This window comes from Scomber scombrus, chromosome 12 (genome assembly GCF_963691925.1).
Source record: "Scomber scombrus chromosome 12, fScoSco1.1, whole genome shotgun sequence".
NCBI classification, from domain to species: Eukaryota; Metazoa; Chordata; class Actinopteri; order Scombriformes; family Scombridae; genus Scomber; species Scomber scombrus.
The window spans coordinates 24402194-24474282 of NC_084981.1; the positions used below are offsets into that span (position 1 = coordinate 24402194).

The following is a 72089-nucleotide window of genomic DNA, read 5'->3' on the forward strand; positions in this document are numbered from 1 at the left end:
TTATTTAGGAAGACACACATTTAGTTTTAATTTAGACTATCTGTGTAAAAAATGGGCTGTTAATTGTATCTGACGTAGACCTGAAAAGAGAAACCTATGTTAGTCTACAGTGAAAAAAACAACAACACACAGGTTGCTTTCAGGCTACTTTATGCAACCTCAAAACATCCTGATCCAACCTCGACTCCCAAAGATCTGAAGGAAAAATGGCAGAGAAACATTTCTGCAGTAATTAAACCAAAGTATAGTTTTTGTCAAGATCACACATATATTTAAACGAACATACAAATGTAGATTATGTAATATGAGGAAAATAGGGATAATACATTTTTATAGAAAATAATACAAAATAAATAAACCCGAGAAGTAAATTCTTCTAAATGTTTATACCGTTATGATTTTAGGCTTCAGCTGTTTGTCGTGTCACACTAATGGCAGAATATCTTAAAATCAGTATTAAAAATATAAAATTAAGATCATGAGAGAGGGGATTAAAACGAGGCCAAAACCTGAATCATTTTCCCCTGTGAATGTATTTAATTCAAGTTATTTTTCAACATTTGTTGCAATAATTACGACAGTTTCATTTGATCGCTCATTATATTTAAACATCTTATTTAACATGAGGATGTAGTTTTATTCTCACTAAAATACTGATAGGCTTCATATTAAAAAAGTACTGAATATTAATCTAAAATCTTCCTCTTCTGTCTCCTTTACGCATTCAACCCGCAGCTGATTACGTCCCGGCCTCTTGTTTGGGTGATTGCTGCTAGGTTTTCTGGGAAAGGTTTGAGCCTAAATGAGGTTTAGTGGGTTCAATAAAACTATACAACTATTACACTCTGTTACAGAATATCTCCTGCTTCTCCTTTTGTTTGATTTTTGTCTTCAAATTAAACTTACATGAGCCAAATGTCCCAATTAGTGTAGCTTCTCGTTCATTTAGGACGCTTATTTGATATGAAATGTAATCCTCTTGTAAGTGATGATTGTGAATGTTAACACGCTGTTATTCTGCTTTGTAGCAATAAATACAAACACTGGTTTGTCAACATTAGATCACGTCTTTTTATCTGGAGCATCTGGTGGAGGTGTAATACTAATGAAGCTTTATTTCATAGTCTTGTTATTATTCTAATACGCATACGTGCTGTATTTGATCTTTGGCATCACAATGGCACATTTAGGCTCAATGACAGTGTGCTCTCATCTCTCCAGTGTTTTTCTTCATCATCTTTACGCTTAAAAATATGCTAGAAATCAATTGTTTTCTTCTATAGAGTAAAATATAAATGTCCCTTTACTTAGCTTACAGTAAGAGAATATTAATTTCTTATCACGTTTCTTATTTCTCGTCACTTTTTAATACATTTCTTATTCTGTTTCTGTAAGGGAAGATGGCTGCCGTAATAAACACAGCTATCCTGCTGCTCTCAAGGTTTTATAACAGTTCCTTTTTCTTTCTTTTTTTATTGAACTGGAGTTGAAACAATTGATGGCAGACCTGCTCAGAAGTGAAGAAGAGGGGATTCTTTTAAAAGACCACTTCACTCATTTGACATGCAGTTAATGAAGTAAAAGTATAAAGAACATCGTGCTCAAATAGAAACAAAAAAGCTGTACTGGGGTTCGTGAAAATCAGAGAGATTGTTCTTTTTATTTAGTTTTCTTCGTAAAAAAATTTGAGCACATACGAAGAAGATGCACTGACATTTCGGCCATGTCTGCTTCAGCGTGCAATAGTTTATTCAATTAATGAACAAACGAGTCTTTATATATATCAGAATCAGGTTTAATGCTCGTGCACATATAAATAGGTTTGCATGTACAATTAATTTGCTTTGATGTTTTGCACAATAATCAAAATATATGAAGATAATACAAGAACCTCAAACTTCAAGTGATCATAAATGATACAAAAACAATAGAAATATGCTATATAAAATGTGTAAAATATATTCTACAGTGAAAGCGCTATTGCACAGTTCAAAGTGAAGACAATGAATGTACAAACAAATGAACCAGTAATGTGCAAATGTTCATAGTATAAAGAGTATATGCGTGTGCTGTTGTGTAAATAAAAACTACGGAGTTAGCGTAAATGTCAGCTGATGTGCAAATAATAAGATTTTAAGTCAATTAAAGGTTTAATTAATGTCTAGTGGATGCACAGTGTGTGTTGACAATACACCAATCAGCTGGAAGCATGAATGAACTCAGCTTGTGTCCTATTATAATCAAAACATGTTAAAAAAATCAGAGTCATTCTTGAATATTCTGATTTAAATAATAATTCATCTTTCAATGCATTTACAGTGGCTCTTTATAAGATATTATTCCAGCTTTCCACACAGTATTTTTCCCCTCCTGCATCTTCTGTTCACAAATTAAAATGGTCGCCATAAGAACAAGAAGAAAAAAAAATACAGCGTTACCATGGTTACCAGCGTTCAAGGTCCCACTCATTTCCATTTTCATGACAATGGCAGCCATCTTATTTGTAGGTATGGCACAATTCACTTTGTGTGTTTCAACCATTTTAGCCTATGGGATGGAAAAAATGTTATTGAGCATTAAAATGCAACAGTGCAAAACCAGAAAGATAATACAAAAAGCTGCAAGTATTGAATGTAGTAATAATAATAAATAAACTGCCATTTCTGAATGTTTCACAGTTTTAGCAGGTATTATGTTTAAAGGCCTGTGATGTATGGTTTGTTTTATATTTGAGTCGAAATATGTGTTGAAAACATTTTAATCTGCATTTATATGAAAACTCAATTCATGCCATAGGCTACTTATCTGTGGTGGAAGAGAAACAAGAGTTTATAAGCATTTTCTGCTTCATCCTATTACTTTATAACAATACTTGATTGAAATATTTCTACACTTCTTATGAGATATTTGCATTTTTCTGCTTTCTCAGCTATAAAGTAAAGAGCTCTAAACAACCAGGCTGCTGTTTATCAGGCTCTAAAATGACAAAGGAGTAACAATGTTTAAGTTTTTCTATTCAGTTTTGCAGAGATGTGTTGATTAATGTCTGCATGCTACTTTAAGGATGTGATTAACAGGAGGCGGGTCAAGATGACTGCAGAGACCTGGCAGAGGTATTGGTTGAAAGTTTTATGTTAATGAGGAAAGTACCATCACACACTCCTCTGACTCAAGTATAGTCCATTAAATATTACTGACAGGTCTGATCGCTTTATGGTGCCACTGTACAGGTTAAAAATCCCAGCCACAAATTATACAAACTTTATACAAGATGAGAAATGTAATGAATGTAGTCCTCAGTTTGTTTTTTGTTTTAGTCTGTGTGTTAATGAGCAGACGCATGGCAGTTTTTCACAGTTCAGACAACAACATTTTCACCTATAACAGCAAATATCTTCTGAGAGGAATGTAAATCTTTAAAGGAGGCATTCACAGCTTTTCAGATCTGACTCATACAGCAGTCAGGAGCCCAGATGCACACTGAATCAGCTTTACACGCCATAATCATTCATTTCTTTGATTCATATTGCACTTACAATGCAAGTAAAAGGGTTTATGGCAGAGCAGTTTATCTGAAGCTAATATGAAGCCTCAGCCGTCCAAATGAGTCAAATCAAGTCTTCTATCTTTCGACTTTACAGGCTTTTTAGTGCCAAAGTCCCTCTTTTTGTTACTATACTTCCACTGGGGAAACACAAAGAGGGAATATGATGCTAAAAAGACTGTAAATGTCTCAAATGTCCATTTGATATGACTAACTCAAACTGCTGAATCCTCATAAGCTTTGCTCCAAATCACTGTGTGGACACACTGTGGATTTTGGCCTCCATCACTTACAGAGAAAGCACATTTGAATGCAATCTTTTAATGGTCAACATGAACAGGAGGAATGAAAACCTCTTTCACTCTTCATATGGACACCTGACAGATCTGAAAACACTGTGAACCTACTGTTTAACTTGCCTTAAGGTGAACACGGAGAAAAAATGATGAATGCTGTGCAGGAAAAGCCTCACTTTTACACTCATCTATAACCTACTGCTTGCAAAGATCAGCTCAGATCCCATTTTAAAGTATCACATTTCTAATAAACAAGGTTCTACTGAGATTCAGAGTCCAGAGTGCTAACCATTACATTGCTCTACTGGTCTAAGTCATGAAGTACAACACCTCCACCCAGCGGACAGAAGGAGTAACTACATACACAGAGACATAATGCTGCTTCATGCTGTTGTGTATTTAAATGTGTGTGTTTAAACTCAGATCACATCTTTAAATGTCTCAGTCCAGAGGTGTCACTTTGACACAACACAACTAGGATCAGTTTGTTGAATAAAAATAGATGTTTAAATTGAATCCACACTAGGTTCAACATTATTTTCCAATCGACAGCTGCAGCATATCCTTAGTTTGATAACATATATAATATGCATCATTTGTTTCTACTCTGACACAGGACATCACTGCTACTAAATGCATCTCTTTCTAAATAATCATTTTTGTATGCATACCTGTTTTTGCAATTTAGTTTCTGCACCATTGTGAATTTGCTTTATCTAAAAGATGAAATTGTTCTAATCACTTTATCGTAAGCAGTAATTTTGGCCTGCCTTGCCCTCCTATTTAATTTCTGCAGCACAATAAGTTTTCATCTTTGTTGTAGTTGGCTGTTAACACTGTTGTGTAGTTAATTTCTTTTTATGACATCCTCACTAAAATAATTGCGTCCTATATTTTCATTATATCAGAACTTCCAAGTGTCTTTATTTATTTTTTGGTTGGACTTTTACGATTTAAAAACTAATTTCTCAAGTTACATTTTTGCTTTTATTTAACAACAATTTAGCTTCATATTTAGGCTACTGTAAGTGTGTTTGGAACAGTTTTTTTCAGTATTATGGTATGCCAATTATTAAAATGAATTTATATATTAATGGGATAAATTAGTGTTAAAATCGTACAAAGCTATAAGTGGTCCATCAACACAGCAGGCCAATGTGGAGAAAACACACAGTACGTGCTTTATAAGTACCAATATTTAAATTTAGGATGCAATTTTTTACTCTTTTTATTTGCAGCAACAAAAAAACTATTTATTATAGAAAAAATAGTGAATAGGCTAAAACCTGAACAATGTGTGTCATTATTTTATAAGCCACTATATTGACGTGTGTAATAGTCTGCAGCCTATCAAGAAACTAATCTGTGTTTTATTTAACTATTCATCTTTGCATACCTACTTAGCATGAAATCAGCTTTTTTTTTTTTAGCAACAATACCAATAATCCGGACTCAAACGCCTTTGTTTCTCGTTTGAATCCAGTGAATCGCGCAGTTTCCTGTGTTTTTCTTGTCTTGTGGTTTGTAGAAATGTGATTGAGGCTGTCTGGTCTCATCTTCAGACAATGACTTTAACATTTAGAAGGACAGTTCAGGCTCCAAGACAGGAAAGGGTGTCTAATAAAACCATATAGTCACGATGACTGTCTGGGCTAAATTACTTTATGGTAGCTCTCTCTGTGTCTTGAGTGGGGGGAAAGTCACGTTTATTCTCCAAATGCATGCTGTTGGTTTATGACCCTGCAGTAGGATGAGCGCTGAGCAGATTATATGGCCGCAATAAATGAGGGAAGCTACGAGGCGCTGCACTGACTTTGACAAAACAAGGAGCCACAAATGTCTCTCTGTGGACTGAAACTCAACCTACATACCTGAAAGCAGTGAAACACCTTGACGTTGAAGTAAATATAATCATAATAGAAAAAAACACAATAAATCCTCTTATTGGCTCCATAATCCAGAGAAAGCTGAAACACGATACACTGCTTTTCTTGTTTACTTATTTGCCTATTATAGCATCATATCATAATAATATGGGATTATACTATTAGAGGTACGAGACCAATATTATTACTATTGCTAATATTAATTGTATTAGTAGTATTTTTGTATTTTTCTCTATTTAATACACACATTAAGCTATATCGATAACAATATAAGTCAAATTCTACTGTAATTATCTATTAAAACGATTGCATAGAGGAGTAATTAATACAACGAATGATATTAATAATGTGTGTCCAGGTAATGTTATAATACGGTCATACTAGCCTATTGCTAGAGGCTACTCGTGCAGTTTAAAGCTCTAATTAGACTCGTAACTAACCATTCGTGTCATTATCTGTCTATTATTTGACCAAAATGTCATTTATTTTGGTCCATAAAATCTCTAAAAATTAAGTGAAAATGTCCATGACTTCCACAAATGTCTTGTTTTATTCCGACCAACAATCCACAGTCCTCGATAATTCAGTTTATTGCCATAGAAAACTAAAGAAAACAGAAAATATTCACATTTGAGAAGCTGGAATTGGATAATTTGGACTTTTTATCTTAAAAATAGTATCGATTAATAGATTCATTTACTAATGGTTGCAGCCCTATGTCAAATAAAAGCCTCAAAGCGATACCTAAATGCTCAGTCCGATGCACACCATTGCCAACATTCACTGAAAAGAAAAAGAAAAACAACCCAGAATGCACATAGTAATTAATGATGTTGTAATGCATTTTTTATTTCATTAAAAAAATCACCACGAGCAGCATATTTAGCCTAAATGAGCAGATGAAGGCCTTAATTCATCACATGTGGACTCCAGTTACATCACAGCACAGACCTGCGGCTTTAGGCTAACATAGCCTGTTGTGTTTCCTTTTCTCTCAGTGCAGAGAGAATGTGTTGTGAGTCCATCTCATCCTCATGAAAACCAAAACCAAAAAAAAAAAAAACCCCAACACACTAACATATATTTATTTAATGTCCCGATAACATTCCCGTAACATTTAAAGTGTTATCATACTTTATATTCTAAAAAAAAATAATAACGTAGGTTGTGCGTTGTTTCTGTAGCTGTTTATTCTAACAGGAGGTAACAGAAAAGAAAAGAATAACCATCAGACTGCTGTAACACACACCGTAGCTTAGCCATGACTGGTGTGTGCGTGTGTGTGTGTGTGTGTGTGTGTGTGTGTGTGTGTGTGTGTGTGTGTGTGTGTGTGTGTGTGTGTGTGTGTGTGTGTGTGTATAGGCATATTAGACCCACATGAACAACAGATATACATACTGTAGTAACAATGACAACAGCAACAACAACAATAACAACAAATAAGCCCATGAGGCCACATGCACAAGTTATAAAAACAAAACCAGGAAGCTCTATTCTGTTTAAAGTCCCTTCTGAAGAGTTTTTTTTAGGGGAGACCAGGGTCAGTTGTAACACGAATAATTAAACCAATCAGATGCATGATTAAAAAAATCACATGACTATCTGTGTATAGGCCTCTTACTGCTGCATTACTCACCTGGAAACACCTCAAATACAGAACACACAGAACATACAGAATCACTGACACTGAGGTAATTTTGCATTTAATTAATCATGCCTGATTTATTAAAGTTTAAAAATCTATTTAATGATTCAAATTTTGCAAACTGTACTTGAAAACTTTAGAATAGGCAATTACCGTATGCTAATAGAACACTGCAAGGCATCAATAGCAAACTTGCCTCAGGTTTTCAAGCAGTTATGAGCTACATAATATTTCTCTATATTTAGTGATGATCTTGGAGAACACTTAAGAGAACTTCAGAGTGCTCCTCTAAAGCTGACATTTGTAATTCTGCTCAGGTTGTCATCCTCTTCGGTTACAAGAGATCATTTATATTATAATTAAACTACAAATAAAATGGCAGAGCATTACTTGTGATTTCTCCCCCTGTTGTTTTATGACAGCTATCTGAGTAAGTTTACATGTTGTCAGCTGACCAGGGAACATCTGTGATCATCTGTTTTTCACTACAATGCTTGATTTATTCATTGGAGTAGCATGCAGATAGATTTTTCGCCTTAAAATGAGGTTTGCTGTATAATGTTTGTTTATGACACTCACCATGTGATAACTCTGGCTTAAACAAACTTTGCTTAACAACAAAAAAAAGCATGACTTAAATGTTTCACACCTTTATCACACTGAATGCATTTCAGACACTCAGATGCTGAAGTAATATGTGACTTGCAGATATTTCATAGGTGAAAACAACAATTTCACATGATAAATTCACACATGGGCACAATTTGTACACGATACAGAAATTGCACATGTAAAAATGTCTTATTTTACATGTGAAATATCATATTTGGCACATGAAATGCAACATTTAATATGAGAAAAGATGAATTTCACACATGTGCTTTCTTAGTAAGGATAATAGCTTTGTCCATCAGAACCATTGCACTGGGAAATGAGAGTAGCAGCACATATACAGTCGCTCCAGCCACAGTAAATGTACCTACATGCCTTAAGGTCAAATAACACTCTGCCATGCAAATGATATAAAGTTACAATAATTGAAACCACTAATATTTACAGATGTCAGCATAAATTTGAAGTTAACAGAGGTGTCAAATTACATCGACGGCTCTTTTATGTTTCTAAGTGTCGGGCGTCTGTTTGTTTTGGTGCCTTTTCCACATGTACTGTAGTTCCGATTAATTCCGAATAAACCCTCTGCAGCTATTTTTCAGGTCATGACAGACAGGTGTTCAGTCGTGAGATCACTCGTGGGATTGATAGTTTCCTTGTAGTACAGTCTCCTGTGGCACACTGAGAATAGTTTTATGGGGATGATGGTTTTAGCATTGAATCATAAAACATGATTCGCATTCAGCCACAGACAGTTTATGTGAAGTCAAGTATGTGTCAAGTAGTTTCAATTTTGGACATGTGAGATATACAACCTCATCAAAAACAGATGTGTTTTAAAATGAGCCATTCATATCAAATAGTGTGTTTTTGTTATTCAATTTATGATTCCTCCTGTAAATGTTATATTCTGACCATTATTTACAACTAGCTCAGTTTTCAGTTGGACAGAGACAGTTGTGTCTCTGTTTTGTAACATGCAGATGGAAGACTTTCTCACTCCAGAGTTCAAAAGATCAAACATGAAAAAGGCCAAAAGATGCTGATTTTTCCTTTTAAAGTGTTACAACACACCTCGGTCTCCCCTGCAGATTTTTTTTTACCATTGCAGTTTTCCAAAAGCAGTCACGTTATAGCTCCACAATCCTGCCAGCTGATGTTAAAGACTTTGGGCATCACAGGGCTTTTATTTTAACAACTAATAACCTCACCTCCTCTTCTTCGCCTCTATCCTGGAGAAAAAAGAAAAAAAAAAGACCAATCCCAGCATCCCCTCCAAATCCATCAGTCATTCAGGCCCCTCCTCTCCCGGATCATCAGCTTCTTCATCTTCATCCGTCTGTTCTGGAACCAGATTTTGACCTGTCTCTCTGTCAGATTTAAGAGTCCCGCCACCTCCAGGCGCCGGTCCCTTGTCAGGTACATGTTGTAGAGAAACTCCTTCTCCAGCTCCAGGGTCTGGTGTTTAGTGTAAGGACATCTCTTCTTCCGGGTCGACTTGGCGGTGATCCAACTAGCTGATGGATTATCTGTTAGAGGAAAGAAAAGATGACATAGATTTTTTTTACTTTACTTTAAGCACCAAACCACCAACATGTTGGCTCTCTTTTAGATGGTGTCAGAAGTTCAAAGACTAACATAACAATCAAAGAAAATATTATCAGGAGTAAAGTTAATGAGCCTTAGATTTTGGCTCATTAGAAAAAGAAACAATACAACATGCTTGAACACAGCTCTATAAATAAAGACAGTGTTCATTTTAATGTATTTAGTTTTACAGTGTAGCTCCTTTATAGCTGAATCAGTGACAGAGTTTAAGCCTTCAGGTTGCCCCCATTTCACCCTTCCTTTCATTTCAATACTTTAACATAATGTGACGTGATGTAAAATTATGTGCATGGTTCCTGATGTATCAGTGGACCTTTTACGTAAGATGAAAATGTTTTTGGAAGGACAGCAAGCAGCAATAAATACACTCAATAAAGATCAACTAAATCTCTAAAGGGGGCAGGCAGTGTTGATACATTGCCAAACTGAGCCTCATATTTTTTATAATTATTAAACTGCAGTTGGTGAGAGGGATATTTAGACCTTTTGACTGGCATGAAATGTTTTATTTATTGGCCACTTGAAAAGGTAAAGCAGCCAGAGAGTACTGTGAGATTACAGTTATTATAGGAACAGACAGCCAGCAAGAGAGCAACAAGTATTTGGCCTGAGTTTCACATCACTTTACAGCACAGCAGAGAACATCTCCACTCACTTTGCCTCTAACTATTAATTTTAACTATAATATTCATATTTATTCGGCTCAAAGTGAATTTAAAGATCTTAATTTTAAAGTAGTAAGACCTTTTTAATGAATCCCAGCTAATTCTGACATAAAAAGCTATGAGCTGTCTGTAGCTTTATATTCTCGTGCACCAACATTTTAACAATGAACCAAAACGTTCACAAGAAGAGAAATTAAATATAGCAAAATACCTCAAATTTGCCTATAATTAAAATATTTGTTTACTTAGTTATTTTAATATTTTCAAGCCCATTCATGCTTTGATTGGTCTCACATTCGCTGTGTTTCATCTGTCGCTTTTTGCTGCACACAATTGTTGTTTATTGTGATTCAAACTTTTAAAAATACCTCACGTGCATTGTAAGTAAAAAATATACACAATAATACAGTTTTATTTGTTGCTGTATGAGACATACTGCATGATAAAGTTATTTTTGTGCAGCGGTGGAAACATTTAGGGCCTAAAAAGTTATTAATGCACACTCATTCGTGCACTTCCTGCACCGATGTGATCAGAGAAATGCAGTGTAAGGCTACCTGCGTCTCCTCTATAGTGACAAATTGCTAAATAACAGCAATAGCACCTTAATTATTTTAATGGACAATAAAGTTTTATATTTGACCGTTTACAAGACATTTATAGGGCTATAAAAGTCACACACACTTACTTACATAGGCCACGTTCTCCCTCTCTCTCTTTCACTCACACACACACACACACACACACACCCACACACACACACCAAAATGCACACCTGTGTATTACTGCTTCTTAAACGCTAATAAACATTCCTGAGTTTTCTTGTATATCTGTCTTTACCCGGGTTAGGTGGCTGCTGTGTTTTCCTCTCCTCCTTCTCTTTCTTGGGCTCCGGTTTCCCTCCCAGCTCCTCCACGGTCCCAAGCCGCTCAAGCACCACCTCAGTCGGGCTGGCAAAGCTTGAATCCCCTGGGCTGTCGTGTGAGGGCGGCGAGCTCTCGGGTTTAACCGACTCAAACCTCGGGCTCGGATTAGAGAGGTCACCCTGAGCGGGGAGACACCCGGAGAAACCGGCAGAAGCTTGTGACAGAGCGGTCTCCTGGGTCGGGGTCGCACCTTCCCAACAGCGGACGAACCTGCTCTCCGAGGCGGCCGTGGGTGCGAGGTGTTCGGCGTGCGTCTGCGTCTGCGGGCCGTAGTAGGGTTGTTGGTGGTGGTGGTGGTGGTGGCTCAGGAGGGGATGTGGATGAAAAAGCCCGGGGATGGAGACGCCGGGGGTAGCCTGCAACTGCGGAGAAGAGGACGAGGAGGATGTAGGGGTGTTTGTCCACGGAGAAAAGCCATTTAAGCCCGTTTGTTTGTTGGAGAAATGGGAAAAATCCGGAATGTGTGAGCCGGGGGTCCCCTCCTCCTCCGCTCCCCGGGCTGGCTTTGCGCAGCCGGCCGTCGGACCCTGCAAGCCTCCCGGGATGAAATGTGTACCGTACGGCTCCTCGGTCTGGAGCCCCATCATAGAATAATAATTCGTTAGCGACATGTTTATTTTATTATTTCAATAAAAAGACACTTAAGTGCGACTGTAAAACGTTAGATGGGCTGGTATAGTGGCTTACATCCTACCCTAAAATGGTAGTAATTTTTTTCCTGCCCTTACCTTCTTCTCGGCAGCCTATTGGTTACTCAGTGAATCACATGGTTAGACTGTATTTACCCAGTGTAGGATATAAATCAAATCATTCTTTTGTGCTCAGAAATGTGACAGTAGGCCTACTGGCTTACTACCATATGGGCCCTGAATGCAGCATGTAGGTTTTTTTTTAAACTCAGGACTTGAACCACCGTTTTACAAGCTGAATAAAAAGTAGCAGGGAGCCGTTTACAAGCTTGTTTGAAGGGTCTGTCTGTGTGTGTGTGTGTGTGTGTGTGTGTGTGTGTGTGTGTGTGTGTGTGTGTGTGTGTGTGTGTGTGTCAGGTTTTGAGAATTTATTTAGCCCAACTCTCACTCTGCCAAAGCACTTTCTTCCGAAGTGAACAAAGTGAACAGCTTTCTATATTTCTAATTAGTGACAATAATTGAGATTAACAGGGATTCTTTGCGTGCAGTGACTCTGCATTGGAGCGATTTCCTTCATCTGTCCAACTAAAAATCCGCTTCACGCTCAAAATACTGTGTATTTCTTGGAAAATTAAGACAAAAACACCCTTGAAACCCCATGATGGATGATTTCTGTTGGGTATTTCCCAGATATATTGTCGTCAGTGGATTTCAGCCAGTTGATTGGCTTGTTTGGTTTCTGCTCCCCTGGTTCAGTTTATCTGTCTTCTTTTCTTTTTTTCTTTTTCCTTTTTAATAAAAACGTCATGTGTTCACTTATTAACTTACCTATTCACCAATTCAGCCTATTAATTATTTCCTTGACTAATAAATAAAATTAGCCCTATATTTATTAAGTTAATACAATTATTTTTACTAGGCAAGGCTACAGGGAATTCATATTTCCAAACGGTTAATATAAATGTTCTTCTCTTTATTTGTCTCGTGACGTTTTGGTGTGTTGAAATATCTTAAATTGAAGTAGACCTTTATAGCTCGAAAGTGAGCTTTCAGATAAAGTGAAGATCTTACTGTGAGGAAACCTGAAGCTTAAAATAATCATTTAAAACCTGGATTTAGACCAAAAAAAAGAAAAGAAAAAATAATGTCATTCAATAAAGGTGTATATTTAGACTACAATCAATATATTAATATATTATCCATAATATCGTTAGGCTATAAGGATATTATGGATGTGCTGCTGCTTTCAATTATTATTATTTATATCCTTATTGCAAGCAAAACAGTCAGGAACCAAGAGAAAAAGGTGTTGTTAGTTGTGTGTGTGTGTGTGTGTGTGTGTGTGTGTGTGTGTGTGTGTGTGTGTGTGTGTGTGTGTGTGTGTGTGTGTGTGTGTGTGTGTGTGTGTGTGTGTGTGTGTGTGTGTGTGTGTGTGTGTGTGAGAGAGTTGTGAAATGGCGTACTACTAAGAGAAAGCACAGAGGAGGAGAAAAAAAACCCTGAATAAATCTATATATGTATACTAATGCTAATACCAGGAACACTAGTACTGCTGCTTTCAATTAGATACCAACATACTTGGTCCAATTAATTTAAAGGCTTCTTTCATTCCCATAGTCCTGTCCCTGTTTGTGTGTGGAAGTGAGTTCCCATTGGCTGGAGGAGAGGATGACAGCAGGATAATGGCGTGGCTTATACAGACACCAGCGAACTGTGCGTTTTTAAGCAAAACCTGAAACAACCTTCTTCCAATAGACCTTTATCGGTTGTCTCTTGTGCTTTCTTAGCGCCATCTGCTGGCCGGATGAGGTGGTTTCCTAAAAGTTAATCATGTGAGAAGGTCCTCCAGATATTTCTACAACAGAGCACAGACTGTTCCACATCTGGTCCTGTGACAAGAATTGAAGGCTAACTAAAGCTGTCAAATAAATGTAGTGGATTGGAAGGATGAAATAGCATTAAATGGAAATACTCAATTGAAACCCAGAAATGTACTTAGATATATTACTTGAGTAAATCTTTCCACCACTTATACTTTACAATAACTACACATATTCTACATATTCAACCTTTCTCTGTTCTATTACTATTACCTGACTTATTTTCTTCTACCTGACAATTAATATCCAGTACTGTAACACTTCAATGCTGAGCAATAATAAGAAATATATAAATAAATCCGTTAGAAAATTGTATGTGACGCTGTGGGGGGAAAAGGCTCAGCAGGCTTGTGGTCGAATTTATTGTAGGCCATTAGGTAAAATGCCTTTAGTTCCAACCAGAAAGCACAATCTCCCCCTTTCATCTCCCTGTCTTTCTCTTTATGTCGCACACAAATACACACTCCATGCACAGTGCAGGTCACACACACACAGCCTGAGTGAATGTGTGAGAGAGACAAAGACAGAGAGAGGCAGCAGACTGTCTGAATTGCCCCAATAAAAGTCATTCAGTGGAGGAAATGGTGGATGTGACGGTGTGGTGTGGTCGGGATTGCGGTTCAAGGTTCATGAGCAGCCTTGGACTCGCTGTGTGTGTGTTTCTACTGTCTGGTCCCGTGTTGTTCAAAGTGTGGGTCGGGACCCCGGATTGGAAACAGGAGAGAAAACACATGAAGGCAAACAGAGCAGCATAGTTAATTTCTCTTTATTTTGACTCTTTTCACTCACGGATGTTACATTTTATAGTAGTGTAACCTGGGATCATAATAACTTGTTTAATAATCTGATTTATAATTAGTATGATTGTGTTTATGATGGCTCCAAACCAATTTTTGATAAAGTACAGAGACATTTTCCACTTTCAGCAGATTAATTTGAAAACATCACATCAAACATCCAAATTAATTAACAATAAGCACATTTTTGAGTGGAGGGGGACTTTAACTATTTCACTCTAGTTGATCAAATTACATTAAAGCCTTTTCAAAACACACATTTCTTAAAAGCTTATCTTACAGACATACATTACCATGCTGTCAAATCTTTGAATACATCGTCTTAATTTTTAAAGTGTACAACATAATGTATATTGAAATATAATAATATACTTTTTTTCTATTGAAATATAATATATACTTCTTTATAATATGTATAAGTAATGACTCATTGATAATGGCATGTAATTCAATGTTTAATTACATTTAATTATCCTTAAGTGCATACTTATGCAGTCAATCTTTACAGTAAAGGTAACAATACAAATATCTGAAAAAGTGGTTGCAGATTGTCTTCGCTTGCCTAATATTCTTATATTCATAAGCTATCTGGATGATTAAATCTAATTTTCATGAGGTATAAGTATTATCAACATAAGTTATTAACTATGAGCAGGCACGTCAATTGTGAACAAATTCACATGAAGTGTCGCCATCTGCTCGCATGTTTGCGATACTGCAAACGCTCACAACTCACTCATTTGCACACATGCCATTAGATTGTCAGCAGTGCAAGTCAACATCAAAACACTAAAGCAACAACAGAGAAACACAATCTCTGAAAATGACACCAGAAATATGACAGACATGCATGTACGGTATTCGATGTTTCTCTAAATATAGTCGTTTTGAAATGAGAAGGGTAAAAGCATGTATATCCACATTCCTTAGTATTTATAGGACCGGGAGGGTTGGAGGCAGAGAGAGGCTTAATGTCTTCGCAGTGAGCCACATGACTGCAGGGAGACATTTGGTTCAAATAAGGCAAGAGGGGCGTTCTGAATGCACTCTTGATCAAAAGTTCAGAAGATCAGAGCGAGGAAAGAATATTTAATGGAGGCCGAGTAAAAACATGGGGCCTAAAAACAAGCCTTGTCATTCCCTTAATGATGGCAGGAAGAACCAGGATGTATTTATGTGTTGAATTGTTTGTTTTATTCATGATTACATTATGATGATTGGAATGATGCAATGCTGTGTTAAGGTTTGCAGAGTTGTCACAGTTTGTGAGTGACATTTATTGCAACAGAAGACTGTCTCTCTTTCATTTCCTTCACCCTCGTCCATCAGAACAGGTGGTACCCTGTGTAGTACTGCAGTCTCTCTCTTTTCAGTTTCTTCTCTTTCATTCTTCTGTTTTGGAACCAGATCTTCACCTGCCTGAAACAGCAAAGAATGGAAAGCTTAGATAGAGCTCATTTTAACACAAAAGCATCAAATTCTGCATTTTTTCAATATAAGACTGTTCATATGGAGCATATCTGCATAATGTTCACCTCCATTTATTTGCGATTGGTTAAGCCTGAATTATCTGCACATACTAAATAAATATAATTAAAGTCAACTTTAACAATCCAATTAATGTCACAGAAACATCACCAGTAAATATCAGTACTTAGTTACAAAAGTCAAGTGTTTGTTTTTCCAGGTGGACGTCACCTCCTGACTTTTCACTGCACTATATGAACGTCACAATATCTTGCCACTGGACATTAATTATTCATAGCTCGGCCAGCCAGGAGTATATATAAGACGTATTGCAGGTATATCAGTATCAGTGTGTATATAGGTTATGTCACCTTAACATATTTTCTCTAGTTTGTCCACCACTCAATGTAAAATGTCCTGCTCAATATGTAGCTTGGTCACAAAAAGAAGTTAAAAAGCTAAGAGATCTATATCAAAATAGTAGTTTACATTTTGTGGTTATAATTAAAAAAAGAATCTTCTGATTTATCATAATCAGATTTTTTAAATTAATAAATATTGATCTCATTGTCAGCCTCACAAATCCAGTAGTGATTGAGTAATCGGCCTAATTGCTAATATTGAGTTTTTCAGTGTTGACATTAAGATTAATTAAAATTCACCTTAATTAAAAATGTTTTCCCTTTGCAGATTCAAAACATAGGCTTACCTTTAAAAGTTAAAACAACTATAAAATAGTAATTCATGTTTTGCTACACTACCGAGTTTGTTATTTAATGAAAATGCATCACTGCAGCCTGAAGCTTAATACCACCTGATGTGTGCAGTAACAAATATCATCTTACCACCTTAATTCACTCTGATTTAAACCCAACTGCTGCCGGTTTAGATGTGCTCTGTCTAAGGCTGTAACTGTGCTCCTGCATCCCACTTTACAGCTCTTTCAGAAGTGAGTCAGTCAGTCAGAAGTGTAATCCAAGCCTAATTGTTTTTACGATGCAATGTACTGTATAACTTTTCATGAAATAAAATGAAGTTAGGAAAATATTCCAGCATGCACGCACCGGTCTGTCAGGCGCAGAAAGTGGGACAGCTGCATGCGTCTGTCCTTGTTAATGTAAACATTGAATAGAAACTCTCTCTCCAGCTCTCTGAGCTGCTGCTTGGAGTAAGGACAACGCTTCTTCCTCTTCGCACGAGGCTTTGCTGCAGAGAAAGACAGAAATGATGCATAGAAACATGAGATAGGCCTACAGAGATAAGTGGATAAATAGTGAAAAATGACAATTAAGAGAAAAAATGACCATGAATTTGTAATAATTAACTGTTAAATAAGCCAATTACAAAGTCCAAATCAAGTGTATATCTTGATATCTGGGTAGTTTTAGTCAAATAACGGACTTATTTTAAGGTGAATGCCAAGGTCTGAGTCAAAACAGTCAACATGACCTTCATGCTGCTGTGTAGCTGCCTGAGTGACACATGGGTGAAATTAATGCTATCATTAAAAAAAGGTTCATATGGGATTATCTGTAGATCTTCAATTTGTAAGATATAGACAAAGCCATGCTTATTCAGGCCCAAATGCACACCACGTGACTGTTTCTTATTTCAACAGGCAGCCACAGTCAGAGGCAGCAAACAGGGAGAAAATTGGAGCATTAACTTTATTCTCTCATGAATGGAAAAATAATCACATTTACCAAGAATTGTTCCATTAATAATAAAACAGTAGGCTTCATTCACATGGAAACTATTTTAATATGAACTGTACTATTTTAAAATGTAAAAATACGCAGTGTAGCCTACGCATCTATTATTGAGGAGATTACGTATCTGACTTTCCTTACGCTTTACACTCTGTACAAGACAAGAAGCCTACACGCCATTTTTTAATGTTACGTTCAGGCTTAATAATCATTCCTGTGTCCCAAAACACTTTATATTGAAAATAACCTGATTTAATAAAAAAAATGTATTTGACTGAATTATCACAGAGAAGACAGCTACAATAAATAAATGAATAAATAGAAGAGTTAATGATTGGTCTATTTAGTAGTGCAGTCCAGACAAAGGCCTGTAAATGACTACTTTCGCCTGGCTCCGTTTGGGCCTTTTTTGGGCCAAACTGCAAGACCGAGTAGTCAAGTTATTATATTAATTTTCAAAACATAGAGGTAGCCTGTAAACTATATTTAAAATATAGCCTAATGCTTAATATGTTGTTAATATATATATAAAAAAATATTATTAAAACAGTTAAAGTTATCAGATTTGTATCAGATCTGCATAAACGAGGATTCGCGATGATGTCAAGTTTCTAAAATATCTCTTCTTGTATATCTTCTTGTCTCATGTAGGATTAAAAATATTAAATATTCTGTCATTAAAATAAGATTTCACTCACTCGGGTCATGATTACAGTCTCCTCCGCTGCCGCTGGATAAAGGCGCATCCTCCTCGTCCTCCTTCCCAGCCTCGGGTGACCCTGACCCCGCCCTCACCTCGCTGCTCTGCCCGCTGTGACAACTTGTCCACTCGGCTCGCTTCGACTTCTTCTCCTGATGGCTCCCAGGTGAAATCTCCGCTTTCGCATCCACTCCTTCTTCTGCGTGCGCGAGAAACCGGTCGAACCCCGGCGGCAGGATTTTGTTCCGGCCCGCCTGGAAGATGAGTTGCGCGTCCGGATTGAACGCCGTGTATCTGCCGGGGAGCCCCAGCGGGTCTCCGGCAAACGCTTGCGCATGAAAACGGGAACCAGATGCACTGTAAACCGCCCCGCCGTGTAAGAAGCAGTCCGTACTGGAGTTGAATATCGTCTCCGGTGGGGATGGTGTGCGCTGGTGCTCGTGATGGAAAGCTTCCCCCGGTAAATTGAAGCAAGCTGGCGGCGGAGAGGCAATGGGGCGCCGCGCTTGGAAGAGGGTCCATTTCTCCGGAGGAGGATGCTGCTGCTGCCGGGGCTCGAGGTAGTAGCCCCGGTAGTACTCCGACAGCCTTATGGCTGATTGAGTGCTGTGGTCCAGCAAAGCTGTGCCGTTCTCCATTAAAAACGGCGAAGTGATGGAGCCAAAGTCAGATTTTGACGGATATGTGCAGCTTGGTAAATACATGAATAATTAAAGTAAATTCAATTTTAAATGTCTGTAATTTGTCCAGTAGACTAACAGAAACTAGAAAGTGTCATAAATGTTTATCCTCTTAAATATTTCCACATTGATTGCAGAAAATGAGTTGTTATTGCCACAAATATTGCAATTACAATCAATCTTATCTAATCTATCTCTGCATTGTGATGAAAGCCCTGAAAGTTAAAACAAGAAATATAGGCTACATAGGATATGAATAATATGCCTATCTACATATCTCTTTACCTTCATGACCACAATGAAACATCTCTGAATGTCCTAAGGAAAGTGAGGAGAGCAGAGTCTTTGACCTTGAGCCTGCCCACACTGGGTCTGCTGAGTACAATTAACCAAACCATACTGGCTGAGCTGCATGTTTTTGCAGTTAGGCCATGTCAAATCCAAGCCTGGCCAGCCCCAAACACAAACCTACACTACACACTACACACACACACACACTACACACACAAGCACACAAGCACAACTACTACTTCTTATTTTATGACGCTGTAATGCAAGTAAATCGTGGTAATAAAACTTCAGCATTGCAGGGAAAACAAACATAAGGAGCCTTAACAGTGTTCTGTATACTGTATGTAGAGTAACACACAAAGAAAAACACTCCTCTCTTGCATGCAGATTGATTCTCTACGGGTGTGTTCACATCACAAGACTTCCTTGATATTTCTGACCTGTAAAACCGTAAAACCACACCTGATGTCCAAAGCAATGCCTGTGAATTTTCTTGGAAAAAAGGAAGGGGCACAAACAAAGTCTTGCAGGAAGGTCTATTTCAAAGCTCTTTCTGAACATTTATGAGGAAGGCTTAGTTGGAACTAAATGTACTTAGTCAAGTTTTTTTTATCCTCAGCAATCACCCATCTCATCTTATCTGCCTTTAGGCTGAGTCCAATAAACATCTCATTAATTCAGCTCAGATGTGAAGCTGCTTTTGTTCTGTTTTGCTTCCTCCCCTATACCATTTTATTTTTTTATTGTAGCTTGAAAGATGAAAATAAATTAAGTGGGTTGTTGTAAATTATAATTTAAGATGGGAGCAAACCCTGTTTTATCTGCAGAACTCAGTCATGTATACTCAGTGACAAAGTATTTAGTGTCATATTTATGTGAAATATGATGTTTTTAAGGGAAAATAATAAGTCTACTGTCATGATTTTTAAAGGCCAAATATTGACTCTGACACTGCTGATAACTGTGTTTTATGACAGTATTCAACATTGTTAGGTTTGTTAATTTGCATTCAAAAACAGCAAAAATAATCAGTGTTTCTTGCTGAATTTTATTTTTAGCATCGTGAGAAGTCTTACAAAGTGGCTTTTATATTAAAACTGGATTCAAATTCCATTATCGGCCTAATATTTTGCACACCAGTTTATTTATGTTTATTTTATTGGTGGATTTTGGAACCACAAAAATAACAAACTAGGTTATTTTTTTATGTTCGTAATATACACAAGACTGTTTGGAAGTTTATCTTTCCAACTCTATGTCTTCAGACTACGTCACATAGTTAAAAATACATCAAGACAAATATCTTCTGCATACCCTGTTTGCAAAATGATCAGTGTCAATGCAGTGGTAATGGTTATAGGAGCAGTAGACAGCTGTATAATCACAGCAGCAGTGAAAACCTGTGGCCCATCGATCTCTGTCAATATGGTAAATACTGGCTGGGGACTAGTAGCAGTATTATTTGTTGGAGTAGAAGTTCTTGGAGCAACAGCGTCAAACCAATACTGATAGCAGAAAAAGCTGGCAAGCAGCACTAACCGTCTTATTCTGGTATTAAAAGTAATATAATATAAGCCATATTCAGCAGCAATAGCAGTATTAGTCATCAGCATCACAGTAGAAGTGGTTAGTTATACTGTAGCAGTTTGTCCTCAGGTTACATCTTGTTTATGTCCTCATGATGTTAGGGCTATGTTAAAGGAAAACCTTGTGTTAGGGGATTTTCCCATTTATTGCTTAATAAATATGTGTCTAATGAAAAGACATTTCCAATTTCATGCATTCACTCATCATAAGGACATCTCACAAAAGCGTGTTGTCCTTATGGGATGGAAGCTGACACATAATTACCGGAATTATCTTTTTGATCTTCTCCATATATACAGACCACACAGTGTGTGCAATTCCAATACCGCCTTTGATCAGCATATAGGCACTGCTGACACCATGAAAGTGTCACTGAATATAGATGTGTGTGAACTAAGATAACTGCCATAAATAATATAATGTGTCATTGAAGTTGATTAATATAAATAGCTTAACTAACAATAATAATAATGTATAATGTATAAGGATAGATTTAATGATATGATCACTGAAAATAGGTTTTCCTCACTATAATCGTTCCTCCTGTTGGTTCATACTGGCTATTAAAAGATCCCCTTCAAATGTACTTTCAGTGTAAGTGATGGAGGCCAAAATCCACAGTCCTCTGGTTTTGTGCAAAAATGTATTTAAAAGTTTTTATGAGGGTAATATAAGGCTCCAGCAGTCTGACTTAGTCAAATGAAATGAATGTCTTTCACAGTAACAGTCTTTTTTAGCATCAAATTCCCTCTTTTTGTTTCCTCAGACAGCGTTTCCCTTTTGGGCTGTGGTGGAGGTACAATAACAAAAAAGAAAAAGGGGACTTCAGCACAAAAAAGACTGTAGTGTTGAAAGATATCCTCTTGATTTGACTCTTTTGGACTGTTGAAGCTTCATATTAGCTTCAGATAAACCTTTAAATACATTTTTGCACAAAACGAGGACTGTGGATTTTGTCCCCCATCACTTACATTGTAAATACATTATGAAGAGATCTTCTAATGTTCAGTATGAACAGAAGGAGTTATCACAAGACAGACTTGATCAATTGTGAACCTGTGCTTAATTAACTATTGTTCCCCTGCCAACCAAGAGGCTTTTTCCACAGGAAATATTTGGACATATCACCACAGGAAAAGAATTTGAAACATCTCCATCATTAGTTTGCCCAGTTGCGCAATAGTGGCTTATTATTAAAAATAGTGACATCTTTAACACTCACACTCCAATAGAGTAACGCCAGGTATCTGACACTTCCTCTGTTCATCCATCCATTGTTAGCTTGATGCTTGTGATTCTGGTCACATCTCATGAGTGATTTGGGTGAACTGTACTTTGCAACATTAAAGTCTTTTTCATACTAAACCAACGTCAATGAACAAACCAGATGCAGACCTGAAATGTGCATGATGGCTATATTTAGGTCATCACAAATCATAGGCAGATGTAAGTCATTAAATCAGTTGAAAATGGCTCCACCAGAAACGCCTGAAGAAAAGGGACTGCAGTATAAATACCTTTGTAGTGTATGTGGATTTTCCCATTTGTTGCACAATAAATATTTATGTCTAATGAAAAGACCTTTAGTTATTTAATGCAGAGTACTGGGACATGTGTACGAACACATCAGGACAGTGTCCTAATGGAAAACCCTTCCATGAGGACTTGTCTATTTCTAACAAGCTCTTATCTTGTTTTTGATCTTATTATATACTGAACATGTTATCTGGTTAATTACTGGAGCACATCACTGTTGCTCTAATGTTTAATAACCCAGAAAACACACGATGACCTCCACTAACCTTGCTCTTTGGTCCACTGGATGTAAGTGCGCCCCGTTTATGTTATGCTGTGTTATAGCCCATGTTATGACAGGTTGTGAATGTTTAAATAAAATCCCGTAAAAAGTGAACAAAAAAGCATGCAAATTGTTCTCACTTAAGCTTTGTGCTTTTATGTTGCGTTACACCAATTAAAGGCCAACAGACGGCACCTATAGCCTGCAGAGAATTAAGATTCATCCTTTAAAAAAAGTGAAATAAGGGTTTTTTTTCTTTTGTATTATTCTTACACCAGATTGAACGTATTAACGTCATTTTAATATCAAACACACCGGATTCAGATCTAAGATGTTATGACTGTTCAGGTTGTCTCACAACATTTCAAATATTGAAACATCAAACGAGAAAGGGAGACGACGTCCTCAGTTAAAATATAATTTATAGGTCTACACCATTTAATCCCCTCCGAAAAAACAAATATTCAAAATAGATACATTGAAATAAGCAGAGGGGTGCGGGCCTGTTGTTGGCTGCACTTGAAACCAAAATAGGCCATCTACGTATTTCCGTGAAGTCTATAACTATTAAAGGGTTGGCAGGACTTATTTATTAATGATATTCTGTTTTTATTATTGTTAATATAGCAGGTTATTAAAATCAATTAGCCTACCTATATCACCTATAGCGCTATACTGAACATGAATTATTTAAATTAGGTCTATGTAAATGGTTAGGAAATGATACCTTTCAGGTAAATTGAGGCTATTTAGTCCTGTTTTTTCTTTGCACTTTAAAAGTTAAGTGCTCGCTCCTGCAGTGTTGTATAGGCCTACATAAGATAATATTAACTGCAATAGTTTGTGGGCCACAGTTATTGTTCTTTCATTCATCGTTAAACGAACTTTTGTTTTTTGTGTTTTTAGGCATGAGACATTGGTTTAAATATAACAGCTACGTTACATTCAGTAAAAGTACAGGTCAGAAAGTAGGGAAGATTTAATGGACGATTGGAGAAAGTCGACAGCGCATTTCAGTGTGAGTATTTTGGCCTGAACAGACAATAAAGAGAGCAAAGAAAGATGAGGGCTGAAACCTTAATATTAATAAGTAAAAATAGTCATTATATGCACAGTCTATGTATTTTTTTCTTTCCTTTTTCAGCAGGTTGAAAGAGGCTTACCTTGTTGATGAAGTGGATAAAAGGCCGAACAGCAGCAAATCCAGGCCAAACTCACGGGCCGTGCGTTGGCATGGACATCTGTCCCAAAGCAGGTGTCTCTCTTTTTTTTGACAGACTCACACTGACTGCCAAGTCCAATAAACGGTCTATCCCCCCAAACTTAAGTGTCTTTGAACCATGTGCCGTCCAGTGGAACTGTGCAGTCTATTAAAGTGAGCCAGGCGAGCAAATGGCGCCATGTAAAAAAAGCCTTTCATCCTCACTGGAGAGACATAAAGGACAAAGATTTTAGCGGCATATGGAGGGAGATAATATCGATGCTAATATCATAATATGAAATGATACTGATTGAGCACCACGATCGAACAACGTAGAAATATTGCTGTAACATGAGAGATGTTTAATAGGAAAAGGTGAGACTGCGCAGGGAAAAAAACGCATAAAAAGATCAAGATTCAATTTCTATTCAGCCTTAAAATGATGGACAAATAATGAATAGGTAAAAGGTGCCAAGTAGTTGGAAGTAAAATCTAAATTGCATGTGAATGTTTACCTTTAAGACACTGATGTTAAAGAAAATGAAAGCCAATAACAGAAATTGGAAAACACGACGAGCATGAAAGCCACGATGCGCAGCAGGAAAACTTGATTTAATTACGGTTATATTTATTCTCAGATCAGTCTCATTATACATGCTTATCAAAAATAAATCTTGTAAATAGTCTTGCAAATCACGCAAAGATGAAAACACATACAGTCTATTTCCTTTAATGCACGCCAGCTTTAAACGAATAGACTAACGTGATTGCTCATTTTATTGATTTTATTGCATTTTACTTTGCCAGATACACTGTGCAGACACATGATGTGATTACTGTTGTGGTGTTCAGTGACTTTGCAACCATCCATTTGTTCCACTACACAAATGCACAATGTGTATGTGTGTGTGTGTGTGTGTGTGTGTGTGTGTGTGTGTGTGTGTGTGTGTGTGTGTGTGTGTGTGTGTGTGTGTGTGTGTGTGTGTGTGTGTGGGTGTGTACTCTGTGTGTAAGTGGGGTATACTGGAGACTTGGAGAAGTCCCTGCTGTTCATTTTCATTCAGGGTATTTAATTTATTATGGGTTAATGAAACGGAAATAACATCAGGGTCAGGAATACTCATCAGCTATAATATACATCAACAGCCTGTGTGTGTGTGTGTGTGTGTGTGTGCGTGCGCGCGCGCACGCGCGTGCGTGCGTGCGTGCGTGTGTGTGTGTATGCATGCGTTTTTGTTACCTCTTGGGTACCTTTTCCAGTATAAACACTGGCCTTGTCGGCACCAGTAGTCCTCATGGGGACCAAGGCTTTGTCCTAATGAGGCATAATGTCACTGCTGAAGTCATGGTTATGGTTAGCGGTAAGGTGTGAACTGAAGTTAGGTTATGGTTGGGCATGAACTGGTTAGGGTTAGACTGTGTCCACAATGAATGGAAGTCAATGCAGTGTCCTAACAAGGATAGCTGCAGAAATGTTGTGTGTGTTTGTGTTTGTGTGTGTGTGTGTGTGTGTGTGTGTGTGTGTGTGTGTGTGTGTGTGTGTGTGTGTGTGTGTGTGTGTGTGTGTGTGTGTGTGTGTGTGTGTGTGAGAGAGAGAGAGAGAGAAAGAGAGATAGAGGGAGAAAAAAAGAGAGTTTTATTAGGCCCATAACTCTTCAGACTCCAGAGGAAGCTGTGAGCATTAAAGCTGAAGGCCAAATCTCTGCACACTAATCTGAAACAGCTCAGCTGGGACTTGAGGGAATGCTGCTGAATATTTTGAGAGATTCCACGGCTTCACAACACTGGAACCCTATGGAAACATACAGTGTGTGTGCTTGTGTGGGTGCGTGCGTGTGTGTTTCCGTCGTGATCAGCACTAAATAACTGCCAGAATGCAGTGAAACTGAGACAACTGAAGGGGGGGATTTCCTTAAAGAAGGAGGCGCTATGAATTTGTTACCCATATCTACATTCAGGAAGGAAATCTATGGTTACAGTTACAGTTCATGTGACTTCCAGTGCATGTGAAAGATATCAAACAAAGGGTGCACAGTGTCCTTTAAACATTAAACTGAATTGTTCAGAGCGAGGATGACGTGCAGACCTTTGGTACACTAATGTTTCCAGGGCATTAGTCTATGCAAACATGAACATTATGCAACTTTAAGGAGTGGGATTTGACCAATGATATTCAGTCTTTTGGTGATTTGAAACATAATACATATAAAGTAATTGATGTGAGGAGTTTTAAGCTTGCAGATTAAAAACCTTCTGGACTGATTTACTTTTTTGCACTTGCATTATGATACTGTGTTATGTCTACTGAGCCATTATTATAAAGAAAAAATGTTAATATTATTGCATTTGTACAGCTTCCTAACTGGACACAATCTTAATCTTAAGGTCTGATGGGTAAAGGAGAGGTTCCTAGCACTCCCTTGAGTACATTAGTCAAACAGCAGGTCAGCCTCTCTTCCTCAGTGGTGGACAGAATATGTGTTATGGTTATATATATATATGGTATACTGAGCTCTGTTAGCACAAGACATAATAGGTAGAAAATGCACAAAGACATCATGCAATTTTCAGTGTGTTTTAGTGGGGAGCGCAGCAGAAATCACGGTCTTAATAGGATTTTAGCTTTGTTTGTTGTCATTTTTGAAGTAAAGTTATTGTATTAAAAGTATGGATCAGAATGATAAAAACTCAAAATTGCTGAAATGACAAATGGCCCTAGTAAAGAGTGGGAACATTTACATCTTATAGTATTTAATATTTACAATAAGATCATAATCTTTTTTAGAGTATTGGATTTTATGAGTCAAAATTATGAGGTATTAATACAAAAAAATAATGAGCAATAGGCTGTCATGAGCACTTTTATTTTTATCTCCTTCAAATCACCACATCCAATGATGAATGTTGTTTTATGTGACAGCCATCATGAAATAGACTAATGAAATGGCGACAGCTAGTGGCGAAATACTGACTTACAGTATTTAAAGTGTGTGGAGGTTCTTTTTTGGACTCAGTCCATTGTGGATGACTGGCTTTATAGGCTATTACTATACCTTTTATATTTCTAATGTTGTGGTGTACATTTCATCAGCTGACCTGTTTTTTGTATTCCTGAATATGGATGTTCATCATTTGTTGTTTGGATTTTCATTATTGTAAATATTTATTATGTGATAACATACTCAGTAACTGTTATTTGTATGTGTTTTGATTTTATGCATTTGCTGTGGATCTCTCTCCCCCTCTCTCTCTTTATCTCCCTCTCTCTCTCTGTGTGTGTGTGTGTGTGTGTGTGTGTGTGTGTGTGTGTGTGTGTGTGTGTGTGTGTGTGTGTGTGTGTGTGTGTGTGTGTGTGTGTGTGTGTGTGTGTGTGTGTGTGTGTGTGTGATGGGCTGCAGGTGAGCTAGGTTGATTGAATGATTGTCTGTGAGTCTACAGGTTGTTCCAGGTAGCTGATTGGGTCCTGCCTTCTGGCTTGTGGTTTTTAAGGCCAGCTTCCTCCAGCACCCTTGGGCTCTTCTCACCCCACTTCCAAGCAACCATCCTGCCAGTTGCATGTTTTAGTGTAAAATGTTGTAGCAAGTTTTGTTCATGTGTAATACCAGCAAGGTTTTAGAATTTAAAAAGAAGGGACGCAAAGTGCATTGTTGGTTCTTAGGAGCTGGGAAGATGGGAGTTACTTTCCTCCATGATGTATTTGGTGTCTAGATTTTCATTAATAGTAACTGCTTTGGCCATTTATTACTTAAGTTTGAGTTTTTATCATATATGTCTCATAATCAGTGTTGGGGAGAAACTAGTTACATGTAACGGCATTACATAATTTAATTTCAAAATAAATTTGTCTGTAATCCGTTACAGTTACTGAGAAAAGAAATGTATAATTAAATTAGTCATTTATTAAAAATGTTGATTACAAGTGGGGTTACATTTGAAGCAAAACCTTTAAGATTTTGCTCAGAAGGGTTTTTTCCTCATTTTTTAATATTCAACAAGTTACTAAATACATATATTGCTGTTTTTAATTATTTGAAATCAATATTATTTTAATATTTTCTAAATAAATCATGATGTGGGCTTATTTGGAGCACACATGGGCTTAAATGTAATACATAAAATATACAAGTCTATAAAATAAATGCATCACATAAATGCATGTGGCTCATCTCGGACTCCAGTTTTTATATGACGGTGATGTTTAATACAATTAAAATCAACTAATATGCTGCAATACATTTAGAAACAACGAATGGCAGGAAAAGACTACAACGCAAAGGACTTTGGGAAACGCATGCTACCGGGTTACGTCACTTACGTCAACAGCACGCCGCGCCAACTCTCGCTTTGCAGCAGAGATGTCAGTTCAGGTCACACAGAGCTGAACTGAGCGCTAAAGTCCGCTGTTTGCGTGTTTCTACGCTAACCTGACTACATGAGCAGCTTACAGGAACACAGACACACCTTCTAATGTAAGTATTTATTTAAATTAAAGGCAAAAATGTCGATTAAGTGACAGCGTGGCTCCGTAACGTTACTGGTGTTATTGTTGTTGCAGTAGCTAGCTAGGTGACCACATCATCTTTCAAACGTTTGAGCTAAATTGTTGTTAAATTCACGTTAAAGGTGTTTTTGAAGTTAAATCTGAGGTGAGTAGCCTCTCTGCCAGGTGTAATGAGGGTTGAATTACATTAGTGTGGCTTGAAATGTCCAAGTGTTGTGATGGAGCAATTAATGTTAGCCAGCTGCTAGAGTGAAATTATATCATTGTTTATTAGGCCAATAGGCTAAACAGGAAACGCACTTATTAACCTGTAAACCTTTATACGTTACCAATAGAAAGTCTTACTAAATAAAGAGAGTTATTGTAATATTACTAACATTTACCCTGCTACTATAGTTAGGGTTTAAATTAAATTACCTTATTAGATTTCAAATGTAGACTTTCAAACATTTTTAGAGCTCATTAACTTAGCATGAATTTACTTGGAGTGCAAACCAGCAAAAGTCAAGTAGAAGATGAGTATTTTGTTAGTAATCTTTGGAAGGCAATTAGTATCCTTTTTGGCAAACTCATATTATGAAAAGCACTGAACCTTTCTTCCTGGTTTCCTCACTGTGTTTAAATTAAGACATCACAACAATAGCAGCCTTTAGGCCAGAATAAAAATGACTCAGTCATGTTATGCTGCATGCATAATATCCAGTCAAAGAGTCCTAGATGTTGTAATAACTAGCATAACTAATGCTTAAGTTAATTGATTCATTTATCAATTATTTGCTCAATTAATTGATTAGTTGTTTAGTCTATACAATGGTGAGAAATGTTGTTTCCCAAAGCCCAAGTTGATGTCTTCAAATATCTCATTTTATCCTAACCATCATCCATAACCCCAAAATATTCAGTTTACTATCACAGAGGACTGAAGACATCAGAAAATATTCACTTTTATAAGAAGCTGGAGTCAGTGCATGTAGACATTTTCTTCTTTAAAAATGACTCAAAATGATAAAACAAATCGATTATCAAAATACTCTGTGATTAACGTAATAGATGGCAACCAATGTTGGAGCTGCAGTAATAATAACCTGTATGACCAGTATGGCTGGGCATTGGTACTCGAAATAAATCAACACCAGGTATTATCGAAACGTCTCCCGTCAAACGATACCTGCAATCAATCCTTTTTGTATCAAATCATTTAGATGTGGAGGAGTGGTGACATGTTATGCAATGTAATGCTTCCATTCACATGATGGGTATCGAATGACGTACTCAGTTGGTATCGGTATCGCTTTGAGGGTACTTGGATTGGTAGTGGTATCATAATCTTTTTAAATGATACCTAGCCTTAAAGACCAGTGCCTTTTTTATTTAGAGAAATAAAACAAGAGCCTTGTTCAAATCATATGATGTTCAACATGAATAATCTGTCAGCACTATGCAGCCTCATGTTTGTGGTATTCCTGAATTTATAAAAATGAGCCCTCAGCAAAGATTTTCTCAGTAAATCCTCAACAACAACAACAGCCACCATTGTGCCCAGTTATTCTATAGGCGGCTTACAAATCCTGTTATGATGTAAGTGCAAAAGTCATGGAGAGATTTAAATGTGGTGTTTAACATGAGCACTTGAGCAGCATAAATTATGTAACTTTAAACAGCAATAATGATGTGCTTTGTTGACCTAAAAACATGTTTGTTTAACAGAGACTTTCTGTTTCATAGTTAAACCAAAGGAATCAAAGAGGAGAGTGCTGTAATCTGCAAATATGGGAGCTCTGATATCCCGATGGAAGGTAAGCAGTAAGACAGAAAATATTATTTGAAAAGACAAATGCAGGTTTCATAGTATCTTCCTAATAGTCCTGGCACTGACATTTAGAGGCTTAGTTTGCATCACAAGAATTTTGATCAATAAAAAGCAGACAAATTATGCAGTATGTCAACCTGTAACGGTAGAAATCTTTAAATAAGTTGCAAAATGGTACAGGCAACAATTGCAGATAGACAGAAATCAATAAGACTGACCCTCTAACCCGGTCAGCCAAGTAGCTGTAACAGTAACTGGAATTTTTTGTTGGTTTTATTTATCCATTTTGGTTTGAGGCAGATTTCTCTAAATGTGCTTTAAAAAGTCTTGAAATCTGAAGCACTTCATGATTAAAATGATTTAACACACACAGTACCTGAATCTGTTGAAATCTTATCTTATTTGACAGCTGCATTATTTCACCTCACAAGCTTTAAACAGTGAGCCAAAAAAGTTATTTCTGAACACGGATACATAATAGAGTTTTGTGCTCTTGTGTTACTCCTATGACACGACAGTATTCAAGCTTATTTGGCTGCGATAGCCGTCACGTCTGCGCTCGGGCTGGATAATATTCACACAACTATTTTTAGACATACTAGAGAAGTTAAAGGGAAGTGGAGGGAGTGAGACCAAAGGACAGCAAGGGTGACTGAGCACTAGAAAGTGCAACCTTTTGCTTTTTGAGTTCATTAATTTTTCAGCATGAATGGGAGGAAAAAGTACAAATAGGGACACTCACGATTGATTAAATGTAAATAAATGTTAAAATGTGCATCACATCTACTTTCTTTTACTGTTACTGTGGCTGAGATATTTCCACGAACCAGGAAATGACTTTTATAAGTCACAAGCTAGCATTGGGTTTACAGGAACAGGTTTGATTGTTTTATTGATGAATCATTCAGTTTTAAATGTGTTGGCTGACAGTGACACAGAGAAACCCAGTTTTTATTATTCTAAAGGACCTGACGATGTTTTTCTTATCTTCCCCCCTCCATCCAGGCAAAGCCAACCACGGTTGAGAAGCTGGAGAACCTGGACAAGGTACTGACTAAATATTGCATCTGATTTTATTCTCATAGCACAGAAAATGTTTGCCCACAAGCCCTATTTGTAAACCTTTTCTTAATGTGGCTATACAATCAGCTGAGACCTGGATTATTGAGAAAAGGGGGAGAACACGACAGAAAATAAGGCAGACATTTCATGATTAAGTCAGCATAGCTATCGAGTTAGCTTTATTTATCCTGCTTCATGAAAAAAGGCCACTTGTTCATTGAAAATGAGATTTGGCACCAAACTGAATCTACAATTTGTATAATAGTGTGCCAAATTAAAATCAGATAGCAAATAAAACATAACTAAAATCTAAGTAAATCTCTCTCTTGGAAACAGAAAGGCAGTGAGCTGTATGTAACATTTGATTATTGAAGAATGATTCTCTGTCAGTGTTTAAATAACCTTTAACCTCCCATGTTTCTCTTGTAGGAGATTCAAGAGCTGGACGAGTTTAGAGCCAAAAACCAGCGTCTGCAGAAGGTAAGTTCAGTAAAATATGAAAAGCATAGACAAGGTTTTGTTTCCTTTTTCCTCATCGATGTATTTGTGTGCGTCTTTTCTGCAGCTGTGGGTCGGCCGGTTGCTTTTCTACTCGTCAGTCCTCTACCTGCTCATCTCTCTGATCGTCTACTGTCTCTACCTACCTGAACAATGGTTGGAGAGATTCGCCATGGCCCTGCCTTTCTTCATATACCCAGTTCTGTGAGTGCTTGTGCTGTTTCACAAGATCCTTCACAATCTTCTGCAAAGTACAAATGTGTAATTTTGAATTTGGTTATTAAGTCATCTTAAAATACTGTTTTAACACCCTGTTTCTTGAATGCAAGGTATTCTGCATTTTATTTCTTTATTTTCCATGAATTTGCTCTGCTCTAAAGTGAGAAAATACAAATATATATTTTATTTGTTCTAACTTTTAATAAAGATGTTGATAATGAAGAACAACTACATCTCTCTTGAACTGTCTTTTTTTTCCTTTCTTTTCCCCAGAGTGTGGTTCATCAGGAGGTTTTTGATTTTTCTCTTTTCCAAGCGCACTGAGAGAAACAGTAAGTTTTCAGTCAGTCCCTCTCTGTTCACCTCTTTATCCAATTAAAACCTCATATATGCCTTACAATAAATGTTGCATATTTATTATAGTGGTCAAATATTCTGCTGAATCATACATGGAATAGCAACATATGATACTACATTGATTTTATAGTCTGCCTTTAAAGACCAACAGCTTTTGTATTTTAAACCTTAAAACTTTCACACTAATCACTTTTAATACAAACTCGTTAACTCCACCATGTATTGAAAATACACCGTTTCAGAATATGTTAGACATATTGCATTTCAAGTGAATGGAAATGAAATTGATTTTTATTTTTTATTTTTAATTAACCAAACTTGTTTCTGCTTCTTTTAGATGATAAACTAGAAGATTTAAAGGTTTCCAAGAAAAAGATTGTAAGTGTCCAATCCATCACAGTTCAGTGTTTTCTTTTTACTGACTTGTTTAGAGAGAGTTGGGATTTTATGGGATGTGGGAGTGTAACTCATCTATTCACCTTTGGTGCGAAAAGACAACATTTTGAGCTTTTTTTCATATGTAAAATAGTATTTCTTATCATCAGAATTACAACTTGTCAAACAAGTCAAACATTTCAATTTCTGCTTGTCTTCAACACTGATGGCTCATGTCAAAACTTTTTTTTAGGTCTATTACTTTATATATATATTCATTCAGGCTTTGCTCGACATCAGATGAATGACTCTAGTCTAGGTTTGCCCTGATTTTAGAAGTAAAGATTACCTGGTTTGTTCTTCCAGCTAGAGGAAGTGATGGAAACTGAGACATACAAAAACGCCAAACTCATCCTGGAACGATTTGATCCTGACGCTAAGAAGAAAGCTGTGAGTGCTGTTGTCTATTTTATTGTTTTATCTGAATATTTCTTAATTATATCTTTTATTTAATTTTGGTTTTGTTTGACATTTGTTGGTTTTGTTCACTGTTTCTATGTTTCTTTAGGAGCTTGAGTCGACTCCAATGCGTCCTCAGATGACTCCCAGGCCAGGCCAAGGTATGACACATGCATAAATACATAACCAAAAGATAAAAGTTCATTGTGTGGAGTTTTATGGAGCTCAGGACAGAGTTGTGCTGACAGTGAGGACAATAATTACTAAAAGTGATTCTCTGTCACTGAAATACAGCAAGAAGATACACATTTAATTATCTCTTTTCCACAGAGATTCGGCAGAGGGGGGTAGCAATGAGACCTATGCCAATGGGCACCCCAGGTCCCATGCCAATGGGCACGCCAGGTCCCATGCCAATGGGCACCCCAGGTCCCATGCCAATGACTCCTCAACGTGGAGCACAGCCCCCACTGGGACCAGGGGGCACACCTGTGGGTAAGGCGATAGAGACACTTAAGGAAGTATGTCACAGGATCACAGTTTATCTACACAGTCAACCGTGAGTAGATAGTGAGAGGTTGTCAGCTGTCAGTCAAATCTGTCGGTCCCTGCAGATTCTCACTCAGGTTACGGGCGAAGTACTAAGTCAAAGGCAACTGGAATACAGAGAAAGACCAGTTGCCTTTGACTTAGTTCCTTTAGATATCAGTCTGTGTCTTTATCCCATGTTGCTCTCCCTCCAGAACCTGTTCCTCTCTCAGCTCCAGGAGGACCACCGGAGAGATCTGCTCTGTCTGCCTCTGTCCTCCACGGGGCTGTGCCCAGGACCCCCTGCTCCCCCATACCTGGTGTAGGTAAGTTGGAATAAGTACTTCTCTCTATAACAGCTTTTATTAATGTATGAAAGAAGAAATATCAACTGTAGCTGGCTTCTGTGATTTAAGTTAAGTTAACATTAGAAGTCTGTGGAATTATATATAAACACCCTAAACCATCCAAAAAAGACACTATATTATTCCTGACTTTAAAAAGAACAACGCATTTTATATGTGTGTGTGTGTCTGTGTGTGTGTGTATGTGTGTGTGTGCAATAATCTTCATGTTTGTGTTATTGCAGGAATGCATCCACCAGGTCCTCCATTAGCAAGACCGATTCTGCCCAAAGACAGAGGAGCTGTGGACCGAGTCATTGAATACCTGGTAGGAGACGGACCACAAAACAGGTAAAGACAGTTTTTTTTTTACCGTAGATGTAAAGCACCTCATGGTAGTAACTTACTAAACTTACTAAAGACACATCCTCATTCAGCAGTCTGCAGATTCTCCACAAGGGAGTGGTGTTCAGTCATCGTCAGACCAGCTCTACCCATGTCACCCCGCTCTTTATATAGTATTGGATCAGTATCAAATTGTATGAGGTTGGAGATCTAGATGAAGACATGCTGATGTTACTGCCTACTGGAAAAATAGATGGCACACACCGAAATTCTACAACTGCAGATCTACTGCTGTCATAACTTTTCATATGATCACAGACACACCCACACACATACTTTGCGAGTTAGCCGTACATATTTGGCCATACGTACAGATTGACTGACTTGGGGGCAAACAAATAGATATAACTTAATGTCAGATAACTCCTGGAATGCATTAAATGTCTCAAGCAATATTTCTCCCTCTGAACTTTCTTTTTTCCTACAGATATGCGTTGATCTGCCAACAGTGCTTTTCTCATAACGGCATGGCTCTGAAAGAAGAGTTTGAATATCTAGGTAAGAAACATACTACCACATTTAGTGAGGAGAACCGTTAAGAGAGAACATGATACAAGTGATTGTTTGAGGTTACAAGCTTTAGGAACTCCTTGTAAGAGAAACTGGAATTAATAAATGGGGGAATCTTGACACTTGGGCTTTATCCTATTGGGTAAATGGTGAAATCTCTCTAATTCTGCCCTTTTTTCTGTTTCACTTTCTCTCTATTATTTTCTTTCTCTCTCTCTCTGTCTTATTTTTCTCTCCCCAGCTTTCCGTTGTGCATATTGCTACTTCCTCAATCCAGCCAGGAAGACGCGCCCTCAAGCTCCCAGGCTTCCAGAGTTTAGTTATGAGAGGAGGCTTCGTGCAGAATCACGTTCCCCAGGACCAACACCATGTTCTGGGACAGACACAGAGGAGAGCACGCCCCCTTCTGGAGGTACAGAAAAACAAAGACAAACAGACACAAGCAGCAAGCAGGAACAAACAATACCAGGTATCCTCAGGTCTGGGAACAAAAAATGTGTTTATGTTAAAGTCGGGGGCAATGCTGATGGGGAGTGATTCCTATATACAACTGATGTTAAAATTGTGTCAAAATAAATAAAATAAACATCTGAGATCAGACAAAAAGGCATTTGAGAAAATTGGTTGAGACTAAGGCTACATCAGAAACAGATTCAAACCAAAATTTCAGGATGTCACGGACTTCTTTTAACTTCATCTGCCAGGTCATCTCCATAAGACTCTCATGGCAAGACACTCAGTGGACTGGAGTGATGATAAGTTGCATGACTTCAACTATGACTGTTCAGACTGAAGTCACATTGCAAAACATCAGACCTGTATCTGATTTAGGACCACATTTAAAAAGTGGCCCAAATCAGAATAGAAAAGATCAGATTCCATGTGATTTATGCTGTAATGAAAAAAAAAAAATCAGATCTGAGTCACATATGTGAGAATAAGTTGTATTTGGGCCACTTTTGCCTGAAGTCTGAACAAAAGACACTGAAAACCTACACATGCTTATACTCACACAGTTTTTTTATGTAACTTACTCCATGTCCTAACCACCTGTGTCAAATGCTTTTTAGCGTAGAGCTCCAGTTGACCTTTTTCATTAGTTTTTGTTTGATTCTTTTCCCTTCTTTTAATGATACCGACTTTGTAGTTGTTAGTGAGCAAGGAGCCAGCAGAGGTGAGACAACAGGCACCACCTGTAAATATCATCATCTTCTTCTGCCACAGAAAGCAATTTTAAAACTGAGAAATGAGATCTAGTCTACCAGTCATCTCCTTCAAAGTGATCTCTCACTATCTGAAATTGATCATTTTTACCAAAGGAGATCAATAGAAAAGTTTATGCTCTTGCAGACCTTGTTCTTGCCAGATTAGGACAATGTTCCTGTTTGTTGTCGTGGTGGTGCAACATGATCTAACCAGTTGAAGGGAAGGATACAAACAAATATCTTTGAGTGGCATACTTGTTAAAGAGTGTGTGTTATACCTGTTAGTCAAGTAAAGTCCACAGTAGAAACAGCAACCAGCATGAAATTCAGCGTGCATCCATCAGATTTACATTCACAGACGTTCCACAGCACATTTCCTTTTTGTGAGACCGGTGGGTTTAACAGTGTGATCTTACCTCTAGCCAAGGCTCCGGCTCCGTGGAATACGGTCCACAGTTTCAAGATCCAGCACAGTCCAAAGAAACCTCCGATCCGACCTCTGCAGAGTCCAGGTTCCCCCAGCCCCTCCTCTCCCTGCACTTGTCTGATTTATCTTAATTTAATCTGATTAATTGATTTGATTCGCTCCCAAATAGGTCAATCTTCTTCACTGTAGAATCCATAACATTATAGAGCACAGTCCAATGGCTATCACACTTTGCTACTTCTGATAACACTAAAGCTACAATGGGGTTTCACATTTCCTGGATGTCTATGCCAGAATTGGGTCAAATAGTATTTACACATAGAAATCCAATTTGGAGATTTTGCAATTAATAATAAACTTTAATAAAGAAAAAGTTGTTGAATGCTTTAACTGAAATCTGATGACGTATTGGTGGATCAGTTTTAAATATTTGGTACCATATTAAACACCAAACTTAATAAAAATAGACTTCTTTGACCCAGATCTGGTCTTCACTGAGTGTACAAAATATTTAGACCGACTTCATAATTGATCGATTTGTTCAGTCTACATTTATTCTAGTCTAAATTGTGTTTAAAAAAAACCCAACATTGCACCTAAATTTGGTCAAAACCAGATTGAAATTCTGTTGGGTTGGATCACTAATGTAAAAAAAACTAAACATGAGTGTCTAATATTTTGTGCACAAAGTGTGATTTTTGGGGATATATTTCTTTGAGGAAAGCTTAAGTGATTGTAATATTAAAGCACTGATTAGTTATTTTAATTCCGCTCTTAACACATTTTCCCCCAGTTCCAGTTTTAATCAGTGCCAAATACCTCCGATCAGGTGAACATGTTCATTCTGAAGTTTAAGTCCCATCTGTACAAACACCTTGTATTTTAAAGCATATGTTTGAGATGTTATGCAATCACACCTTCTGTTTATTTTTAGTACAACAGGTGACATGTTTTGTCCCTCAGACTATCCTCCATTATTACAAACCACCATCTGTAATTTGACTGTGTGATCCAGAACAGTGAGTTTAGTAGCCAAAGAACATGACAAATATGTTGTCTCTATATCCCCTCCTGGAACATTAATCCTGTTCAAACAGGACTTAAGTCTTATTTTATACCAGACTCTGGATAGATTATTTTCTATGTACCAGAATTAATCTTCAAGTATGCAAATGAGGGTGCATGTAGATGAATAATTTGGTTTTTTTTAGCTCCACAGTGAAACATGCCAATCACTTTATTAAGTTGCAATGACTCTAACAATGTAATTATATTGTTAACATACGTATATGTGAAACAGCAGAGCCTCTGACGTTGATTTTGATGCTGACAGTTTTTTTTTTGTTGGTGATATTTTTCAGTTTTAATTATCCTCATGAGGCTTTGTTGTTGAACTCCTTACATTAACACAAGGAATGCTGCTACTTTAAAAAAAATTAAAATTGCTAATTTTAATTCCCAACAACCAATCATTTGATGTATTGCAAAGTGTTCACATAATCTTAAATGCTCACGCTTTCTCTCTTACTTTTCTACCTTTCTCTTACCCTTCAGTCTCTTCTGTTGCTTTGTTATATTCATGTCTGACTCGCACTTCTTCTCCTCAGATGAGAAGGAGATCGGGGAACATGAAGGACTCACCAAAGAAGTAGAGAGCGAGATCCAATCAGAAGAACAGCAGCGAGGGGAGGAGGAGGCGGAGGCGGAGGTGGAGGAGGAGGAGAAGGAGAAGGAGAAGGAAGTAGGAGGAGAAGAAGATGAAGATATGGTTCAGGCGGAGGAGGAGGAGATGGAGATGGAGGTGGAATCAGAACAGAGTCACAGCGCCCCCTGTCAGGCAGAATCTCAGCCATCATAGACGCGGAGTCCAGAAGCGGACCAGGAACGAGATTCTGTCCAAACTAAAGGTCATGATAGACAGGTGGCATTTTAAAGCAATATGGAATGATTGCAACCAAAAAACCGTCACCAATCTCACTTGTGTTTTTAGTTTGAAGCGTCTAATTTCCTCCTTTTTTTCCCTGTGTGCCTAAATTCGACTATTCAATAGCAGGTGTTAAATTTAAGCATTTTTGTGACCCTTAGACAAAAGCCGTCATACTGACATAAAGGAGGTGATGCTCCCGGTAAATGGAGCTTATTCTTAATGAAAAACATACTGCAGTACGAGGATCAAACTTCTCATTTATGAAATTTTACATTATTGAAATTGTCAAACTGTATTGCCTAAAAATGATGCCAACATATCATGGCCTTAACAGTTTGATTGGTTGTTGGGAGGAAAGTGTTAGACTGATGATTGTAGTTTTAATCCGAAGGCTGTTTCCAGATAGAGTAGTCGGCTGCTGATAGCGCTCTACATGTGGTGACTGGTAAAACTGACATAGGTTATTATTTTAGAGTTTACAATGTAAGGTTATTTTTTAAAGTAGGTGGCCACTGTATGATTTATGATTTATTATTAATGAAAAGTGTCATAATTTTAGATATGTAACTGCTGGTTGACAAATGGCAGCAATAACAAAAATGCGCTTAAATCTAAAATTCTTCAATTGACTCTTATTTCGGTAATTTATTTCTTCACACGGTCTGGTTTTGTGTATATTTTTGCTTATATCACAGTTACTCATAATGGAAATATATAAATGTGGTACACACATGTTATTTATTGTTTTTTGTTGGGTAAAAACAACGGTACAGAAAAGTTCTCAAGAAAACAAAAAACCTACAAAGTGCATCTTAAAGGACCAGTGTGTGACATTTAGTGACATCTAGTGGTGAGATGGCAGATTGCAACCAATGCGAAAAAATGCAAAAGGCACTTTCTAGAGAGGTAGTGTTTGGATTGTCCGCTCTGGGCTACTGTAGAAACATGGTGGTGCAACATGGTGGGCTCCATTGAAGAGGACACACTCTCTATTTAGGTATAAAGGATTCATTCTAAGGTAGCAAAAAACACTGATTTTCATTTTCAGGTGATTATGCACTAATGAAAACATATTTAGTATTATATTCCATTCCTGCCAAGTCTGTTCAGCTAGACGCCACTAAGTCTTACACACTGCACCTTTAAAACAAACCTGTTGCGAATCAGGACATAAATCGTGTTTACAGAATATACAAACAAGTATGCTGTCAAGTTCTGCTATGACTTTTTCATCTCCTATTTTTGAACGCCCATACAGACTCCTAAATATTAAAGATCTAATAACTTTGGTATACACATATTTTTACTAAATACTGATGCATGTACACATTTTATCCTGCTGGGTTTTTTTTTTTTTTTTAGAAGCTTATTCCAGACAAGGTGTATTTGAGCAGTTACCCAGAACACATCTAATATTTTCCTCGCTGGTAGCAAAGATAGTGTAAATTGACTTTTGTTCACCATTCATGCCTTTTTTCCCCTTTTGTTTTTTGTTGGTGAGGAAGGTTAAATACTGTGTAACTTTTTGATGACAACAGTAGTGTTAAATGACCCATTTATTACTGCAGCTCACCAGAACAGAACTGAGCAGTGTGTGTAGCACCAAATACATGAAGTCAGTGTGTTCATAGCATAGACACATGCTTGTTAGTGGGCTTTTTCTAAATATGTAGTAGAAACAAAACTAACTCTTTGTGTGTTTCATACTGAAAGATGAAAGAAAGAACACGTGGACTCGTCAGGTCTACAAAATCATCCAGACTTCATAGAAATAATTTGACTTCCTCATCAAGCTTTTGTTGTTGTGTTGGTTTATGAAGGTATTCCTTTTGAGATAACAGTACTTAGACAGAAGCAGTCTGATTAAACTGAACCTCTAAACATCTGAAGGGTGAAGAAAACTAACAGACTGGAGCTAAAACTGCCGATTTTTCGCTATCTAGTTATTGCCAACTGTAGTTCTTATTATTATTTGCCAAATGCTCTGTCGTTTTTCCTTTTTTCTTTCCTGACTTAATTTGCACTGAGTCTTTCTTAGTATTTATTTGGCCATATTGTGTTTTTAATTTGTAGTTCAGATATTGCTGCACTGTTTAATTTTAAACATTTTAGAACTAAATTTACAATTGCCATGCCACTGTCACATCTATTTAAAAAGTATTGGCCTGTTTTTAGGTTATGTAGCTTTTACGTAGCTGCAGATAAGCATGTGATGAACACTTTTAAATTGTTCTCTTCTAATGTCTGCTTTGGTTGCTGCTGTTATTTTCATTGGTTTACAGTGTATTCTGCCATCTGTGTAGCTACTATAGCAACATCACATTAAGGAGGTTTCATTTGTCCACTGCTGGCACATAGTGTTTTTGATAACCACTTTTATTTAGATTTTACATAGAGCCAAAAAAAAAAGTAAGTGTCTATGCAAATGTAAATATGTCTCATCACCTGTGTAATACAGGTGTGGTCCCAGAAACACAACCAAACTAAATATTCTTGTGGGATAGACAGTCAACACATTAAGTTCTGTTTAAAGTGTGTAATTGAATTCATTTGTTTTTCTAAATTTTTGGATTAATTCTATATCTGTTACTAATTAGTTGTTGACCTCCTCGAAAACCTCGTAGCGACCCAGTGACATGGGAGCTTAAATGTGTTTGGACAAACCTTTGCTGAATGTTTAGGAGTAAGTAATGAATCGAAAGTCTCCAATATCCTCGACAGCAACTTGACATTTTATTGTAATCCTGTTATTTATCTTCACCAGGCGGCCATTGCATCTCTCTGCCTGTACGAGCTCACTGACTTGTGGTCAGATGAATGCTGTCAGTGTTAAACAAGCTTTCTATACTCCATAATGTGTGCTGGTGATGAACAATGTGGTAAAAGTTCAAAACATACATAAAGCTGTCACTTTAATACAATTCTCAACAAGCTGTCTTACACACTGACATGTAATATCTGTTTAGTTTCAATTTGTAGGTAGTTTTTTTTGCTCTGCTAGATTTATTAAATACATTTCTGCCAATGCTGGTTATCATAAAGCGTGCACATGGCACGCCTAATAAAGTTTTTCAACAACTAATGATGACAAGTTATTCTGTTGTGGTTCTCAAATGCTGTCCCCTTTTATTTCATAGATAATTTTAGTTTTTGCTCCAAATTTTACTGTCTGTAATTTACCACCTACTATACCCATCTGTAACCCATGTGGGGTTTCCCATGAATCCAAATCAGAAGCTACAGTAGTGTTATTTTTAAGTCATAAGATGGCTATATAAATATGTAAGATTCAATGATACAATATGTTATCTGAGAAGTTTGAGATTTGGATAACACTTCCACTATAATACAACGAAGGACTTTATTTTTCACTCTATTCCACATCTACACAACTGCAAATATAAAAAGAAACATCACAACAGATTATCAGTGCAGTATGACAGCAGAACTTTACTGTACCATCAAACCGAACTAAAAGGACAGTCTTGTTGTCTCTCGTCAAAAAGGAATCATAGCTGCCAAATAAATCAAGTTGCCTTCAGCTAGTCGCTGTTGACGCAGGCAACAACACTGCAGCAATGACATTTAAAGTTTAAATTTCATTGAATTTTCTTTTCTTTTCAATGCCACAGATGTTATTTGTTACTTTGGCACAATTAAATCTGCACAAAACACACAATTCAGCTTTAATCTCTTTTTCATTAAAAGAAAAAAATAACTGACTGACTTCATATCACTTTGAAGTCAGGTATGGTCACTGGTGGAAAATCTCCACTCACAACTTACAGATCAGCCTTTGTTGGCTATACATTCACTAGTAACTCTACCTAAAATAGACTTCAGGCTCATTGTTTTTGTTTTTTAACAGATTTTCACTGAAAAATGGTCACATTTTCAGTTTGTGGTTGAAAATCTTGTAACAAAAAAACAATATTGGAAACTAATGAGCCCTTAACAAACTGTACACCAGTCAGTGACAAAACCTTGCCACTAAATCATGAATATTTGCTGAAGAAATTATCAGAATTTTGCACAACTCACAACCTTCGACAACACATAAATATGAATGAGAAGTTTAGAAGTCAATTGAGTGTCAAGCAAAACAAAACAATAAAACTTCCAGACTGGAAAATATTTCGCCTGCACTCAAAGACCAAGACAATGTCATCAACCAGACTCAGTATATAAAACTGGCAATAAAATTGGACTTAAATACAATGAAATAAGTAGCTCTGTTTGTTTCTACATAGATTTTACTCTTAATTGATTGTCTACGCCCTCGACTGGCTGATAGGATGGAGTCAGAATGTCACATCCATTCTCAAAAGCCTTTTTTTTCTCTATTTAAACCACAAAAAAGACAAAAGAAATTGATCATTATGGTTTGTTTACAGTAATAAAATACAATCATCAAGCCCGCCAGACTGAGTGGCAGCAATAAACACTGTAGAAAAAAACAACAACAGAAAAACTGTTAGTGACAAGAACAGCTTCAAGTATGACCCACCTACACCATGAGACTCAAGCCTCTGAGATGCCTGGATTTGCCCTTTACTGCAGTCTCCTCAATGTCTCAATGTCAGTAAATATTCAGTACACATTCAAAAAGGTGACACAAGAATGAGAACGCATTACAGCATTTTAAAATCAACTCACACTGTGTCTGTTTGTGTGTAAAAAGAGACACAAAGACACACAATATGAACCAGTCCAAAGACAAACACTTTTTCAGCCGCAGCTCCAATTGTGACATCTATTCTGATCACATACACACACACACACACACACACACACACGCACATATAAATCCTTTATGGGTCGGGCCTTTACAGTGTGTTGAGTTCGATGAGTCTTCCAGCAAAGACACAAAGCGTCCCGATGATACACACAGCCATGAACACGCAGAGCAGGATGTGGTCCAAAACCATGGCAACGAACTTCCACTCCTCTGCCGCCTAGAACGAAACCAGATGATGAAGAGAGGAAATCATGCTTGGGGACTTAATGACTTTGGGCATCCATAATTTGGGTATTTACTAATCAGTAAGTGTCGCTGATGATGCCATTGGTCATTTTTGCATCAGTGATATATGGGTCAGTGACAAATAAGGGATGGCAAGATAAGCAATTCAAAAATATCTTGTCATTAAAGCAGCATCAGGTTTGTTAAAACTGTCTCTGCCAAAGAGGTCAAGTTTGGATTTGTTTATCTATTAGCAGGATATCTAAAAAACAAACAAACAGATTTCAATGCAACTATTTGGAAAGTTAAAATAATAGTTTTTGGGAAATGTGGCTTTCCTGCAGAGAGTTAGATGAAGAGATCTACAATACTCTCATGTCTATATGGTATATAAGCAGCTAGAGCCAGCAGCTGCACAGACTTAATTAAGCATAAAGTCTTGAAAACTTGTAAGAGGGGGAATCAGCGAGCCCTTTACTTGAGCTAACAGCAACTGCAAGGCTCACTAATTAACACGTTACATCTGCATGAAGTGAGGGGGTCAGTGGATGGGCTTAGTGACTTCCTGGAGACTCTCACTTAAGTTTTGCTATTTTTAAAAAAGGGCACATTTAACTCATTGTCAGTCACTTTTGGATGCATATCAGGAAGCAGATACATTTTTCAACCATGGTAGAGGCTTTCTAGCTGAATTCAAGGCTGCTTTAGGAATATTATGAACTTGTGCGGATTGATGCATTTGTAACAATTATTCATGCAGAAGTTGTCTTACATTGTTCGATTCCTCGTCTGATTTCATTGTCTCAGCGATGTACTTCACCCCTTCAATGGCACTGCGAACATCAGGGTTTTTAACGATGGGAGACTGGTAAGTGACACTGGTGGGGTTGGGGTTACCTGCAGGTTGTAAGGTATGGGGATACACAGAAATGATATTTTTTTTAAATCAGAGTTTCATGTTCTGATCTGTTTCATTTTGTGTGATCTCTTGTGTAGCTGGATCCTTGCCTGAGATGTCAGAGATGTCCATGTCAGTAGGGAACAGAGTTTTCTGTCGGATCTCCTGACTGGGACGCTTCATAGTTGAGAAGAACATCATGTTGGGAATGGTTTCGATGAAGACCTGAGTGACAGACAGATGCAGACATTGATTACACTCCTGATTTTTATTAGTTACATACTGTATTACAACAGCAGTCCGTCTTACATTATCAAAAGTAAAACAAACTACGGACCTTGCGGATCCAGGCGGGCATGGTGTGCGTGCTGGGTGAGCGATGATGCGTGTTGATGACGATGACAGTGATGATGATGGAGGCGATGACAAAAACCATAGTGAAGAGCATGTATTTCCCTATGAGAGGAACAGCACTGGAGGTAGAGGGGATCAGCTCCACGATAACCAGCAGGAACACAGTCAGAGACAGCAAAACGGAGATGGAGAGAGTCATCTTTTCACCTGGAGACAGATGGATACACAGGACAGTTTACTTTTACATTGTAGGTTATGATGCCCAGCTCAAATTCATACTTACATTTACTTTACACCTGATTGCACCTGCCTGATTTGACTATTTTTGAGTGTGAGCTGTCTTGTGGATGTTTGTGTTTCCAAACCCCCCAAAATCTACGTACCAGAGTCAGTAGGCAGGTAGAAGACCAGTCCGGTGAGAAATGAGAACAGCATGCAGGGAATGATGACGTTGACGATGAAGTAGAGAGGCAGCCGCAGCATCAAGAAGTGGTAGGTGATGTCCAGGTACGGTGTGTCGGGGCAGCAGGTGTAGTACACCCAGTGTTTCCAGCTCCTGTAGTCCTTCAACACCCATTCACCAGACTCCATGAAGTTACTGAGGTCTGGCCGATCATTGTCCTAAAAGAAGAAATAATGCATGTTAAACTGTGGTGTTTCAATGTTCAAGTTTATGATCCTTTTACGTGGTTTATTCTAATGATCAACTAGAGTGTGATGACAGGAGTGACAGGATGGTTAATTACTTTTTAAGGTGGATTGCTATAACATCTGCAGTATATTTAATCCTTAGCCAGATGTGTCCAAATGTGACCCACAGTATTCAAAAATGGAAATCAAATGCATAAGTTACACTCACAGGGTTGATGACAACCAGCAGTCCATCATATGTCCAGGTTCCCAGTTTCATGCTACAGTTCTGCAGGTCGAACGGGAAATGGAGGACAATGATCTCACAGTAGCTCTTAAAGATGGCCGGAGGGTTCCATGTTATCAACCCAGTGTACTCCAGCAGGCCTTTAGTTTCATGGATGATGGCAAAGTCACCGTCAGCGCTGCCGAGAAGGAGGACGACATGGACAGAGGGGAGAAAGAGTGAGAGAGAGAAGAAGAGAGATGTACTGTATAGTATTGCAGTTTTCATACACAAAAATGAAGATAATTTGCTATGGTTACTTGTTGTATAGCACCAGGTCAGGTTTCCAGATGTCTGTTGAAGGGATTCTTATCTTCTTGATTCCTCCGTAATCATCAGGATTCCACTTCAGGTTCACATCTACCCATTGCTGGGATGAAAATGCAAAAACCTCTGATCATTCTGTCCTCTAATGTACTGACAACGCTCATTATAACTGTATTCCCATTTGAGCATCATTTGAAATAAAAATCCCTTATTTATAGATCTAAAAAAAAAATACAAACTTATTTATAGATCTTATCTAGAACCCTCTCCTTATGAAAAAATGTATGTTAAAATAATAAAGATCATTAATTAGTGAGATAGTTCATTTACATATGTGATAAGAATAATTTATGGATTGCAACTACAGCTAAATCCTACACCTGATTATATGTAAGTTATGATAACTATGTGCAGTACAGGTGTCACAGGTATGTATGGTAACAAGTTTAACAACATTAAGTTATAGAACATTAGGCTACATGAGCAGACACACATTGTGTAGTATTGCAGGTTCTGATAATCTGAACCTTAACTGATTGAACTATAGAAGCAAACTGAGGCCAACTATTTCTAAATGTAATTTCTAATTTCTGAATGTCATTAAACATACTATTAACAATAAAGTTTGTTATTGTGATGTTGAAATGAATGGTTTATTGTAACTGTGGTCATATTTACCTGTCTGAGACGGACATTACTGGTCACAATCTGGTTAACTTCATCCTGAGAGAGATGCAGAAAAAATGACAATCAGGAAACAGCCATGCAGAAGCAATTATTTTAAAAAGTTTTTATGACTAAATAAAATGTGTATGCTTGTTTGTAACAATTTATTTCATGCTCTTTTAATATGTGTCATTTGAATTGTTCAAGATCAATAATAAAAAGATAAGATTAAAAAAAAAAGAAAAAAAAGAAAACCAGGCGCTAAATGAGGTCAAAGTGGCAGGGCGCGAGCACGCATGCGCTCTTTACGCCCACATTTAATAAGCGTCAAGAAATGGATGACTTTACCCATTAATTAACGTAATTTCTCCTTCAAACTCTCACTTAAGAAGACAGTGAGCTAGAAAAATGAGAAGACGGTGAGCTAGCTTGGATTGTGTGTTAAATTTAGATAAAGTAGGCTAACTCAAAACGTTTAGTACACCGAATTTAAACGTAAAACCCCAAATGTTTTGGAAATGAAGACTGCCGCCTTGCTGTCAGCTTACCACTAAAACTTGCCGGTAAGTTAGTTAACGCCAGTTAATGTTAATGGTTGTGTTTTAGGAATTGTTTACCACACTAAATGGCATGTTTTGGTAGCAGTAGTAAAGCATTTTTATGTCATAATTTTAAGTTAATTATCCACGAGTGACACCCTGTGGGGGAGCTGGATACTGCAACCAGAAGACAGAAGAATATAATAGTCTTTTTTTCCATTTTTATACAGGATTAATACATGGAAACGGACTTGTCAAGGACTGGTGAGACTAATCTTAGGTCCAGTTGAAGAGCTACGAACAGTAAGAGGAACAATAGCTCATTTTTTATTGGCTTTGTGCTTGTGTTGCTTGTGTTTTGTGGCCGCCGTGCCACCAGCTGCATGCTTGTTGTGAACTGTAATGGGTGGCAGGCCGCCGAGCCTATTAAATGAAGTCATAATGACCTGAAGGTGACCCAGGTGCATTGTGTCCTCATTGAAGGATTGTGGCTGGATGTTTGCATGTGTGCTTCTGATCTTTGCTGTGTTTTTGGAGTATGTTTGCATTATTTTGGCTGCCATGCCATCACATTGTGCAAATGCGTATTCTGTTGCTGGATGTGAAAGTCAAAGCACTAAACATTGCTTCTTGAGTATATTGCAGATAAGGGAACTGGAAAGAAATGATGCTATAAGTGTCACTTTTTCTGATGCTTATTTCACATCACTGGGCTTTTGCATACTATTTCATCTTCACCTTACTGACTGGCTGGGTTTTTCAGACTTGCCTTGTTTTTTCCAGTATCAGTGGCATAGCTTTACTTTTTGTGATCCATGGGTTGCTGTGACTTTTTCTCTCATAAAGTGAACTGGTTGCTTATATTTTGATGGTGTTATTTGCTGTAAATGAATTTGATTAATCCCATTTTTGTGTAGTTGTTTAGACATGTTGCCGTGGATGCCGTGTTTTTGAACATTTTCTCATTGTTAGTGAATTACTGAGATTCATATTTGTGTTTTTCAAAGCTGTGTTTTAACATCTTGCAGTGCACACCTCACAGGGCTTTAAAGTACATCACAGCTAATACCTGAGGCAAGTAGTTTTTGCTCAGGAGAAAGTAATACTGTTAATAAAAATGACTCCAGCAAAAGTAAGTATAGCTAATGTCACTCAGAGTTGCAGCAGTGATGCTCTCCATTGTGACCCAACAGTCTTGCTTACAAGGGAGAAGCAATTGAAAGATTCATAGGGATACTTGCAGTGACTTGCAGTAACTGAATCACAAATAGTCTTTACCAACAAGACTCCTAAGTATTTCGAGGACGCCCGAAGGCATCAAGTGACATTTTGCGAGCATCATGCCATGTCACTTTAATTACTTGCATTTTGTGAGATGCAAAAGTGCAGAATCAACCATGTCATTTCTCCTTGTTCCAATAAAAAAATGCAGTATCATGCCAAGGAAACTTGGCCATATTACAGTTTTGAAATGCTGGCAGCAGGTTTCAGAATAATCTGAATATAAAGTTAGATTTGTCACATATTGTTTTCTTTCCAGAAGTGAATATGTGTGGTTTTATGGTAAAAACATGATCAAATCTCATTCCTGAGTTTTCAGTTATGAACACTTTCTCTCCTTCTTACCACACTGATCAGCTGTATTAATTGCAGTCCCACGGTGACCACTACAGCGTCACTGAAGTGGTTAACAGGCCGAACCACCTTGTTGTAACCAGTGAACAGTTGTTTCACCAGACGAGTCTCATCTTCCGAGCAGAATACTGGACCTAGGACAAACACACACAGAAATTAAGCCAGGTGCAGTGCCCTGATAGCTGAATGGTTACTGCAAATGGCATGTAGCTGCAATGTCCCTGGTTTGAGTCCAGCCATGGCCCTTTGTTGCACCCTTGTTCTACTCATCTCTCTCTCATCATGTTCCCTTTCTGCCTCTTCCCTGCCCACTATCTAATAAAGGTCAAAAAACAATCTAAAAAAATATCTGTCAGGCAGTCAGCCTTTATTTTTTGATGTAATGAGTCCGATCTTGAGGTCAGAGATCAATCAGACAGTGCAGTATATCCGATTAATCACCTAGACAGTGGCAGCCTGCCAATTTCATAATGAACTGAACATATTTTTACACTTCTCAGTGTGTTCATCAGTCATTTTCTTGGTCATTTCCAGATCAATATGTTTTTATGGGCAAAAACGTGTATTTTTATTGGCTAGACTGAGTGATCAGTATTGGGAGGAAAAACTACTTCTGACAGTGGAAGTTTTGAATTAAACTTTATAATATTAAAACTAATCCCAGCAATGAAATATATATGCTGTACACAAACTGTGGTTCACACATTCATCACAGATGTTATTTTGGGTTCTGAGGTACGACATGTTGCCATAGCCAGCTGATGACCATGTGCCCGCAAATGTTATCATCCAGGAACTGAAATCACCACTGACGCTACAGGGAAGCCAGCTGATTGCATTTAACTGTGATTCACACAACAAACATTTCCCCAGCTTACCGGCAACCCGAAACCCTTCGACGTGAAAGAGAGAGAATGCACAGGAAGGAAAGAAAGACAGGAAGAGAGAGGTATTATCAGATGACAGACAGGGGCGAACAGGCTGATACAGACAGATCAACAGCAACAGCAGTCAAATGACTGTCATTCCACATTGGTAAAAAGCCTCTGTACTGAATGTACCATGAGCTGTCTGTGATCAGGTCCGTTTCTGTATAAGTCCTTGGAGCGAGGCTAATCTGAGTGCTTAGAGGGTGTTCGAGAAAACCAGCTCAGGCCAATCCACTTGACATTAAGTCTGGATCAGTTAGAGTTCAGAACAGTTAACCTGTGTTTAACACCTCTTCATACGAGGTGGGTGTTTCCAGCCAACAGACTCACAGTTGTTCTTAAACCGTGTCTTTGTGAGCCCATACATAATAATTCTATACCTGAGAGACATGCAATGAAAATATACTACAGCCCAGGTCCACTGGTCCTGTGGGGACCTATGAGAGAAAGGTGGTGTATAAACAGATAGTCAAGGGCAGTATAGTAAAACATAGTTCTGATAAAAAAAAATAAAAAAAAATGTCTTCATTAATAAACACTATATCAGCTCATAACTGTTGTAGATTTGATTTTAAAGGCTAAACTTCCTGTTTTAGGATTGTATCCATAGACTGATGTCATTTTTTCCCCAATTGTACATGAGGACTAACATTGCTACACCAACTTTATGTTCATACTCATTTGGCATAGGAGAAGTTAATTTTTAAATAAATAATGTACATAAATAAACACTTTAAATGTTGTTATATCAGCTAATAACTTATTTATTAAATGTTTAAATACTGCTTTTAAAGGCTAAACTTCCTGTTTTAGGATTGTACATGACGGCTAACATTGCTACACCAACTTTATGTTAATACTTATTTGGCAACAACTAATTTTTGCATATGTGTTTCTGCATTACGTCACTGCATATTTTCAGCATTACAGCACTAGATATGTAAATTAAAGGTTATCCTCACACTATTAGGATTGGCCTGCGTTTATGTGTGAATGAAGGCACTGTTGTTTTATTATTAGCATGGTAACAGTCAAACAAGCTGAAACTCTAGAAGTGATACTTGTGTAGGCCGTGCTAGATGTAACAAGGTCATAATTATCGGGATTTGCTTGCACATTCTGACATTCGTCTTGTGAAACATCAATTAAACATTTTGATGTGCTGTGAAAGTGATTTTTTTTTTTCAACCACTGCTTGTAAGCTATACTTTATACTACACGTGGCCTCTTGCATCACCTTCATTCATGTAATCACAGTTAACACATGTCATGTACTTTAGTTTTAATATGACCCAGCAGATTAGCGTCGTGCTGCTATCTGTGTTACATCCTCTGCATGTTATTTCTGGAATCTGCTGGCTATCCACACTCAGCCTGAACTGATCAGGCTAAGATCTTGTTTCATTTAGCCAGCAAGAGCAGAGCACGCACACACACTACACACACACTACACATTACACACACACACGTATATACAAGCTGTTTGTTGTCCTTTGGTTTCCTTTCAGAGCTTCTTTCGGGATCTTTCTCTCGCTCTCTCTGGTTGTGTTGTGTACAGTACTGATGTTCATTTCTCTGGCTGTCTGCCACCGTCTCTGTCAGACTGTCTGTTGTCCTGCGAGCACGCTTTGATCTGCCCACGGACTAAAATAGACGGGAGGCGGGACAGAGGAGCCACTTGGAGCTGTCAATCATTGCCTATACTCCCAACTCCTATTTCCGCACAACACTGAACTGTGTCACTGCAAAATAAAACTAAAGCTAAAGCTCGCTTCTATTTTCTGCCACAGTCGGGCTGAAAAGTAACAAAAGGGTCGAGTGTGGAGACTATTTCAGAGTTGCATTTAAGTCCATGAGGATGGGTGTGAATATAGCTTTTGACCAAATGTCAATGGTTTGAGTCACATGACAGGCTGAGAAATTGATATGTGGCCTACTACATACTTGATTAAACTGTTTATTGTTTCACCCTGGGTGGTTTGGATGGTTAACCACACCTGCCATCAAAGAGTTTGTCAGCCTAATGGCATGATATTTAAATATGGTTGCAGTTTGACCTGATAAAGATCCAAGTAGGATTGAAACTTTGTCATTATTACACTTTTGCAACTTGGAGTAAGTGTGCATGCATAATCTTTTTTAATTGATGCTGTGTTTCTGTTAGCCTGGCTGGCACCTACATGATCTCCATGTAATTACTCTCTTTTTTAAGAAATATCTCTAGCTACATGACATTATTTTTTATTTTCAGTGGATAAATTAACTTGTTCTCTTCCTCAAGGAAGTTTATGTGTACTGTATGTAGAGTTGCAAAGATTAGTCAATAAATCAATGAGTTGCCATCGATTACATTTACTAACTATTTTGATAATCAAGTCATTTATTAGAAGAGCAATTTCAAATACCCTGATTCTGGGTTTTCAAATGTGAATATTTTCTGGTTTCTTCTGTCTTCTGTGACAGTAAACTGAATATCTTTGGGTTGGTGACAAAGCTCTAGACATTTGAAGACAACATTGTCACCATTTTCTGACATTTTATGGACCAAACAAGTTGATTAATAGAGAACAACAATCATTCATTGCAGTCCTAACTGACCTGATAATGGAAATAATGCTCAGCTAACTTTCAAACTAAAATGAATGCACATAAATCCTGGATCTTTCCACATACTTTGATTTATTTTATTCTGGCTGTTCCACAGACCAAAAGAAACTGAACCTTTTGTTGTTAAGATTGCAATTTCATTACAACTGTGAATTCATGCATCACTCATCACACATTTGTTCAGCAGCCATTCATTCTTTCTTGTTTGTGAAGTGCTTTGAACGGCCTCATTTGTACGTCATATTGATTTTATTCATACAACATATAAACCACATGGAGGAGGGTGATGATAGTTATTATAAAACACCAGTGAGTGACTTTATAGGATCCTAAATATTCAGCATATTTGTATAGGCTTCATAGGAGAAACAGGCAACCTTGATGCATTTGCTGTGATACTAAAAATCCTATTTTCTTTTGCTTTTTAGACTCGACATAGCTTTAAAATAAACTGCCCTGACCAAATTAGTAAAATAAAACCCCACATATTTACTTAATTGTGGCACTTCTTTCAAAACAATGGCATGAAAGGCTACTTCTGAAGTTACGTCATCTGGAGATCTTGACTGATTTAACCTGAGACCAAACAATCATATTTTGAGACTGGAATAATAGATTTGATAGTCTGACACATATAATCAATAATCTTCAAAGAGTACATCTAGCATCTGGGAATAAAGACCTTCAGATGATTCACCTAACATCATTTTTTATTGCACATCTGCAGCGATGCAGATAATGTCCCAGATGATGGTGGCTTATAGGCTGCATTCATTCATCCAGACACAACACCTCTGTTTGACTATCACATCAGTTTATCATTGGTGTTTCATAAAACTGGCCACTGCCCAAATCAATGAAGAAAAGTAAACTGCAATAATAAAATAATAGATTATATGAATCTCTCTGGACACTGAATGTTTGACACTGAAGGCTCGTACAGACAGAACAAAGAGACTGATTCAGTGCATGATAATCAAAAATCTGTTAAAATCAGGTATGTTACCAATAAAACATTTCAATGGAAAAAAATGCTGTTTATTCATAAAGCACTGACTTAACATAAACACAACCCTTTCTTAGACATTTTAGATTTTTAGATATCAGGGTGAGTTCATTACATCTCTATATCCTGAACTGCATTAAAGCCATTTCAGTTATTAATCTTGCATATACGTGTATTTAGTATCTTGGTAAATAGAAGTTTCTTATGTGTAGTTAAATGACTACATGATCAATACAGAGAACACTGAGTTCTAGTTCATCTTAAATCATATTTTCTCTGTGAGGTGTTGCTAAACATCAGTGCTTCACAGAGGTATGAATGGATCATGTAATTTGATGTTTGAAGTCATTTAAGTCATGGTCTCCTCATTTGCTTTTCACTTCTTGCCAGATAAACTGGCCACATTATGTTATAATTACAGTCTTCGTTTCACAGCAGTCTGTGGAATAGATGGGTTCGAGCATTTAATTAATGTGCAGTGTAATAATTTGTAGGGATCAGTGGACAAGGTTAAGCTTACAATTAACTTCAAGAGCAAAACATTTGATTATTTGGTGTCTGACTTAATTCAAAATTGATTATCTATTGAATCGATAGAAAAGGAGAGCACTATCTTCAGTCTCTTGATCCATTATACTGTGTGCCAAACCATTTACTGGTGTTCTTATTCCACTGAAATACAATATGAAACATCCATCCATCCATTTCCTTTAGCGCTCATCCTCTAGAGGGTCAGTAAGGGAGCTGGAGCCAAACTCAGCTGACACTGGGCGAGAGGCCAGTTACACCCTGAACAGGTCGCCAGTCAATCACAGCTCAATGTGAAACATAACGTGCGTATAAGATAAATGGACTGCAGCCTTTTTATTTTACATAGCTAACTATATGAGTTAATGCATTTGAGTCTTATAGTCTCCTGCCTGTATGAGAATAACAAACTGAGGGGGAGGTAGAGTGCTCCGCTGTGTTATTAACAGCAGTGGAGAGCAGCCTCTGTGCTGCACTGTTAGCTCTGGGGAAAGTTATTCAAGATGCCGAACATATGCAGAGTTTTTGAGGTGAAACAGACGGAGCACCAAGTTATTTTCTTTGCACCAGAGTTGGTTTAAGTTGTTTAAATGCTGCAGTGTGTGTTGGTCTGGTTTGTTACTGCTGGAGTTTGCTGCTCCGCTGTGCTAATGTTAGCCTGAGTGATGGTGTAAACAGTTCACAATATACTTCATGTTCATCTCACAAATGTAATTATTTTGTCATTAAATCCAAAAAATGCTTGCAACTGCTTCCGATTTGGAAGATGAGCTACAAGAATCCAGGCGCTGCCTCGACTTTTTGCTTCTGTCAGCATCACGTTATTAACTAACTTTTAGCAAACTGATTTTAGATTTGTGAATCCATTTTTTCTCTCACTTGTTTGACTATCAAGTCCTTGTAAGGTGACAGAGTGAATCCCTCTAAGAAACAGTGTGCTCATCAACAAACACTTGTCCCGTCCAAGGGGCCTTGAACAAAGACACTAAATCCATAACTTTTCACTGATTATAAATCATTGTGGGAGAGAGTCCTGAGAGCACATCAGCTACAGCAAATGCCTCAAATATGAATGCAGCCAGGAATGCCAACAATGCTGAGCTTCTTCTTTTAGGATACCTGAAGGACAATTGCTAACACACTCGCACAGAAAGCAACAGGCTGAATATCAAATTTAGAGATTCACTTATTTAGCAATGTGAGGAAAAGTTGTGGCTAATATAATGATATAAATTGTATAAGATTCAGTAATATATAAGATAATGATAATTCTTCTTTTCCTACACTGCTAATATATTTTATATTGTGCTAGCTATCCCTTTAATACCGCTGGTTATGTTAGGACATTGAGGGAAAATGTCCAAATCAGTAAGTAGTAGTAGTAGTAGAGTTTTACAAATTTGCATCACTATAATGAAGCACGTTGATTTCGTCAATTATTTAATTCACTGGATTTGCCAAAAACATTGAAGATTTCTTAGTATATTATTTTATCTGTAAACAATCTCTATACAAACTCTATATTAATACCCTGAAGTTAAATTACACGTACCATGATAGAGGTTTTTTTTCATATTGAATACCCTAGTGTGCATTTTATGGTGGCCAGGCCATGTGTCAGGAAGCTGAGCATGGCCACTTGACATATAAGTACAGTCTCTGGAGAGATCAGTACCTTACCCAGAACACACATTTAACAACATACACAGAATTTTGGTTCAATTTGTCTAAAATTTGACACATACAAGCTTCATTGAGAACATAACACTTGTAGATTTCACAAAAGGACAGCTGTATAAGACTATATGTCCCTGTTTTCTGAGACATTTCCAGGACCTGTAGTGTGACAGCTAGCCCAAAAATATAACCAAGAAGATTGAAATATTAAGACTTACACACACATGCACGCACGCACGCACACACACAAACACAGTGGAGGACTCACCATGAAATACACAGATGATCAATGCCAGCAAGATCTGGACCTTTGGTAGGTTCATATCTCCACCAACCAGACGTTTGTAGATTCAGCCCTGAAATCAACACCATCAGTTTAATAACGGTTTGTTAACCAGTTAGCAGGTCCTAAGCTAACCTATCAGCGCTCATTACACAGAGGCAGACATATGCAGTAAAGCTGCAGCCGTCACTTTGGAGTCAAAATGTGTTGTGGGACAGGACTGTGGATCGGCAAGTGAACTCTGAGCTCTGGTTTCTCATGGTAAACTCCCTTCCAGCTCCCCCCACCCGTACACCCACCCACCCAACAACATCTCAACCTCTCAGCACACTTCAAGGCACGGCAGACAGCTGGGTGTGTGTGTGCGTGTGTGTCTGTGTGTGTGTCTCTGTAAGTAATATACACAAATCAACACAGTCATCATTTCTCATACACGTGGATGGTAAGTTTTTCTTATGGGAATGAGTCCAGCATAGTGTCTAATATCAGTGAGATAGAGGAGCGGAGGACAGGGAGACACAGAAAGAAAGACAGTGCAGCGGAGAGGAGGAAACAGACGGATAGAGGGACAATGTTGGAGACATGAGGAGACACAGAGACAGGGAGGCAGACAGGAGGACAGCTGAGAGCTGTCACTGATGGAATGAGAAGCATGTCCACAAATGCTGTTACCCCTTCACACACACACACACACACACACACACACACACACACACACACACACACACACACACACACACACACACACACACACACACACACACACACACACACACACACACACACACACACACACACACACACATGCATGCAAGCACCACCTGCCAGCATTCATGACATGACAGGAAACTCACCAGCATGGGTGTGAGACTGAACAACTGAGCAGTAATACATCTCTAAAAGACAACAAAGGTTTTAGGTTTCGCTGTGTTAAGGTGCTGTTTATGTAGCTAAATGATCACATGCTTCACTCATTACTTGATCTGCACAGTTTCTTCCAATTTTGTTTTTAAATTTATATTCATGTAAAATGGTAAACTTTTCATGGTGTTTCCTTCACACGTGCTGTTTTTCCTCCATTATATGATTACAATCTTGATCTTTGATATTTGATATTTATATTGTCATCATAGCATTTCATACATCTTACCAATGTTATATAAACTATGTAGTGACGACATAACAATTAATAGTTGAATTGATGCATTGCCAACTATTAAATTAATCAAAAACTCTTTTGATAATTGATTCATTGTTTTGGTCATTTTTCAAGAAGAAAACTCTGATTCAATAATATAAATAACTTCTGGTTTCTTTAGTCCTCTGTGATAATAAACTGAATATTTTTTGCTTGTGGACTCTTGTTCAGGACAAGACATTTAAGTATGACACCTTGGGGCTTTGGGAAACAGTGATTGCCATGTTTTCTGATATGTTATAGACCAAACAACTATAACCAATAATAATAATCAAAAAAGTAATTGAAAATTAAAATAATTGTTAGTTGCAGCCCTGATTTTATATTAATTCATCAAAAGAACAGTCCAGGGATTAATAGTGAATATGTTGGTTGGTCTAATCAGCAATCCCAGATAACATTCAGCAAGCTAAGTAAGGTTAATTAAATCCAAAGTAAGTCTAAACTAGAAATTAAACTTTGATTTGATTATGAAAACTTCAATATTGCAATATTTTTGTCAATTATGTTAATAATGACAATAATAATAATAATGGCAGCTTTGAACCCAGACCTGTCACATGATGGTAACTAGGTTGAGGCTGTTTTTTTTCCTGCCATCCACTGGATGGCAGGAAGCAGTTTAGGAAGCTCAGCTCAGACTTAGAGCATCAAACCAGCAACAAATATTACAACAGATTGGGCCTGCGGGTTGATCTTCTGCTTAATAGAGTGAAACAATGAGTAATGTATCCTTATATTCTGCTGCATTCAAGGGAAACTGGGAATTTGCCTCTTTGCAAACCCCAGGCCAGAAAGCCATGAAAGATCATGACTAATGACACAGTACTTGGTGTGGGTGGACTTCCTTTCCCCCTCCAGGTCTATTGAACTTTCTCTTAAGTTTTTCTTTGACATTAAAGTGAAAATATTGTCAGTAAGGTTCATTTAGTATCGCACCTTTCACAGTGCAAAGGCACACAATGCTTCACAAGAGTAACATTACTAAAAATGAAACCATAAAAAGCAGTTAAGAAAGAGAACAAACAATAAAATATAAAGCAACAGAAATATATTAAAACACACAAAATGACTAACACTAGACAACATGAGGCGAGGCGAAGGCCAGTTTAAATAAATTAGTCTTCAGCTGCTTTTTAAAAGGTGTCAACACAGACTGCAGCTCATATATCTACAGGAAGAGCACCTCTTTTAAGAGCATATTTTATGATGTGATTATTATGTAGTAAGTCACACTGCAATTATTTGAATAAAATCAACACAAACCTAAATAAACCAACTGCTGCCTCCACTAGATGGCAGTACAAGACTGAGAAACAACATCACAAGTCACAGGGTTTGATGACACGATGGCCCACACTGCCTGGACGTGTAAATATGATTGTTCGTGTATGTCTGTGGGTTTTAGTCTGTTTGCCTATTCTTCTGTCTATCTGGCACTCTAGGTATGCTTCTCTCTGCCTGTTTGTGTATTAGGGTTTCTCTCTCTCTGCCTTTCTGTTTGTCTCAGTGTTCTCACCTGTCTCTCATTGTTTATCTACCTGTCTCTCCATCTCTCTTTCTAGTGAAGTAAAAAAACAACAACCTCAAAACAAAAAACAGGCAATTTTTCCTCCTTTCTCCTGGCTCTTACATGGTATAAGATTTCGGGCTCTGCATTTTGAATGGAGTATGAAAAAGCACTTTGAGATGGTTAATGAAAGCCACTTATCTCAATTTAATTCTTTCCATTCATAAAAACCCACTGTAGCCTACAATTGTTCAAAAAGTTCTTTGGTATACCTTTTGATCATGTGAAGATAAGCCAGTCCACAAAGGTCTTGTCAATCAAGAACTTACATTGCCAACTATACTTTAAAAGCATCAATTTATATGATTAGTGCCACCCCTTTGACATGTTAAATATCTTTAAGAGTGATAAAAAGTTAACAAAGGAAGTTTTCTTGGCAACAGACCAGCGACAACAGCTTGGATATTCAGCAATTATGTGTTTTGATTAAGTGGAGCAACAGTTCAGAGGTGAGACAGTATTGCCTAATATGTGTGTTAGTGTGAGTATGTTTACCTGACACATTTTAAATCCAACTTGAAAAACAAAAATAGCTATAATTTAATATGTGACTGGAGGCTTATTGACAACACAACTCCAAAAAATGGCAAAGACAAGATTTGAAGTCAATTGGGATTAAATTAAAAAGTGAGTCAGTGTTGGTGTATCACAAGGCATACATTTACTTTTGCTGTGAGAGGAAGTAAGAGCCTAGTAAACGCTTGTACGTTCTGTGAGGGTCAGAGAAAAGCTGTTCCATCTAGATATAAAAGGAAATAAAAACCTTGTCACGAATTGCGGAGTAGGTGGACACCAAATGCAGAGACTGCAGGCTGATAGAGGTGGAAAAAAAGTACTTTATTCTGGGTTGAGAAGGCAAAACAAAAAGTGGCCGAGAAGCACAAAAGGTAGCAGGACAAGACAAAGGTCGAACAAACCAGGGTAAACTGAACCAAAACAGGACCTATATACACAAGGGGTGATAACAATCAGGACACAGGTGAAACACATGAGGAAATCAACTAAGACGGGAAAACGGAAGAAATGAAAAACAAACCACACAAACAAGGGGGAAATCTTTCAAAATAAGACAGTAGTAAACATAACGGAAACTACGGACAGGATGTGACAAACCTACTTTAAGATGTACATTTTGGATCTATAAACTACATAGAGATAAGGTTTGTGTAATACCAAGGTATATCTCTCTGGTCCTGAGGTTAACTGCTTTGACCCAAAACCCCCACTCCACCTAGTGTTGCTTCCTATTTGACAGTTAATGTTCTTTAAACGGTAAATGGGGTTAATAGTCTGGCATAATCAATTAGCTTTCTGTCACAATGGTAGTGGTGTTATAGCCTAACCTGTCCACTTACTACATCATTAAGTATATAGACTAGGTTACATGTCAGTAACAGAGATCCATAGGTGAAATTAGATGATGGCTTCTTTATTGATTGAACATTTATTAAGCAGTGATATCTTACTTTATCTTATAATAAATCTCCGTAAATGTTCCTACTCATTAGCCTGTGAGCGTGCAAAAGCATGCATTGCGCACATAATAAATGCCAAGCGCAGAGGTGCACAGACTGCTATTTGGATTAATGTATTTGTAGAATCGCAATGTGCAAAAGGGCTGACTGACAGTGAATATAGATCAGCTGGTGTGGTGAGTATTAAATACTCTATTAGCCAATCACATCACTGCCCTCATAGTTCTGAGACAGCTGTGCCAAATTAATTAATTAAATTTGATTACATTATACATAAATAACACATTTCTTTCTAATCAATATTTCAAAGTACATTTCTTTGCAGATGATACTATTTAATATGTGCCAGTATTATCCCTCAGGCACGTTCTAAAGTTGTCAGAACTGGTTTCAGATATTATTCACCTTTTTAAATGGAATAAGCTTCAAGCTGCCCTAAAATGTAAGTCTTACAATCCTCTTGGACATTTTAAAACCTTATTATCTGACATTTTTGTCATGATTGAAGTGTTTTTATTAATTCCATGTTTATTTTTTGGAGTTGTTGTTTCTGTCTGTTCATTGTGTTCCTGTCTTATGGGTGTTTTTTGGTTCTCAGGTCTTTTTTGGAAAAGAGATCTTAATCTCAATGAGACTGCCTGACTAAATAAAGATTAAATAATAAAATAACAACAGCTCAACAGATGGAAAGCTTTGCTTCAGGAAATGACTTGACAGCCAAGACATGAACACACATCACAACGAGTCTGAGGCCCAAGACAGATGGAGTCATTTTTTTTTATCAGTTAGTCACTATATTACCTATAGAAATAAAAAAAAATGTATTTAGTAAAACGGTTTATATGATTGGACTGAGGCTATTTCAGCAATAATTCTAAATAGGGATGTCAGTTTTGTTACTTTGGTTTCAATAGACCAATATCTATTAACTGGTAACTATCTGGTTCATTTTTAAATAAAGTTGAGATGTAGATGTCGTTTGTTAGAGCTGTCCAGCAGTCAGTGGTCAGAGCTGGGTCACCTCAAAATGTTTGTAATGAGTTTAGTCACAGTAGCTTTCAATGGCATGACATACTCGGGGTTGAGTTATGTTGCTGTTGTCAGAATGACAAATGACCCCTAACAGCTTGGTCCCTCAGAATGATGTATATGTTATTATATGATATCATTAGATTATTAATATTGAAGCATCAGTGTTAGAGCATGTTACTGTTGTAGCTGCTGGAGGTGGAGCCAGTTTGAACTATTTTATGTACAGTTAGACCATAAATCAGCATAAAAAAGCTGTTAGCAGACCCTGACTCCTTGCAAGAGACAAAAGGGTTGTTTTCTTTTTCTCCTGAAGACAGACAACTGAACTATTTTAGTAACGTAAGTTCAGTTATGTGTAATGTTACGGCCAATGAACCATAGTTGTATGACCAAAATGTAATTTTTTACCTTCCTTTTCTTCTGCTGTACCGAAATCGTACCGAACCGTGACCCAAACACCAAAGTTCATACCAACCTGTGGATTTTGTGTACCGTTATGTAATGATGATGCAAAATGATGATGATGTGTAAGTGTGCGAAATCTCACTTTACTGCTCACTATTGATTAAACTATTTAGCGTCTATTATAGGGAGCAGTGGATGAGTATCAGACACAGAGAGAGGATGAAGGCAGATCTTCACAGTGTAGAATATGGCAGTATGAGCCTTCGCTAGTCTGAACTGACTTTATCTTTTAAAAATACAGCTAACTGTCAAGAAAAAGAAAAAGTAAAGTAAATGTAGGATTTTATTCTGCACACAGTTCTTGTTTGAATGATATATGTAAGGTCACAACATTGGAATATGCCTTGAGATTTTTACAACTGAAAAGACATTTGAACTTTCTTATTCTTATTATCTTGGTCTCTATGTTTTGGCTGTGGTTCAAATACAAAAACAGGACTTAGGTATTGTTTTTACACTTGAAGCTATAAAGCTATAACTCGCCATTTGTATGGCTGGAAGCTGTCAAAGGACTAATGTAAAACTCCCGATTCTTAATTTGTTTGTGGTTTGGGGGGAAATATAACACAGAGATGCATATTTTTGTTAAATGTACCATTTTCTCAAGAGGTGTTAATGTTCCCACAGCTGTTGAATAAACCCAGACTGGAGCACTGGAGGGGAGGTGGGTGTGATATTTCACCCGTGCAAGATGCTCTGAGATAAACTCTGAATGCTTAGATGATTAGAGGGAGCAGGAACCTCCAGCTGGCTGAAAGATGTCTGGTGAAGAACTCACATTCCAGTGGTTGGGCTCTGAAAAGAACAGACAGAAATATGTCTAACATATGTTGAATGAAAACTCACAGTTTGAGGCATTTGATGATAAATTAAAGTGATGTACATGATGGTCAGATACGTCCGGAACTGATAATCCCATGAATATGGAAAGTTAATAACAGACAGGGAAAATAAAAGGAGAGAGAGAGAGAGACAGAGAAAAAAAGGAAAGAAGAAAGACAGCAGATGGATCCTAAACCAGAACAAGCCTTCAGGCCGAGCATAGCCAGAGATGTTCAGAATTAAATCTATTTCAATGAGTTTTGTAAAAGAGCTTTGTTGTGAGACATCATCAGGAGAATTGAAAATGTCCTTACCAGACACACACAAAAAAAATCAATTTCCTCCTGTGATAGTCTTTGTAAATGTGACTTTGTGACCAAAGAGGATAGTTATTAGTAAAGATAGGAAAATGTGTGGATGTCTTTATGAGTACTGAATGTTCAAAGTGTAGTACAATAAAGAACAAAATATTGAAGTTATGTATTTTTCTAACACATCATCACCAAAGATGAAATGTGTCACAGTTTCCAGACCACACAGATTCAGCCTCAGAGCAGTTTCCATGAAGCCAGGAGAAATCCAAGGCAAAAGACATCTTGCTCAAAGACACTCCAGTAAAGTATACTCATCCTGTTAGCAGGAGGAAATTGTGGGTGACAGGCAACTCAGTGAACAGAGAAAGACTACTGATCACCTGGAGACCATCATCATCAAAAGCAGTCAGCATGCTGTAGTGTCTTTGAGCAAAATTTTGAGTCTTAATCTTTTCCAAAAATATTATTCTGCTGTTTCTGACCTCTCACTTCTCTGTATTAGAAGACAGCATCGCCGAATTATGACTACAACATTCACATTTTGCCTGGAGTGGATGTAGTCATATCCCATATACACTTGGTAGGGCTGTCACTTTTTATTCAAAATTCAAACTTTTATCCAAAAGTGGGGGAAAATGAAATATTCAAACTGAAATTACCTGTTTAAATAAAGTCTAAATATACAGACAGCAGCTTGACATATTACCGGTCTTTGACCTGACAGTAAACTAAGCTAATGAATGCAAATGTAGTAGTAAGCAAAGCCATGCTGATTGGATAATCACAACACCGAAGCATCTGAGAAAAAGTGTGTGGAAGTATTTTGCAGGCAACACTGTAAATGGCAAAATTACAAAGATCAGGCATTCACATTTAATTAGAGGTATAGATAATGTTGAAAGCTTTAATGTTTAATATATAAGTGCTAAAGGAAAGCAGTGTATGTTGCTAACAAATCTGTAAACCCAGGGCCAGTGTCTCAACTGGGTGTTGCTTTAGTATGACATGGGGTCTTGGAGACTTTCCAATCATACATTAATTCAAGTGTTGCTTTTTTTGTTGCATTTGTGCAAAAATGCAAAAGTTCTATCCTCCTATCAGTCTTGGTTGCATGTAGTGTATATCCTTATTTCTACATAGCTGAGGTCTCCATCCAAATGCAGCATTGTTAAAGTTGTTGGTTCCACTTTGAACTAGACAGACAATTCAACTTTTGCATAGATTGCCCCTCACAGAGCACACTGTAGTCGATGTTATTTGTTTGTATTCCAGGTGAGACAGTGAACAAAGTGGCCTTTTGTTAGACTTGTGTGCAATAACTCAACTCTGACTGCACAGCGTGGAGTACTGACTGTGGCACAGTTTGATAGTCGAAGGAGACAGAAGAAAGCAACAGACAGGAAGGAAAAAAAAAAAACATCCCATCCTGCTTCTCTTCCCCTTGCTGAGTTTTCTCTTGGTGATGATTCTCTGAAGTGAAATATTTGACCTTTTTTATGAAAGGGAATTCAAAACACTAACGTCCCTTGGGACAGCTCCAGGTGAGAGACGATTATTTAGTATAACTCCCCAAATGATAAGAGTCCTAGTATATTTTAATTAGCCTGGATTCTGGGTTGAGATCCTTGTAAGATGAGAGCACTGATGTGTTTTTAATTTACCTACATTTACCAAGCTTGGGTCCCTGATGGACAAGAGGTAATGACACTAAATCCCAGGAAGCACAGCAACAACATTTACCTGGTTTGGTAATAACAAAATGAAGTTTGTTTTGTTTGGCCTTAGATTTGAAAGAAAAAAAAAAGAAGGTTGGACTGCATTTAATTTTGAGGTTTGGTTTGTTAAGATTCAAATTGTCTTATTTGAAAGAAAGCAGGTCATGAAAAAAGTCAGATCGACTGACAAAGTGTTAATTGGAAGATTCTGTCAACTGAATTAATTCCGACAGTTCCTTTTTTTTTAATGGGCTTTCCAAGCTCCGCCAATTGCTGGCTAACATGTCAGCATCCACCCTCGGTACCTATAAAACTTTTATTTGGTTTCAAATTACAAACCGCATCCCAGTTCACTCGAAAGAAGATGGCAATTTCCATTTTCTTGTGAAGTAAAGGAGCGTTTGAATAGACTTTAGACACGTGGGTGTAAAACTGTCCTGTCTGTGCCTGAGTCCCACAGTACCAACCTAAATTTATTCAGTTAGATTCCCGACATGACAAGTGCATTAAGAGTTTTAATGTGTCTGGTGTCGAGACAAAGAGATGTTTACTCTGTTTGGAAGCAGGATGCTAAAAACATATAAACATTTCACAAGTTCATCAAAAGCTGTTTGTCAGCCACTTTTGTTCATTTGCTTCTTTACCTTCATCTCTGCGGTTCATTTTAAATTCAAAGACACAAAAAGATTAAATATGCCAGTGCACATAAAGTTGACATATTCTATATTCAGCTTAACTGATGATAAAATGTGTTTATGTTTGTTAAACTAACAACAAATAAAGATGGCCTGTCTGTGGCTGATCCATGAAGACTGAACTTATGTTTTGTTTTTGTTGGGTTTGACTCAATTTATCAGCAGACCCAAACACAATCTGTGGACTTTTTTTTCTTTTCTGCGGTAATCCAAAATGAAAATCTGCTGAATACTGCAGAATGTTTTTTTTGCTTGTAACGTGATAGATAATATTGATTTAAAATAACAAATATTGTTTTCAGTGCAAGGAGATCTGTGGAAATCTGTGGAAAATCTGCAGAAGGGTCATCGGAATGTGGGCCTGCTTATCAGTTTTCCAACTTTGTGTGTTGATTGTGTTACAAACCGGCGACCGGAGTCCGCACTATAAATGGGAATCACTCATGATAAAACGTCTAAAATAACATTTATTATCAACTTAAAACACAGTAATGTTAGTCAGCAAAGTCAGTAATGGATGCAATGTGTGGTGTGATGTGTGCAATCAAATAAAACCCTAATCCAGCCAGATAGATTAGGGTGGAGGCCTGGAAGAAAGAGAAGAGAGAGATTGATCAGCAAAGATTTGAAAATCTTAAAAAGCCTAAATTGACCAAACAATTAAAAACATGCAAACATTAAAAAACAAAAGCAAGAAAAAACAATAGAAAACAGATTAAAACATAGACCATAAAAATGTGACAGCAAAAACACAGACAAACAGTGAAGGTGATACATAAAGCTATCAGCCATTCTCTATTCAAGGAGGGTTACGATACTAATTCTCTCTCACTATTCAGTAAGTCAGATCATGCTGCCATTTTTTTCATACTGACATATAAACAGGATGGCAAAGCAGGAAGCTGTGGTAACGACAGAGATCAGATGTTGGACTACACTACTGGTCACACTGACCAGGATGTGTTTCAGTGCAGCTCTGAAAACATTAGTGAGTCTGTGGAAGTAGTGACGAGTTTCAAAGCAACGTTGGCCATTGATAACGTCGGGGTTGAAGGGTCCATTTGTGCTGCTTTGGGTGGGCGTGCTGCCGTTGCTGCTGCTGCTGCTTCCTACAGGCCGAGACGTGTGGTGAAAGTTGCCAAGAGGCTCTATTCTAATTGTAATTAATATTATTGCACACTAACCTAACACATCTCCCAAGAGTATGCCACCCCCGCATCTCACTGCACATACTGGGTACAAATACATCTTCTGAATGTTTGGTTTTCTCTTTTAAACATACAGACATAAAGTACACAATCAGACCACAACAGGACTTTCACTCCCATAAACTCTCACAAGGGGGTCAGTGTGTGACCTGTGGATAATGGGGTCGGGACCTCTCCAGCCCCCTGTGGGCAACTCATCATTGGGCTCTGAACTAAGTAGACCTGACACCTGGTATTTTCCCTCTCTCTCTCTTTCTCTCTCTCTCTCTCTCTCTCTCTCTCTATCTCTCTCTGTCACACACCCACACAAATTATCTTTATACTTATAATTTGCAGTACTCACACACACACACAGATGCACACACACATTCATATATTTGACAGGTGACGCATGAGCAAACACATCAAACACATTCCTAGATATTAACTACATATTAAATGAGTCCTACACACACACACACACACACACACACACACACACACACACACACACACACACACACACACACACACACACACATTACGGACATATGGAGTATATACAGTCCATATATGAGCAGTCTACTGGGGACAAGGTGTGTGTTTGTTGATGTGTGTGTGTGTGTGTGTGTGTGTGTTTGTGAATATCAGTGCTGCCTGATGCGTATGAATCAAATCAATGTTTACCCTCCTCTAAGAGAAGATCATACAACTGGATTAGTATCTGGAGGCTGTCTTATCCAATCATTGCACAAAACTGATGTGGGTCACTTTGTTTGTGGTTTTGAAATAACTTAAAATCACCTGAACCTTAAAAAATATTAATATATTGTTTATTATATCTATCTGTGTAGTGGATTAATAACAACAATTTTATTGGTTGTGTTCACCACACTGATATACTGAGAAACTCATCTACTGTCTTTTCTTATCACTTTGATAAAGTGTCAGTTTGTGACATTTTCACTGCATGTTTTCCAACAATTAAGTAGAAATTAATGAAGTAGAAATTATGTAAATTGGATGTCATGGATCATGTAAAAAGTCAGGAATGAAAACTTTGCAAAGGCTGTTTTGATTTAAAAGAGGGTTATTTATTTTATATGTAAGTTAAGAGATGTGTCTAAAAATGTTGTGTTTTCACAGGTTGGTTGTTTTTTCTTTTTTTAAAGTTTAGTCATCCTTATTAAAAGTGACAGTTACAGTGACATTAGACTTCAGATTCAGGATTTTGTTGAAAATGTCTTTCACACTTGTCTGTTCAACTGTAGACTTTCAGTCAGTATGAAAAGCAAAAACAATCAAATCAAATCAAAAGTCAAATTATGGTGTTATATTTATATTCTGGATGTCATTTCACTCTTTCACTTGTATTTCCTTTACCTTACTGTAGCACTCAAAGCACAGATAAAAGTTTCTGCAGGAGATGAACACATTTGTCTGTGTTTGTCTGCAGCATCGCCTTTGACATATATACATATTAGGTGAAAGTTGAACCAAAAAGGACAGACTTATCATTGAATGAATGTATTTAGGTGTTTATTCTGTGTTTTCTGGAGGTATTAATAAACAATAAATTATGTCATGATTTTGTTTTTCATTTAAATTCAAATTAAAAAAATCAGAAATATCCCAGAAAGCTTAAGGAGCAAACATGGGCTCCTCTCTGTGTTTTCTCAACCAATCTTTTGACTACATACATAAGTGGCAGGTTGTGTGGTGTCTCCAGAATATTGGACTGCAAATGCAATGTCAATGTCAATGTCAATGTCAGGCAGTGACTTTCTCATTGTCCGTCATTTTGCTGGACAGGGTTGAAAAAATGCCATCATAATCTCTTATTACCCCTCATTTTAATGTCATCTCTAAATGATAATAAGCCATATTTAATAGCTTTTGTTTTCATTTTTTCATTTTCATTTTGTAATAATTGGCGCAGCTGCACCCCTCTGTGAGCTGAAGTGGTCACAGACTCGCTCCGAGTCATCCAGTCTGTAGCTATTTAACACTCGGCTGTCAGCACCCGGATAGTGAGATGCGTTAAGTATGGTGTCGAGGTCTGTGATGATGCCCACATTCTCCGAAACCTGGAGCAGTTTGCACGTCTGCCTGCTGAGTGTGATGCCACAGAACATGCCATCATCTTCTTGCAATCTCCACTGCATCAGTCCCTCTTTTTGCATCTCATTTATCAACGCCGTCAGTTATTGGGCTTTTTAAAGACACTCAGCTACCGTGACATTTTGCTACAGTACGTAGCGATGGCTAAAGCCAGCTAAACAATGTCATGCACGTGAAACTTAAGACCAGACAAGACAAGACTAGACAAGACAAGACCACCAACTGGACTGGGGTGTGAATAACTTGAAGTCACGGTATGTCACCCTCAGTGGAATCTGTCAAAATGATTGGCGGCCTTCAGATTTGTCCGTCATTGTTAAAAAAATTGAGTCAATGATGGAAAAAATTGGTTAACGTTACCTGTTGGCAGTGGTGAACATGGTGGTAGTAGGGTTTTCAGAAGGTGTGTGATTGGTAAACATGGCGAGAGGGACACACACACACACACACAAACACACACACACACACAAACACACACACACACACACACACACACACACACACACACACACACACACACACACACACACACACACTACAGGCATAGCAGGGCAGAAAGAGAGAGAGAGAGAGGGGACTAAAGGAAGATCAAGTAAAGGCAGCCGCATTGATTTTCTTTCTGAAATTAGCGCATAATTTGCGTCAGATCTGTCTTGTGTATCCATGTAGCCACATCTCTGACATCTCAGTTTTCTGATATCTATCGGTTAATCTTTACACCCTGACTTCTACCTGAGAATGTACAGAAAAGCGCTTATCTGTCTGCTCCCACCCCCGATAAAAAGGGGACAGATGTGACGGAAAAAACAAAAGGTGGCAGACGGGGAGCTGCTGCTGAAAGATTTGCTAAAGAGTGGGAGAGAGAAAAAGAGGGAGTGTGAGTATGAGCGAGAGACAGATAGGAGAAGAAAGTAGAGAGTTGTTGTAGAAATCCTCTTGATGTTTGATATGGATGTGTTGTGATGTTCCACATTGTAAAACCTCACCTAGGCACAACATCTTCCCTGGGGCTTCACACGTCTGGTCTCCTCTGTCGGTCTGTTGATCTATTTCTGTTCATCCGCCTGTCTTCTTGTCTGTGTGGTTATTGTTTCTGCAAGGTGAGATTAACAAAGTCAGAAATCTCAGCGTGTGGCCAGAGTGTTGCCTGATTTGTGGGGAATTGATCAATAACCTCATCAAAGCATTGTTATTTTTTGCCACAGTGCAGTAAACATTTAATCGTGATCAAGCTCTGTTGACACGTCATTGATTTACTATAGATCAATATTTTATTATATAATAAAAAAACTCTACCTGTTTAGACTGTATCTTTGTCTTTTACAGCAAGTAAGTAAACAGTGATGAAGCTTTTTTTTCGTAATATGTGGTTTGTAGCTTTTTGTTAATACACATAATTTAGATCCAACAACATGATGATATTCCTCAACATGGTGTTAGTATTAAGAATCCTCCAGAGAAATGTAAATATTACTCCTTTATAAAGTACAATACTCTCCCTGTCAGCTGGTCAAATACAAGACTATACAGAAATTAAGACAAAAAGAGAAGGAAAAAAATAAAAATAAATGGGAGGAGCTTTATTCTGGTGGTAAACCCTTTACTAAGTGGACATTAAATCAGATCTGTAAAGTCAGGTGTACACGATGTGATTTTTGGGCTGTCCCAGACAGACGATGAGACATGTGAAAGACATGTCGCTCCAAAACGGTGGTCCTACATCACATGTGAGAGAGGTTCAAAGATAGCTTGGGACGAAATTCAGACAGTGTTAGGAGTTTACGATAACCATCTAACAAAGTGACTGCTGCTAAGACCTACATCTACTAACCAACCAATAGGAACGCTACACTGGTGCTGAACCCAATGATGGAGGTAAAATGAGCTAAACCAAGTTTGGGAATCAAACAAAGAAGAAAATCTTGTTTGTATGATGTCCTCTCACTGTTGTCTTACCATCACAACAAGAAGGAGCTTAGCTTCATTGTTTACTCCTATAGTTGTTCAGATGGACGGCGCTCGCTGATGACGTCTCCTATATATAGACTTGCGTTGTAACCTATGATTCAGTTAGTGTGATCATTGTACAGTCTACATATGCCAAGTTTGATGTTGTACACAAGTTTATTAGACTAATGTTGCACCATGTGTGCTGCAGTAAGCGTATAAGATTGCTGAAATCTTAGTTTGTATGTGCCATAAGATGATGTTCGAACGTTGCTCAGATCTGGTCAAAGTGTTCAAAATAAAAAGCTCTTTTTGATGTTTGTAGTAGTGTAGTTTCGTTAGCTGGGTGCCTGCTTACAAATCGTCATCTCCTATCTTTCCTGAGACTTCTGAAGACAAACAACCATGATGTTCGCCCTCAGTCACTATCCTTGACGACGCAGTCAAACCGTACGACACGTGTGTCTGTTTGGAAAACAGGCCTCCATATTGTGTAAACAGCTGGAAGCTGTAGGGCTAAATACTGCATAACCTTGAGGAGTTTGATGGCAGCGTTATGTATGTCTCACCCCCGCAGTGAGCATAATTTAACTGATTCCCTTGGAGCACATTAGTGATGCGCACTGGGTCAGTTCGTTTGACCCAAGCCGTCAGACTAGCAGCATGTGGCAAAGAACCGGAGGAAAAACTCTCAGAGCGAAGACAACAAACGGCAGACAAGAGTGATCTTTTCATCTTAGTACAGAAAACAGAATGAGCAAAGGAGAGAACAGAGACAGGGAAAACAGACTGAAATGCTTAGAGAAGGAAAAAGACAAAGAGATAGACAACCATGAGATGAGCAAGGAAACAAACAACACATCCTCTCAACTCTGCTGAGAAAAAAAAGAAGAAGATCAAGGTGCACAAGAGTGAAGAAAGAAAAATGAGAAAAAGAGAGGCAGATGAGTACCGACAAAAAAAGAGTGAGTGATTTTAATTTTTTTTAAAAAGGAGACAACCGGACAGAAGCTGAAATGGCATGAAGACAGCAAACAGACAAATTTCACCTGAGCTTCAAAAGAGAAAACGAGTGGAGAGAACTGAACGGGGGGATTGATAGAAAATCAGAAACTGCAGGAAACAGAAGCAATAAAACAACAAAGTCGTTGTCACATCTGTGATTCACTTCTCTGTAGCCTACAAAGAAGGTGCACATAGCAAGATGGAGAAAAGAGTTAAAGATATGGAACATGAGTATAGAGAGGAGAATTCTGATAAATGTACCAAATCCTTGATAAAAGTCAGGATTATTTTCTGTGTGCTTGTCACTCCGGCTTTGTGGAGGCTGTTAAATTGGCAAAACAAATCTAGTTTATCCAGAAGACGATGGTCAATCTTAGCACAATCATATTTATTTCTAAATTCCTGAAAACCAGCTTTTTGTGCAAGGAGGATTTAATCAGAAAGCAACCATATTTGATTTTTCGAGGCTGCTTTTAGCTGTCATTTCTTTTGTTGTGGGAAAGTAAGCAATCAAGCCCCAATTATGGTTACAACAGACTTACCCGAGTCAAACCTTGCAGTGTAATGCTTGGTCCATCTGTTGCCCTCACATCATGTCCCAGCAGTAATAGTATTCGCTTTCTCAGGCTCACTGAAGCAATCCCCAGAAAATCCCCCATTTTTTGGTCATGGAGTGTTTTTGGAAAATACCTCCCAGTGGCTCTGAGGACCACCCTGCTGTATCGTG

The 72089-nt window shown here is 37.7% G+C and overlaps 4 protein-coding genes across 8 annotated transcripts; 1 reads left to right on the forward strand and 3 right to left on the reverse strand.

The window, feature by feature from the left end:
- Nucleotides 1-9267: 9267 nt before the first annotated feature.
- LOC133992190 (homeobox protein Hox-D9b-like) lies at nt 9268-11793 on the reverse strand. Its single transcript, XM_062430895.1, has 2 exons — nt 11097-11793; nt 9268-9512 (listed from the first exon to the last, which is right to left on the reverse strand). The coding sequence occupies exons 1-2, from the start codon at nt 11791-11793 to the stop codon at nt 9268-9270; spliced, it is 942 nt and encodes a 313-aa protein (XP_062286879.1).
- A 4020-nt stretch (nt 11794-15813) lies between these two features.
- On the reverse strand, nt 15814-19068 carry LOC133991540 (homeobox protein Hox-D11b-like). The gene is made up of 3 exons (XM_062429995.1): nt 18378-19068; nt 17020-17161; nt 15814-15907 (listed from the first exon to the last, which is right to left on the reverse strand). The coding sequence occupies exons 1-3, from the start codon at nt 19066-19068 to the stop codon at nt 15814-15816; spliced, it is 927 nt and encodes a 308-aa protein (XP_062285979.1).
- A 9203-nt stretch (nt 19069-28271) lies between these two features.
- LOC133991846 (endoplasmic reticulum junction formation protein lunapark-B-like) lies at nt 28272-41630 on the forward strand. Of its 5 annotated transcripts, none has more exons than XM_062430426.1 (16): nt 28272-28390; nt 30148-30218; nt 31238-31279; nt 31724-31774; nt 31860-31996; nt 32285-32343; nt 32706-32746; nt 33110-33193; nt 33312-33363; nt 33533-33697; nt 33946-34056; nt 34320-34425; nt 34907-34977; nt 35231-35458; nt 36617-36706; nt 38229-41630. In XM_062430426.1, exons 2-16 carry the CDS (start codon nt 30192-30194, stop codon nt 38477-38479), a joined length of 1515 nt encoding a protein of 504 aa, XP_062286410.1. In that variant the 5' UTR covers nt 28272-28390; nt 30148-30191; the 3' UTR covers nt 38480-41630. The 5 variants fall into 5 exon arrangements, with proteins under 5 accessions (XP_062286410.1, XP_062286412.1, XP_062286411.1 ...); XM_062430428.1 differs by having other exon boundaries at nt 35231-35401; XM_062430427.1 differs by having other exon boundaries at nt 33964-34056.
- A 1306-nt stretch (nt 41631-42936) lies between these two features.
- chrna1 (cholinergic receptor, nicotinic, alpha 1 (muscle)) lies at nt 42937-55856 on the reverse strand. The gene is made up of 10 exons (XM_062430431.1): nt 55802-55856; nt 48778-48920; nt 46625-46669; nt 45940-46049; nt 45623-45818; nt 45147-45384; nt 44747-44970; nt 44520-44634; nt 44284-44408; nt 42937-43503 (listed from the first exon to the last, which is right to left on the reverse strand). The coding sequence occupies exons 1-10, from the start codon at nt 55854-55856 to the stop codon at nt 43375-43377; spliced, it is 1380 nt and encodes a 459-aa protein (XP_062286415.1). The 3' UTR covers nt 42937-43374.
- Nucleotides 55857-72089: the final 16233 nt, after the last annotated feature.

Excerpts from the sequence above, each read along its gene's own strand:
- LOC133992190 (XM_062430895.1), bottom strand. The coding sequence starts at position 11,793 with ATGTCGCTAACGAATTATTATTCTATGATGGGGCTCCAGACCGAGGAG. Across the intron at positions 9,513-11,096 it reads ACAGCAGCCACCTAACCCGG|ATAATCCATCAGCTAGTTGG; the intron begins GTAAAGACAGAT and ends TTCCTCTAACAG.
- LOC133991540 (XM_062429995.1), bottom strand. The coding sequence starts at position 19,068 with ATGTATTTACCAAGCTGCACATATCCGTCAAAATCTGACTTTGGCTCC. Across the intron at positions 17,162-18,377 it reads CAGCGGCAGCGGAGGAGACT|CAAAGCCTCGTGCGAAGAGG; the intron begins GTAATCATGACC and ends CTTTCTCTGCAG. Across the intron at positions 15,908-17,019 it reads TTTCTGCGCCTGACAGACCG|GCAGGTGAAGATCTGGTTCC; the intron begins GTGCGTGCATGC and ends TTGCTGTTTCAG.
- LOC133991846 (XM_062430426.1), top strand. The coding sequence starts at position 30,192 with ATGGGAGCTCTGATATCCCGATGGAAG. Across the intron at positions 30,219-31,237 it reads CTCTGATATCCCGATGGAAG|GCAAAGCCAACCACGGTTGA; the intron begins GTAAGCAGTAAG and ends CCCTCCATCCAG. Across the intron at positions 33,698-33,945 it reads ACCAGGGGGCACACCTGTGG|AACCTGTTCCTCTCTCAGCT; the intron begins GTAAGGCGATAG and ends CTCTCCCTCCAG.
- chrna1 (XM_062430431.1), bottom strand. The coding sequence starts at position 55,856 with ATGAACCTACCAAAGGTCCAGATCTTGCTGGCATTGATCATCTGTGTA. Across the intron at positions 48,921-55,801 it reads GATCATCTGTGTATTTCATG|GTCCAGTATTCTGCTCGGAA; the intron begins GTGAGTCCTCCA and ends TGTTTGTCCTAG. Across the intron at positions 45,819-45,939 it reads GACCTGGTGCTATACAACAA|CGCTGACGGTGACTTTGCCA; the intron begins GTAACCATAGCA and ends CCTTCTCGGCAG.